The following is a 61,311-nucleotide window of genomic DNA, read 5'->3' on the forward strand; positions in this document are numbered from 1 at the left end:
GAGATACCACTTCACACCAGTCAGAATGGCCATCATTAACAAAATCAACAAACAACAAGTGCTGGTGAGGTTGTGGAAAAAAGGGGACCCTAGTACACTGTTGGTGGGAATATAGACTATATTTCTACCAGTGCAGCCACTGTAGAAAACAATATGAAATTTCCTCAAAAACTTAAAAATGGAACTGCCTTTTGACCCAGCAATTCGACTGCTGGGATTATAACCTAAGAATCCTGAACCACCAATTCAAAAAAACCTATGCACCCCTATGTTCATAGTGGCATTATTTACAATAGCCAAGTGCTGGAAACAGCCTAAGTGCCCATCAGTAAATGAGTGGATCAAAAAAGTGTGGTACATTTACACAGTGGAATACTATGCAGCAGAAAGAAAGAAGGAACCCTTACCCTTTGTGACTACATGGATGGACCTGGAGAACATTATGCTAAGTGAAATAAGCCAGTCATAGAAAGACAAATACCATATGATTTCACCTATAAGTGGAACCTAATCAACAAAACAAACAAGTAAGCAGAATAGAACCAGAGACATGGAAATAAAGAGCAAACTGACAGTTACCAGAGGGGACGGGGGAGGGGGATAATAGAGGAAAGAAGGGGAGGGGTCAAAATAAGGAACTTGTATAAAGGACCCAAGGACAAGGACAATAGGGTGCTGATTGACAGTGGGAGCGGGGTAGGAGGGATGGACGGGGCTGGGGAGAGCAACGGCTGTCGCAAGCAACGGCTGTGGTGGTGTGTAGAAGGGAGACTGCTGTAACTGAACAACAACAAAAAAAACATGCTGAATGTTTAACTATTAAACATCAACTGCAGTTTGAATCATTTTTTTCCATGATAATGGTTTCACTACTGTTGGAAGGAGCCTAAAGCACCTAATGTATTGTGTAGTCCTAATACTTTTGGAAATAGATATGGGCTGTAGTTATTTAAAAACAAGAAAACAAGCTCAAGGAGGGAATACTATTTTTGTCTGATACAAAATGACAAGCCAGACATTACAAGAAGTCAGCTTTTTTAACTAAACAGGTGCCTGTTACAGTTTACTATAAAACGTGTGCACAGTTCCTAGGCTGTACTGCTCTCTTTCATCTCAGTCCAGCTCCTTGGCGGCTTGCCCCTTTCCAGTCTGTCTTGAGACACTCTGGAATTTCTTCTCTCTCTCTCTCTCTCTCTCTCTTTCCCTCTCTCTCTCTCTCTCTCCCTCTCTCTCCTTCCTTTCCCTCCCACCTCCCTAAAGATACATTTAGGACTGATTAAATTTATTTCTCAGACCAAAGATGATTCACAAGACAGGAGAAAAGAAAAAATGGGACTGAATTATTTATTTAGTAGCAGACTTTATGTAAATAAAACAATCAAAAATCTCTCTGAGGATTTCTAGGGAGAAGCTAGAAAAAGCCAGCGCAGATGTGGCCTGCAGATTGGCACAGCAGTTGTTCACAGAAATTTCTTTAGCTGTTCGTGGAAAGGGGTACCATGTTGAGGGCAGAAGAAAGAGAGCCATCATGCCTTACATCCTTGGACCTAAGAAAATCTTGGATAATTAGTTCATTCTTTCCCTTATACTAGCAACCTTAGCCTGAGTATGCAGGTCACAGTGACCCAGATCACTGCAAGGAGAAAAGTATTTTCCATAGTGTACCATTCCTTTTTCTAAATGGGAAATCTCGTTATACGGAAGAAATTCCAAACTGGCTTTTTGTTTTACATTCAAATTGCTGGGGCAGCTACAAATGACCTTAAGCAGTGACTCCAGCCATGTGCACAAAACAACTTTTGCCTTTTTATTACCTAGAAATTCAGGCACTGGAGTCTATCTGATGTTATTCTGAAGTGGATTCACAATTCGGAAATGACTCATAATGTGTACATTCATACACACCTTATCTGTAATCTGGCACTTCATGTGCTCTGAGACTGTCCTAAGAACCAGCCAATAGCAAGTGGTGATTTTATTTTCTACAGTGACAGTTAAGTTCACTTAGCCAGCTCATATGCACAACCCTCCCCTCCCCACCCCACCCCCACCCACCCCAGGCTTTAAATTGCTTACTCAGTGCATCTGTCTTGCTGTTAAGTAGCAGTCAAGCGGGTTGCTCTCCTGCCACTTTCGTTTTAGCGGTCAGGCTTCTCATCTGTCTGCTCGATCAAGTCTGATTAGTTCTTGCACAATGTAGCTTCCTGGGCTGCTGCTGAGGGGTGATCTGTGTACTTCCTGCTGCACATCTGTGGGTGGTCAGCCATACAAGTGCCACAGGGAGGAGGGGAAAGAGTGTGGTGAATTTGGGTGTCATCCAGGAGAGGAAGGGGCCAGTTGCATCCCTCCTGTGGCGTTTAATCTCAGGCAAAAAAAAAAGCTAATTAGAGGTGAGGGCGACTTGATCAAGTAAGGGAGGGTCTGGTTTCAGGGTATGAAACAGGCCACATATCACTTTGTTTCTGAGGAACTGCGTTGCTTATGCTGGGGAGGGGGAGGTAGTGATGAAATTTACACCATCTCCCTCTCCCAGATATACTTAGGATTCTCAAAACATTCTGGTCAGAGAGAGAGACTATTGTCTCTGCAATTCTATCATATTCTTATAATTTCACTATGACTCCTTTCAAATGAATGGTATCAGTACTCCTTAGAAGTAGCTATTTTATAAACAACTTTATTGAGATATAGTTTACATTGCATAAAGTTGACCTATTTAACTGCTCTTTAGTATATGTACAGACTATGTAAGCATCACCACAATCTAATTTCAGAATACTTGCATCATCCCCAACAGAAAACTTGTACTCATTAACGGCTAGTCCCCATCCTCCTTTCACACCTACCTTCTCCTTCCCCCAGCCCTGGGAACCCACTAATCTTTCTGCCTCTACAGATTTGCCTATTCCGATCATTTTATATAAATGAGATCATACCATATGTGCTCTTTTATGACTTCTTCACTGAACATAATTTTTTGGAGTTCATCTATGTTATAGTCGACCAAGGTGTAGTGACTTATGTATGCCATTCCTTTTATGGATGAATAATATTCCATGATATGGTATATGATATTTTCCAAATCCATTTATCAACTGATAGACATTTGGGTTGTTTCTACTTTTTGACTATTATAATGCTGACATTAACATTTATGTGCGAGTTTTTTTGTGAACATGTATTTTTGTTTCTTTGGGGTATATACCTAGGAGTGGAATTGCTGGCTGATGTGGTAAGTTTATATTTAACATTTTGAGGAACTGCCAAACTGTTTTCCAAAGTGGCTGCACCATTTTACATTTCCTCCAGCAATGTACTAGGGTTCCAATTTCTCTGCGTTCTCACTGACATTCGTCTTTTTGATTTATAGCCATCTAGTAGGTATGAAGTGGTATCTCATGGGGTGTTACCTTGCATTTCCCTGATGGCTAACGATGTTAAAGATCTTTTTGTGTGCTTATTCAGCCATTCGTAGATCTCATTTGGATAAATGTCTACTCAAGTAAGTCACTTGCACATTTAAAATTGGGTTGTCTTATTCTTGAGATATGAATTCTTTGTATATTTTGGATGAAAGTTTCTTATCAGATACGTGACTCACAAATGTTTTCTCCCAGTCTGGGCCTTTGCGTTGTCTTTTCTTGATGGTGTCTTTTGAAGCACAAAAGTTTTTAATTTTGATGAAGTTCAATTTAGCAATCTTCTATTTCATTGTTTGTGCTTTAGGTATTATATGTCAGATATCATGGTCTAATGCAAAAATGATAAAGATTTATTCCTATATTGTCTTCTGACTGTTTCAGTTTTAGATTTTACATTTAAAACTATGACCCATTTTGAGTTAAATTTTGTGTATGGTGTGAGGTAAGGATGCACTTTTATTTGTTGCATATGTCTATATAGTTGTCCAACCACCATTTATTGAAAAGACTATTCTTTGCTCCATTAAATTGTCTGTCAAAAATTAATTGACCATGAAATTCAGGGTTTATGTTTGAACTCACATTTTCATTCCATTGATCTATATGTCTATCCTCAAATGTCCTATATCAGAAAAATCTTTTTATTAACTATTATATATAGAAAATCACATATATTGAAATGAAGAATTTTAATTTTTGCAAGTGAACACAACTGTGTAGCCAGGACCCAGACTTGGAAATATGACATAACTACTATCCCACAGCTCCCCTTGTCCCCTTCCCCTGCTCCCAAAGGTAACCGCTCTCCCAACCTTTATCACCACAGATTTGTTTTCTTTCCTTGAATTATTTATAAATGGAACTATTAACCTGTACTATTTCCTGTCTTGCCTCTTTCTTTCAACATTATGTTTGTGAAATCTATCCATGTTGTTTCATGTAGCAATAGTTAATTAATACCAATGTGATTTTTAAAATTGTATCATAAAATACGACATTTAATGATGCTCATAATTCAACAAATCAATAATTTTCAAATGATTAATGCATGGGAAATATCCATTGAAAGTGCAATATCAATTTAAAGTGCAAGATACACCATTTAAAGTGCAATTTGATGTAACAGAGCTTTAAAGCCAATGGTTTCAGATTCCACATTGCAACAAACCCTTAAGAAACCACCACTTATAGAGTTTTGGTGTAGTATCATTAGAAGAGTAGCCACAAAACTATAAAATTTCTCCTTCCTTACCAGCTAAATATCTATGTGAGGCCTGATTTTCTTTATGTATTTCAACCTAAAAACATAACACAACAGATTGAATGCAGAGGCAGATATGAGAATATATACAATAGCTGTCTCAGCTATTGTATGTATGTATTGTATGTATTGTATTGTATGTATTGTCTAAGTTGGCCATTGAACAAATTTACAGAAATGTAAAATAATGCCACTCATCACTAATTTTTTTGAGAAACATTGTTGTAGTTTTTAATACAATACTATCATAGTTTTATTATTGTTATTTTAAATGAATATAAACACTTAAGCATTTTTTAGTTTTAATTTTAATAGGATAAATATTAACAAATATAACCAAGATAAAGAAAAGCTCTTTGGAGTTATTGATAATTTTTAAGAGCATAAATGGGTGCTGAGGTCAAAAAGTTTGGGAACCATTGTCTAGTGAGTAGTAGGCATTTAACACCTGAGCATACACATAAGCACATAATTGAAAGTTGGGTGAGTGATATAAAGAAGAAGAACAAGATACTGAGAAAAAACCTGGGAGACCTATTAGATGGGGGAGCCATCAGAGAAGGCCCTTCTGAAGAAGTGGTTTCTAAGTAGAGATCTGAAGAACAAGAAGGGGAGATGATTATTTTGGGCATGTGCAGAGCCCCTGAATTAGGGATGATCTGGCCTGGGTGGAATACCAAGAGGAGAAGGAGAATGGCATGAGATGAGTAAGGAGCTATATCTTATAAGCTTTTATAAATCATATTAAAATTTTAGAATTTTGTTCAAAGTACATAAAAATGACTCTAATATAAATTACTATACTATGGCTTCAAATTTTAAAAAAGAACCTATTGCTTTGTTAAAAAAAAGATTGGGAGGGGACAAGAGAAAAGATGAGGACAACACTTGAATGGCTATTTTAAAGGTCTAGGTGAGAGACAGTGATGCCTGTACCAGGAAAGGGTGGTACACAGGGAGCTATTTTGGTTAACATTTGTGTAGGAGGGTGCAGCCAGGGGGCTCCTAAAAGAAGGATTTGTAATGGGGTCCAGAACTCAAGGTGCCCAGGAAATATTAGAAAGACATATAGGATGTCCTCACCCTCCACCACAGGTATGAGTTAGGGGAAGGGACACATGGAGCAGGGCCATTGAGAGCTGTTTTGCATAGCAATAGCTTTGCAGATAACCCCTGGCCTGGTCATTTAACACATCTATAACCTTTAACTGGTTGCATGGATATGTTAAATAGCTGTGGCCATGCTCTGAGCCAGGGGGATGGAAGGAACTTCCCCCCAAGATGTAACTGGGAGGCAACTCCCCCTAGTTGCAGTGCCTGCATGAGAACTTGGAGATGACTGGCTCTACAACATGGGGCAATCCCTGCACAGACTCATGATGGCAACCCAGTAAAGCTGGAAGGATATTTAAACCCAGACTCAGCAGCCACTGAAGAGGGAACCACATGGCTGTAACCATGTAAGGAAGGGAACATGTGACTGTGGCAGTGAGGAGAACCACATGGCTTTGGCCAGACTAGGGGGACCCCTCCCCCCCCGTTGGCTGCAGCCATGAGAAAAATCACCATGCAGCTTTAGAAGAGAACCACCATGCAGCTTTAGCTGGAGATCCAGGTGACACAGCTGATGGTGCTGGGAACTGAGGGAGGCCTACCAGCCGAGCAGGGAAGAACCGGGAGCTGTCTGAGCCATGGACTTCTATTTTTTTCCCTGAGATATGGCACCCCAGACTGGCAAGGCGGCGGGGAGGAAGGACTGTGTGTTTGTGGGTGTTTTAAGGGACTTTGGGATTTTGATGACGACATTAAGTCATTATTACTCTTAAGTCTGTATAACTTGAATAAATAACTCCTTTCCTTTCCACCAATGTCTAACATGGAGAGGTATAATTCTCTCGTGAAGGGAAAGGTGAACCTAGTACAGGGGGACCCTAGGAGAAGGGGGGATCAATTCGGTAGCATTGTGGGACTCTCTTCCCTGGTGGCCAGTCGGGGAGGATCATGGGAGACTACATGCGCAGTAGCTTTAAAGTAATTAAAGTAATTAAAGTTGTATTACTTTAAAGTATTTAAAGTAATACAACTTCTTGTACATGTGCAGTAAAGCCCACCAAAACTAGCCAGGAAGGATCTGCCCTGTAAGAATAGAGTCCCTCCAGCCCGTGAGGTCAATCTCTGCGTGGAGTTGGCCTGCTCCCATGTTCTCTGCTATAAACTCTGGGTGTTCGGCTCAATTCTTTGTCCTGATCACCAAGAACCTGGTTAACCTGTGCCTACCTGTGACATTTATAGTTCTTGCTGTCCCCATTGGAGTGGAAGAGAAAGGAAGAATCCTAGGTTAAATCAATCCTACTTACCATGCTTACTGAACAATTCTAAGTATCAAAAAGATTAAATATCTGTTATATCAATTTTATAGTTATTTACTTTGTGTGTGGGTGTGTGCTGTAACTAAACTGCCCATAAGGCTTCCAGGCAAGATGGAGGCATAGGAAAACAAGGCTCACCTCCTCTCACAACCACATCAAAATTACAACTAAACTATAGAACAGCATCATCCAGAACCATCAGAAATCTAGCTGAATGGAAGTCCTACAACTATGGAATTAAGGAAGAAATTATATTGAGACTGGTAGGAAGGGTGGAGATGTGGAATGGGCTGGTCCTACACCTATGTGTGGTGGGTAAAAACTGGGAGAGATATCTCAGGAATGAAGAGTCCCAGCCCCACAGTAGGCCCCTCACCCAGGGTTTCAGTGCCAGGAGGAGAAGTGGTCATAATTTATGGCTATAAAAACCAGTGGGGATTAAGGCTGTGGAAGACAGAAACTGCTGGACTCCCTGGAAGTTCCTCTTAAGAGCCCCCACACAGGCTTGGTGGACTCTCTCCCTCTGAGTTTTAACACTGGGGCAAAATATTGAAAGGCATCAGAGACATGTAGGGAAGAACTGAATGTCCCAGTATATGGCAAGAGCTGGGGAGCAGGTTTCTTCCAGAGAGAAGAGCTGACAGAGACCATTGTTTCTCTTCAGAGTCCTCCCCCAACAGAGCTGGCAGGCAGGCACCATATCTAAGACTCCACCAACCTGGTTGCTACAGCACTGTTTGCTCCACCCTGGTGATTCCCTGAGTCCCTGACCCACCCAACTTTTAGGCCCACCCAAGCTGTTTCCAGTGGCTTTTCCATATGAATGTCTTGTCTTTGCCTATGCTTCAGATTTTCTTAAATTCTTTCAAACAAGTAGCATCTGGCTTCAGTGAGTCCTGTACCCCTCACTAAGCTGCCCCAAGCCCAGCATGAGCAGCAACTGACCTTGGTTCACAGCTTGGCCTCTCCTGGGTACTGCCAAGCCCAGCAGAAGTAGTAGCCACCTACAGATCACTTTGTAGCTAATGCTGTGTGACCCCAGACAGAACACAGGTGGTGGCTGACCTTGGATACACCAATAGCAATCAAGGCTTAACTACAAGAGGAGGGTGTACACAACCCACACAGTGGGTATACCTTGAGTACACAGGTTGGGTGATAAGGGAGGCTGTGCCACTGGACACTACAGGACACTTACTACACTGGGCCACTCTACTGAGCCTGGGAGATACAGTAGCTCTACCTAATACATAAAAACAAACAAAAGGAGACTACCAAAATGAAGAGACAAAGAAACATGGCCCAAATGAAAAAAAAAAACAAAAACAGACCAAAACTCCAGAAAAAGACCTAAACAAATTGGAGACAAACAAGCTACTAGATGCAGAGTTCAAAACACTGTTTATGAGGGTGCTCAAGGAATTTAGTGAGGACCTCAATGGCATAAAAAAAGATTCAGTCAGAAATGAAGGATACACTAATTGAAGTAAAGAACAATCTATAGGGAATCAACAGTAGAGTGGGTGAAGCTGAGATTCAAATCAGTGATTTGGAACATAAGGAAGCAAAAAATAACTAATCAGAAGAGCAAGCAGAAAAAAAATCCAAAAAAATAAGGATAGTGCAAGGAGCCTCTGGGACGACTTCAAATGTACCAACATTCAAATTATAAGGGTGACAGAAAGAGAAGAGAAAGAGGAAGAAATTGAAAACCTATTTGAAAAAACAATGAAAGAAAATTTCCCTAACTCAGTGAAGGAAATAGACCTACAAGTCCAGGAAGCACAGAGAGTCCCAAACAAGATGGACTCAAAGAGGCCCACTCCAAGATACATCATAATTAAAATGCCAAAGGTTAAATACAGAGGCAGAATCTTAAAAGCAGCAAGAGAAAAGCAGTTACCTACAAGGGAGCCCCCATGGGACTGTCAGCTGATTTCCCAGAAGAAACTTTGCAGGCTAGAAGAGATTGCCAAGAATATTCAAAGTAATGAAAAGCAAGGAGCTACAACCAAAATTACTCTACCCAGCAAAGCTTATTTGAAATTGAAGGGCAGATAAAGATCTTCCCAGACAAAGAAAAAACTAATGAAGTTCATCATCACCAAAATGGTATTATATGAAAAGTTAAAGGGCTTTCTTTAAGCAGAAGATCAAAATATGAACAATAAAATGGCAATAAATATGTATCTATCAATAACTGGATCTAAAAAACAAAATAAACACAAACAGAACAGAAACAGAATCATATATACAGAGAACGTTTTGATGATTGCCAAATGGGAGTAGGGTCAGGGGGATAGGTGAAAAAGGTGAAGGGGTTAAGATGTACAAATTGGTAGTTAGAGAAAAGTCAGGAGGATGTGAAGTACACCATAGGGAATAAAATAGCCAAAGAATATATATGCAGAACCCTTGGACATGGACAATGGTGAGGGGATTGTTGAGAGAATGGTAGGGGGTTGAGTGGAGGGGGACAAAGGGGGAAAATTTGGGACAACTGTAATAGCATAAAGAATAAAATATAATTTTAAAGTTAAAAAAATTGCCCATAAATATGTTGATAATTATGTTGGATAATGAGATGAAAAAAAGTCACTCTAATAGCTCCATCTTGTGGACAGTAGAGAAGTTTTTTTTTTTTTTAATTGGGTACAGTAATGAAAACACCTAAAAACATAGAAAGTTCTCCAGAAAGTTCACCAGTTATCAGCCACCCTGAATCCTTCTTGGAAGGAGTGGGATATGAATACATTCAACATTCAGAATTAAGGTTACACTGGATATCCTGGAATAACTGGCTCGATTGAATAAATAAATAAACTTAATCCTCTCTGGTTGATTTTAACACAGAGCCATTGACTGAAAATGCTTCATTCATTCATTCATTCATTCACTCAGTCACTCATTCACTCCATATAAAGAGTCACACGAGTTGCAAAAATTCTTGGCCTCACATAACCAGAAGCTTGAAAACACCTTTTATTTGGCTATTACCTACCTGCCATCTCCTATATCTGTCTGTGTCTTCTCTGCCCCCTTTCCTGGCTATTGCTCGTCAAGTATCTCACTTGACTACTGACACTGGAATTCCTCAGGGCTCAGTTTAGGCCAAGTTCTCTTCTTGCTTCATACTCTCCTTACACAATTTTATTCCAGATCATTGTGCTACTTACCATCACTGAGTCCCACAGGTATTTCTCTGGTCCAGACCTCTCCTCTCAGTCCCAGATCCTTAATTCCAATCCACATTCTACCTTTCCACATGAATGGTCATGTCCAAAACTGAACTTGTGACTTTCTTCCCTCCAAATCTGTTGTTTTCATGTTCAGTGGAGGCACAGCCTTCCACCAGGTTTTCAAACCAGAAACATAAGTCATTCCCGAGTCTTCCTTCTCCTTCTCCCTCACCCTGCAATCAATCTCTTGCCCTTGTCTATTTTAACCCCCAAGCAGAATTTCCTGAGTGGACCACTTTGCTCTATGTTTACTGCTTCCACTATATTCTGTCCTGTCTTGTCTAGACCATTGCTACAGCTTTCTAACTAGTCTCTGCATGACTCTGGGCTGAATCTACCCCATTCTCCGCACTGAGCCTTTTTTTAAGAAATGCAGCTCTTATCAGGCCACTTAGGAACTCCTGAGGTTGCCTTGCCTCATCTCCTCTGCCTTGTGGTGGGTCCTCATTTACCCTTCCAGCTGCTCTCAGCCATTCTCCACCTCTCTCTGCACTACAGCCCCACCGGCTTCTTTGTTCCTCAGGCTCATTCAGCACAGGAATTTGCACCTTCTATCCCTTTTTCCCTGTCCTAGTAATCTTTACTCAACCTCCCAACCTCAGCTTAACCGTTTGTTCCTGAGATGCCATTTCCTAAACTTTCAGGTTTTTGTTAAAAGATATCACTCATCAGAAATCCCTTCCCTCCACTTACCTCAGTTTTCAAGTTCATATTCATTGAAGTGGTTTTGTTTTTTATTGTCATCCCCTTAGAAGAACCTAAGCTCCATGAGAGAAGGGGGGCCATGGCTGGTCTTGCTCACAGTGTTTCTCTAGCCTCCAGCCTGACACATAGGAGAGGTTTAAGAAGTTCTCTGAATGAATGAATGAATGAATGATTGTGTCTCTAGGGCCCTACAACAGTCATCAATGTTCACAGTTTTTGTTACTCACTTATAGTAAAACCAGGTCCAGGTGTGACAAAAGGCTGCACATAACCTGGATGGCACAGACCTAACCCAGCCAGTGTGTGGTGAGGGAACCTCAGGCCTGCCTGCCCCCCTGTCCTGGTCCCACCTACCCTCTAACACCGGTGAGCATCCACCTGCAAAAATGTTACACACATTTTCTTGAAGAACAAACAATGATTTTGAGGAACATTCTAGTCCAAGTCGAGAGTTGAGGGAAAAAATACAGTATCTGCCATCTCTTTCAGGGGTTAGTCCCACTACTGACATAGCCAGTTTAAGCAATGATTCAGAAAAATTATTATCTTAGATTTTAAACAAATGGCTGTCTCTTGCTCAATGTTTGAGAAGCTGGAAGGACAATTAAGTCATTCTTCTCAAAACACAGGAAGTTCAAAGGTGAACTGACAGTTCCAGGACATTTCTACCTACTTTTAAAAAACATGTTTTCGCCTTAAAAAATCCAAGTATTACTGGGTGCCCTGTTTATAAGATAAAATAAAAACTTATTTTCACTGAACATTGACATGCAAAGTTCTTAATACCTATATATATCAAAATTTTATACCTTTATGCATAAAACATAGATTCTTAATCTTTCCTCTATTATATTACTTATTTATAGATTTGTTCCACCAATAGTTTAAGATGGATTACAACACCTATAAAATATGGCAAAAATAATACATGTTATAAATAAATTAAAAATTCAAAGGAAAAATAGAGTAGGGACAAAAAAATAAATTCAGAAGTGAGGCCAATTAAAAAGTGTCTTTTTAAAGAATGAATATACTGGCGGTGCACAGTGCTACTGGCTGCCTTCACAGCAGTCGTCCTGCCCCGCTCCTTACGCAGGAATCAGGCATCTGGTGCTCAGTCCGAGGGGATGAACCATGCCTGGTCTAAGAGAGACAGGGACCCCTAGCTGGACCATTCTTGTTAGAAAGGAAATGTCCTTGTGTGAGACACTTGCAGTGAGATGTCTTATTTGTGGCCGGGATCTTTCTCACCAATGCAGTTGCTGGGGTTTCTCACTGGCCACTGCAAAGGGGGCATTTAGTTAGGAATAACTCAGTGTCCCCAAAACAAAAGCAAGGCTGCATGCCAGGGAAAGCACAATATTGCTGAACTAGGACCAAATGAGACAAGGGTCTGTCGGGATTCACTCGTTTGTCCGATGTTTTTAAAATCCCAAATGAAAGCACACATGGTACAGACACTGTATGCAGCAATCTGAGCCAAAATGGCTTTCTCTTTTGACATAATTTATTATTCACCTTGAAGTTTCATTTTTTGCGTGCTCCTTAAGTTAAAACATTTTGTTTTGGAGCCAAATGAAAATGCATTAACAAATTAACTTGGAAAGTACATGCGGAAAAGTTGTTCTTTACAAACTACCCTTTGGCTTGTGACTACAAAGCCCTGAAGTGTGTGAGCTGGCAGATCAGTAGGGCGGGTGGGAAAAAGGCCCAGGCGGTTCCTGTGCGCTCCCTTAGGAAGGATATATGTCTTACTCTGCGTAGTTCTTCAGAAAAAATAGGCATTCAACAGGACAGGGAAAGATCATATTCTAAAAAGAATGATTTCTCCTACAGCACAAAAAGCAGCTGCAGAGGGTTTAAGAGACAAAAAATGACATAAGAAGACATCTTATTTTTATATATAATTTAGTTCTATCCAGGAGTCAGACTTCTTTCTCGGTTTGTCTGTCTGTGTATTTTTATCCAGTGTATAAAGAGAAGAAACAAACCGCACTGATGGAAAGAACGTCTCCTGCTGTGTGTTTGCCATGACGACCCGAACCCACGAGGCAGCTGCCACAGGGGCCAGCCCACTGGGAACAGTGCCGCACTCAGCCCATGAAGCCCATTTACTATTTTAATGACAGAACTTGCTAATGTGGGAACATGAAATGTGACCTTGGAAAGGAATGCTGTCCACACCAGGAAGTCTTTGAGAAGGCTTGAGTTCTTGCCATAGCTAAAAATCTGATGATGCATTGCCAATGACTTCATCTGAAAAGAAAGCTAGCTGCCTGCATCTGTAGTCCTCAGGGAGAACTATATCAAAAAAGGACTAATTTTGAAATAACATGCAGGAAAGAGACTTCATTTTCTTGTTTGAGTGAATGAAAGAGCTGGTATACGTGGTTATAGAGCAGGAGTGTCAAACTCATTTTCACTGGGGGTTACATCAGCCTCATGGTTGACTTCAAAGGGCGGAATGTAATTTTAGGACTGTATAAATGTAACTACTCCTTACCTAGGGACAAAGAGCTCAGCACTGCCACTGGATAGAAACAAGGGGCCGGATAAAAAAAGGTGGAGGGCCAGATTCAACCCGAGGGCCTTGTGTTTGTCACCTGTGATATGGAGGATACACCTTGCAGACCCTGCTTTAGGGACCACTGTTCCTCCTCCAACTCTGAAAGCAACTGCAGAGGACCTAACACAGACGCCTCCCAAAGAATGCTAGTGGGGGTTTTCTGTGGGTAATGTAGATGTGAAATAACGTCCCCTCAAATTAATCTTTCTATCCTAGCAGTTCTGACACTTCACTGCACATCATGGCTTTCTCTTTAGAAAAAGGGAACAGCTCCTTTCCAGTTGATGGTGGCCTCTCTCCATTTGGTTCTGATTGCCATCTCCACTGGAGAAAACCGTCTTCCTGGTCCATGTTCGTTCTCACCTTGGTCCCTTTCCCAGGGATGGGAGTGAGTATCTGAGGGAGGAACAGCCGGCATTTAGACCTCAGCCTATGTACACCCTTCCAGAGGAAGCCAGGAAGGAAGACAAACAGGATGGGTGGGCAGGAGCTGGGCTCAGCAAGTGTGTTCCTAGAACTAGTTAGGCAGGGGGGATGTATTTTGGAACATGAATTTTGATAAGTCTTGCAGTGCATGTGGCAACACCATGATCTAACACACACAGGCAGGTACAGGTCGCTGGATGTTGTCAGGAAAAGGGGAGAACTATCAGCTCTCAATGTTTTTATGGGTACACTTGCATTATGGGGTGAAGAGCAAGATATTCTAGTAAGGTAATTAAGAGCTGGGTTCAAGGCCCAGATCTGTTTCACACAACATTTGAGAAGGTGTTGAACATTTCTCAGCATCATTTCTTCAGTTAGTAACTGTTGGCAATCTCAGTTTCCTCTATGTAAAAATAGATATCATAGCATCTACCTCATATAACTACTGGGAGAATTTAATGAGATAAAGTATGCAAAACGTTTAACACAGTGTCCGGGACAGAATGCTTGTGGTGCATGTAAGCTAATAAAAAAAAATGATGCTTTTCTCTGCCAGTGCACAGAGCCATTGCAGTGGACAGTGCAGCTCAGATGGTAGGAGCTGCCATTGTTCTGTAAACCAAAAGGTTGTAGGTTCAATACCTGGTCAAGGCACATGCCTAGGTTGGGGGCCAGGTCCCTGGTCAGAATGTATGGGAGGCAACCAACTGATTGCCTCACTCCCTCTCTTTAAAACCAATAAGCATGTCCTCAGGTGGGGATAAAAAGAAAATCATACTTTTGTCAAAGAGGACAGTAAAGTAGAAATGATAATATATTTCAATGAACATGTTGCCAATGTCCCACTAAATTAAATGGGCTAATATATATTTCCCATAATTAAAGAAAAAGAATTAGGATCTGTACAGACAAATCAGTCACTAAGATACTTTTTCAGCTTTGGCCATGATAATGAACAGGCCGATGATGTCAGCACAAGGACCCAGAGATCAAACCAACAAGCCTCCATGTGAGGCCGAGCTACGGCACACAGACTCGCCCTCTCATCCCTTCTGCTCCCTTGTCTGAAGGGTCAGTGTTTAAAGACATGTTAAGGTTAGCCTCTTTTCCTCACAAGTTTAAATTTGTGATTGAGATGGAATGAAATGACCTGTGTGGTTGTCTGCTTCTCCCGTTGGACTAGAACCTCCGAATATTTAATATTTGTGGGACCATGCCTGAGTTTAGTTGGCTTTCCTAGAGTTTAGCACAGTGCCTGGCACTTGGTAGGCTCTCCTAAAGGCTCTTTGAACTAATCTGAACAGAAATGCACCATCATTCGGTTCCTCATGTCACTGGATGATCATCTGATGTTCGGTTGTGAGATAGAATTGACCAACTGGAACCCTTCTTCCCAAGCCATTTGTTTTTTTCTGGTTCTTTCCTCAGGTTTTAAATACCACGTGCTCAAAGATAAAAGACTCTGGAGAAGGCTTTTTGGAAATTTGACTGCACCTTTTGTTTTTTCTTTAACCTGGAAGTTATTGGTTCCTTGAGCTACTTCTAACTCCTGCTCTTATTTACAGCAGGCTTAGAACCCCCAGGTTACAGTGCTGGGCTTGGGGCCCATAGGGCTCACAGGTGGGTTTCATTTCAGAAATCAACCTGAGCATTTCCCTGCAGACCTAGCACAGATATCCACACAGCTGTTAAATGTCTCTTTGAGCACATTAAAGCGCACAGCATGCGGAGTCGGAAATGCTCACCTACGGTAAGACGGGCAGGCTTTTTCTGTGAAGGCTGCCCACTGTAAAAGTACAGATCAAAGAGCCGCTCCATTTTCCAGTCTGATAAGAGCTGCCTGTTTGTGCTGAAAAGGACACTGCAATTTCCATTGATGTCGCACAGCCAAATCGGTAATTTGGGACTCTTCAGCCTGCTGCCCACCTGGAAGGGGAGAAGTAAATGCAGATGAATATACAGAGATTTTGCTGACTTTATGGGTAATGCGGATACATTGTCATGCTCAAAAGCAGCTCTGAGACAGCTCAGTGCACTGGCAGCTGTGCCCGGCCCTGGGTGCGAAGGGAGACTGGAAATGAAACTTTGTGAACGAATTTACATTTATGAATGGTGTGTTCTGGTAGTGACACTGTCAATTTTTCTTGTAATGGAATTTATTTAAAAATTGTTTTTGAGAGTAGCCTCATGGAGGAGGTAAAAACAGCTCAGTTTGGGTTTGAAGTGAGATAGAGAACACATAGATAAATTGGAATATAAATGGAAGGATGGAATAAGAGAACTCCAAGTTTCTTTGTGATTAACTAGTGTAAAGGTTCCTATTCCCAAGACCGGACAGGATACATTCAGCAGGTGGCCAGACTTCTATCAGCTAACCATTCAGAATATGGGGAAAAGATCATTTAGGTTACAGAAATATAGGGTATTTTGAATATAGAAAAAAAGCTTCTGGGAAATGAGGTGAAAACACACACACACACACACTCACACATATATACACATATATGTATGTTAACTTGTAGATCAGTTGTGAAAATGTATTTACAGCCAAACGTGCTTGTTTACTATTACATACAGTAAGTTTACAGCTATAACCAGATTGTTATCTGTTCTTACGAGATAATGGTCAATTCAGCCTTGCATTCTTGTAGCTGGTGGGTCAGAGTCACAAAGGCGCCACTCTGGAGCCCCGGAGTAAAGAGTGCACACACACTGCTGTAGCCCCCAAGGGGGTCACTATGTGATAGTGCGTTTCTATTAACGATCACTACCGTTTTGTTTAAATGTGCAAGGAAGCACATATTTTTAAAAAGATTGCTATTAAAATTCATTAACATTAAAATTTTTTTTTCCTACTTCGATAACATAAGCTACAGGGAAAAACCCATCATGTCCACGTGATGCCAGGAACAGCAACTGGACCCTCTGCCCTGGTGTGGCTTCCGGTCACAGTGGGATCCGATTCTGTCTCTTTTCCCCTCAGTCCTCAGAGCTGTGCTGTGTGTTCAGGAACAAGCTCTATTTATGCAAAATCCAGCTTTGAATAATGATCAAGTGTTTTGTAAACACAGCTTTAAAGAAGAATAACTTGGTATTTGATTTCTCAATAATTCTATCCAACTCTCTTTGTTTTTCTTTAAACCCTTCTGTTATGGATGAGTGGGTGAGTCAGAGATGCTTTTTGGCCTTTAAGCGTTTCACTTTTCACTAACACAGAAAAATTATATTATTGTATTTGAAAGAAGCGACCCCAATTTTAGTTGCTAGTTTTAAAGGAGGAGCAAGCCTAGTACCCTAATCTGGACTTGATCATAGCGGACACAGGATCTGCACATCTCCTCACACTCCAGGTGACCCCTTTGGGCTGCATATGGCATGAGCATCTCGCATATCAAAGGTGAGGCAAGCCGCCCACTGGCCGCACTGGAAATAAAACACTGAGGATGTGTCATTGAAGCAGCCATATGTGTTTACCTCCCAGAATCCATCCCCAGCTTGCAAATAAGATCGCAGACATTCATTAGTTATATTAGCACTTTCCTTTTTAAGCCTTCTTGCCATGCACCTTCTGTACTGAGGTTACATGTCATCAAAATATGATCCACAGGACTTAGAGTTAATGGGTTGGTAAACTTGGATAAACTAATTAGGAAATCGATGGCTGTTCATAATAAGATGTCACTCCTTTTGAACTTTAGACAGATATTCTTGCTGCCATTAAGCCCATGAGTGTTCCTGTAAAGTATGTCTGGTTGATGTAACAGAATATAGACCCATACGATACTGTTTCACAGAATCTTTGTAATGTAGGCAAACTTTAACCTGCGCTCAGATAACATACTCTGCAAGGTGCTGACACCACACTAGTGTTACTTTATGTAACAAAGCAAGGGTTTCCTTTCCTGGACTCAAGAAGCTATTTAGGATTTTATTAGAGGAGGAAAATGAAGGACAGTTGACTCTGGAACAACATGGGGTGGGAGATTAGGCACTGATCCCCTGGGCAGCTGAAAATCCTTTGACTCCCACAGAACTTAAATTGTCCCTTGATATATCAGCAGGGGATGCGTCCCAGGACCTCCACGGGCACCAGAATTTGCTGAAGGTAAGTTCCCTGTATAAAATGGTGTAGATCAATGCAGACAGTAGGCCTCCCACATCCAGAATCCCAACTGCAGATCAAAAATAGTATAGATATTTACTGAAAATTATCCATGCAGTTGTGAACCATGGAGTTCAGACCCATGTTGTTCAAAGGCCAACTGTATAGTTATAAATACAACAAACTTCAACCCCCAGAGTCACCATACAGGGACCACACAGAGTGACCATACAGAGTGACCACACTGAGCAGGCAGAGCCTCACTTGCCTTGGGATATTCTGGTGAAAAAGAAAATGTCACTCATAACTGTCATGGTAGTTTGGGTATTAACTCAAAGACGCGAGCTCTGTGAGTGCAGCTGAGCACACACCTACCTGGCTTAAAGTGAGTCCCGCAAGAATGCAGCAAAGCACCCCCAGTTGAATCCAGCCAAATATTCCACCCCCTTTTTTCTTGACAGACCACATAATCTGGCTGGGATTTTCAGTTTAGAATTTGTGTTGTGTTTAGGCAGTTTATCAGCTACCCCCTCCCCCCACAAAGCAGGATTCTAAATATGTTTTATTGGTGAGATTCCACCAATGCAGAATTTGTGCATGCTGCCTCATGTTGCTATGGTAAAAAGGAAATTAAATTGTGATACAGTGGTACTATAAATAAAATACCTTTCTTCTTAAGTTCACTCATTGTGCAATAAGCCTGATAGGTTCAGCATTCTATGCAGCAACGGAGCCTTTCATAGCATGTATCATTTAAACTATAAGGACAGGAAAAGGGATGGGCAAATTCTAACATGAGAGGGCAGGATCTGAGTCCACGAGATTCTTTTTCCATGCTACCTAGAATGTGCCTTTGCATAACAAGCTTGATATTGTAAGTCCAAAGGCCCCAGTCTGGTAATGTGAACAGGAGAAGGAGGTTGGAAACCTTGTGCTTTCTTTGCTGATTCCTGGGGATGATTCGTGCGCAGAACTGTTACTGGTCTGGCTCTCAGCTCTGCCACCTGGAACACCAAGTTGATGTAGCTTCTGTGAGCACTCTTGCAGGCATGTTGTCGTGTTTGCGGGACACTTCCTCAGTGACTCAGGGGCAGACTCCATGGGTGCGGCTCCATTTGGTACTTTTATGGTTGGATTTTCATCTGTCTCTTTAAAGGAAAAATGTGAAGAGGAAAGAGAGTACCACAGGGATGGCGCTGTGCTCTGCCAGGGTGTCTGGGGCCATCATTCCAGCTGACCTAAATGGCTTCAGCCCCTTCTAAAAATCAGAGTTGATTTTTCTTCTCAGTGGCAGATGCAAAGATAATGTGAACCTCCTAAGGCTTTCCAGATGGTGTTAGACTCAAACTGCTTTATGTTCTCACTTAGGTATTGGAACCTCACACTCAAACCTGTACCTTCAAATAGAGAAGTGATGGGAGGCTTCCAAATAGTGCCCCGTCCTGTGGGTAGCTGGCTGTGTTCCGTGGGCACCATCAGTCTGCTCGGCTCTGGGGGGTTTTCTGTGTCTTCTAATGAGAACTGCATTTTTAAAAGAAACCTCACCCACTGGGCTGTGACATTGGGGCTGAAAGCCATTTGTTTTTGCTGTCTCTGCAATTTTGTCACAGAGAAAGAAGAGATTCGCTCCGGGGAGACAGACACAGTATTATAGATGGGTTGCACCTCAGCAGAATCTGTCAGGCAGCATGTTGGTTTTCTTTTGAACTCAGAAACTTTCCTTATATTAGGTTTTTATTATCAGTGCATACATTTACTCTTTGAATTTATAGCACCTATCCTAAGCAGGAGCCCCTAAATACCCATAAAACACTTCTATGCCCAGCTGGCAGATTTATGGTTCCTGTATGGGGTCAGCCTGTCTCCAAGCAGAAAGGAAGGGGAGTGATTGTGGGGTCTTCAATCCAGTGGTACTTAGAGCACTGTTCTAGAATCACGCCCAGTTCTTTCCCAAGTGAAATTCTGCTCTGTATGGTGTTTCAGTTCTGTGATGGAATGTTGAGAAATGTTAGACTCCTGGATACACTGCCGTCTGATGGCCTTCAGGCCAGTACGCCGCTGAGTGCCACTGAGCTTGCTCTCCCAGCTTACAGCTCACAGGTGCAGTCTGCTGCACGAGCAGGTGAATGGGGCAAGACACCTTCTGGGGTGTTCACCCTATGGCGTCTCTGGGCCACACTGGAAGAAGAGTTGTCTTGGGCCACACATTAAATACATAAATACTAACAAAAACTGATAGCAAAAAAATGTTTTAAGTAAATTTATGATTTTGTGTTGGGCTGCATTTATGGCCATCCTGGGCCGCATGTGGCTTGCAGGCCACGGGTTGGACGCCCCTGCTTCCATAGTGTGTGCCCCAAGAACCTGCAGGCCTCAGCCACTCAGACTCACAAGTGCTTTAACCTGGAAGTCAGCGGATCAGGTTCTAGCTTGTTCAGCACAATTATCATCCACTCTAAAACCTAGCCGTGATTTTATCACCACCCAAATGTTACAGCCCAACATCGACGCATCTAGAGTGGACATTACAGGTTATGTAATACGAGTCGGCATCTATGTATAAAGATATAGATGTGATAGATTATAAGAGCACTCAGAGTGTCATTCCCAGAGTGAGCATTTTGTGTTTGCCACTTTGTCAGAAGACAAGTGAAGACGATGATGACAGTCAGCGTGGCAGCGTGAGCGGAATGTGGGCTTTGGGTGTCAGCAGATCTGGGCTCACAGCCCTGGCTCTGACCCTTACTTAGAGTGGCCATGGGCAAGTTCCTATACCTTTCTCAGCCTGGAGTTTCTCATCTGTAAATGAATGACCAGACAACTGGACTTAAACTAACAGTGATTACCACTTTGAGTGGAAGTGAGGATTAAATGAACTAAGGTATCATTGCAAGTGGCTCAGAGAGACCCCGGCATGCCACAGGGCATGCTGGCACAGCAGGTAATAATCAAGCTTCATATACACAGTAAGTCCTCATGTAGTGCTGTGATAGGCTCTGAGACCTGAAGCAAAACGATGTATGATAAAATTTGACAATTTTAGTGTCGACGAGTTGAGATAAACAAGAGTTCAATTCCAGTGGCACCTCATCAATGCTGTAACTAAACACACCAAATGAAATGCCACTTTTGGAGGACCTGCTGCACTTTCTTTAATTACCATTTTCAAGGATGGTAAAAAAATATAAAATTGTTATACATATAAAATTAGTGTATGTATAGTTATTTTAATGATAGAAATGAGTTGTATATTACTTTTATCTTAAAATAATGTGGAGCTGATCCACAAAGAATAAAAAAGCACCTTGAGATAAAATAATCCCTATATGTATACAAGTATATGTCCAATGTATTCATGTCTCAGCAGTTCAAGTCAGAAAACTAACTGCCAGCCTGTATTTGCTCTTTAATACATTTGTTCTGAAACCAAACTTCGACAACCTGACAGAGACAACTTAATCAACATCCTCAGGGCTTCAAGCCATTAGTGTACCATTTCAGGCAATTTTCACTGAGGCCACGATTCACAGGAGCCTCCCTGGGGAGACAACCCTGAGTCTGGAAAGGAACGATGAAAAGCCACATTAGTCACTTTTCAGAAAGATGGAAGCATTGTAGATTTGATTTCTATGTAGATTTCAAAGCTAGACTGAACAGTTTCCGTCCGGTGCCCACTTTAAATCCCTGGGCAAGCCTGTGGTGGTGGCCCTGTCGTCTCATATGTTTTGCCCTCTTCCCAGCAGGAAAGCTCTTATTTTTCATCTGTGCCTCAGCCTCTTCACTGATTTTAATGTTGTGGCAAATATTAAGGTCCTGGAGAATATTTCAAGATCTGAGATAATTTTTGTTAGAGTATGATTTAATGTCCCCATTGGTCTGAGCTGACTTGTCTAGAAAGAAATGTGGTCCTGAGAAAATGGTAGCCCTGAATGCCTATAAATTCTTGACTCTTTGAGTCTCTCTCTCTCTCTCTCTCCATCCCTCCCTTCCTCCCTCCCTCTCCCCTTTGGTGGCATGTTCTTAACACAGCCACTTTTCTCAGCTATTTAGCAAACACCTGTTTAATTTTAATTTAAGATAAGGTCTGAAACTTATCCCCTGAGCCTTGAGAATGTTAAATGGGAACAGAAAGCTGTCAACCTTTCTGATACTGATTAAAAGAAAATATTCTTTTTTTTGTAATGTCAGTTGAAATAGCTAGTTTTCCAATTCTACTTGCCATGGATTTAATGATCTAAACTTAAAGAGAATTTTTCCTCTTCCTTTTTTTTTAAAAAAAGGATTTTATGTATTTATTTTCAGAGGGAGAGGAAGGGAGGGGGAGAGAGAGGAGCATCGAGTCACTGCCTGTCACATGCCCCAGCCGGGAACCAGGCCCACAACCCAGGCACGTGTCCTGACCGAGAATCGAAATGGCGAACTTTCAGTTCGTGGGAGGAAGCCCAACCCAGGGAGCCACACCAGACAGGGCTTTTTCCTCTCTCTTTAGAGAAGTGGTTCACCTGGGGCTGTTTTGTTCCCCAGGGAACATTTGGTAGTGTCCAGAGACATTTTCAGACATCACACTGGGCGGTGGTGCTCCTGGCATGCAGTGTGCAGAGGCCAGGGGTGTGGCTAAACATCCCACAATGCACAGAACAGCCCCACCACAAGGAATCATCTGGTCTAAATCATCAGACGTGCCAAGGTTGAGCCTCCCTACTCTAGAACAGAGGATTCTAACCTTGGTGGTACATTAAAGTCACCTCTAGGCTTTAAAGAGTTCTGATGCCAAGGTTCTCCCCAAACCGAATAACACAGGATCATTGTAGGATCAGCCATACAGTTTGTGGAGGCAGTGCAAAATGAAAATGCAGAGGCCTTGTTCAGAAAGTATTAAGAATTTAAAGATGGTAGCAGCAGAGCATTAAACCCAGTGTTGGGCCTTCTAAGTGCAGGGCCCTTTGCGGCTGCACAGACCCTACACATGAAGCTGATACTGTTCTGGGGGAGGATCTGACCATTGATAGTTTAAAAGGCTCTCCAAGTGGGCCCAGGACTTTAATAGACACCTTGCCAAAGAAGATATGTAGATGCAAATAAGCATATGCAAAGATGTTCCACATCATATATCACCAGGGAAATGCAAATGAAACAGCAATGAAATGCCAGTACACGCCTATTAGAATGACTAGAATCTATAACATAGACATCACCAGATGCTAGTGAAGATGTGGAGCAACAGGAACTCTCATCCACTGCTGGTGGGAATGCAAATGGTGCAGCCACTCTGGAGGGGATGTAGCCATTTCAGATTGGCTTCTTCCACTTAGGAATATGCAGTTAAGTTTCCTTCATGTGTTTGCACAGCTTGATAGTTCATTTGTTTTTTTAATTTCATTTTATTTTTTATCCTCACCCAAGAACATGCTTGAGGAGGGAAGGGAGGGAGAGAAACACCCCTGCGAGAAAGAAACATCTGTTGGTGGCCTCCTGTATGCGCCCCGACTGGGGACCAGACCCACAATGCAGGCATGCACCCCAACCAGCAATTGAACCCACAACCCTTCGGTTTATGGGATGACACTCCAACTGAGTGAGCCACACTGGCCAGGGCAAGGGCTCATTGCTTTATAGCACTGAATAATGTTCCATTGAACTATTGTAAATAATATTCCATTGAATAAATAACATTCCATTGATGTACCATAGTTTATTTATCTATTCACCTACAAAAGACAACTTGGTTGCTTCCAAGTTTTGACAATTATGAGTAAAGTTGCTATAAACATCCACATGCAGGTTTTTGTGTGAATATAAATTTTCATATCCTTTGGGTAAATACCAAGGAGAGCAATTGTGGGATTGTGTGTTAAGAATATGTTTAGTTTTATGAGAAACTTCCAAGTAGCCTACCAGAGTGACTGTAACATTTATTGCCTGTATTCTTCCTGTAGCAATCAGTGTGTGTATATGTTGGCCCATGTATGCCTCACCTCTGTATCAGACACAGAGCCTTGCAATTAGTAGATACTGAATGAACATGGCTGAATAAAGCACTGTATTCTTATTCTTTGTCTTCTGTTATAACATCTTACATGTGTGTAGGTCATTTCTGCTTTCCAATAGGCCTCAGCTTTCATGACTTATTTGCTCTTCACATCAGTCCTGGGGTAGCAGGACAGGTGTTAGGACACTAGTCTGCAGATGAGGAAATGGGCTCAGAGAGGAGGTTACTGGCCCAAGCCACACCCCTGTGAGTGGCAGGGCAAGGCCTCCACAGAGTCTCCTGGTTTCTAGGCCAGGGCTGCACCACAAGAGCTTCCTCATTTTATACCAGGTTTCCAAAGTGTGGTGCAAGTGCCCACTGGTGGTATGGGGCATGAAGTCACTGGCACAAGGGGTGAACTTTTAAAACAAAATATGTTTGTTTATTTAAATAGGTATCATGGAAAAATAGCACATCAAATCAGTGGCTTGTATTACTGCTACAGAAAAGGTTGGATTCTTATTTTAAGAGTGAGTTGATTTAAAGAAAAATATTAAGCAAATAATAGCAGAGGCAGTGTGGAGATATGACAAAGCTTGTGAATTACTGACTCAACTGACTGAAATATGACTACTTTAAATCTTTGTGGTTTGTAATGAGGATGTAGGCAAATAATATTGCAAAAGAGCTTTATAATAATAGACAATGCACTAAAATTATTACTGAGGGTTTTGTGCTGTCCCTCCTTGAAACTCGCCCCTAGTGCTTTCTGCCATTTTTCTCCACACTGAGTCTCAGCATAGTACTGGGCTCTGACAGGCACAGAGTCCTTGATAGTGGACATCAAGGGACCATGCATAGTTGAAAGAAAAGAGAGATATGTAAAATAAAATCTATAAGTTCCTATTCTAGCTTAGTTTTCCTAGTTGTTATTTATATAACAAATTCTAAGATGAATTCCCAAATATCTGGAATAAGTGATTAGGAGATTTATGATAATATCAATAACAAATCCAGTCTCTGTCCTGGATATATTTAAAGTATGGTCCTTCACATTCACACAGTGAAATTCTTTGCATCCATTAAATATGATGAAGGATATACATTTACTGACATAGAAAGATATTTGTGTTAAATGAGAAAGGCAAGTTTCAGAAGAGTAGAGTAGAACATATTTATATTAGAAAGAAAAAGAAAGGAGGGAATTATTGAAAGGATTGTCCCCTGAATTATGGGATTGGGTTCATCTTTTTTATTTTTAGCTTATCTGTCACTTCTTATTTTTCTATGATGGACCTAGATTTCAAACTCGAGGAATAATAAATGAGTGTTTAAAACACATTTGTATACAAAACATACTAATTCTGCTATAGTCACACACTACTCTTCTGATGCCATCAGACACATGGTTTGCATGTGTTGTGAGATGCTGATTTCATGTAACCTGTAGCTGGAGCCAACAGGAGGGGCAAGAATGGATGATGCTATGGACATAGAAGGACCTTGTCAAATACGTAGGCCTGCACAGAGAAAAGGGATTTTAAGCTGGGACAAGGAACGTGAAGGACAGGACAGCCACAGAGCATCAGGGACCTCATTTTGTGCAGTGGTTGGGAGAGGCTGGGGACTGTGAGGCCTGGAGATTTGTGTCACCATTGTACTGGATTACGTCCCAGCTGGTTTCAAGGCCACTCCAGAGAGTTAGTTGCTTTTCACAGAATCTGCCTTGCCTTCCCTGGGTTTTAGGAGGAAAATTTTTGTGAAAATAGCACAGAAATATCTTTGATTTATGGTTTGGGATGAGTGTATTTGCATCCTCACTCTCTCTCCTGTTTGTTTTTGAAGAATCTCATCTTACTTAGTTCTCTGGTTGTGCTTTTCACCAGTACATTCTATTTTCTGGTTGTCATAGGTTGTAAATCACCTGAGCTGGAAAGTTTTGGAGGGGAGTTTCACAAGTGGGCCCCTCTCACTGGGCTGTGCCCCTGAAACTAATATAAAATAATACTGAATGTCAAATATAACTGAAAAATAAAATTTAAAAAATCAAGTGGGCCCCCCTTTTAACCCCAGTGGTATTTTTAAGGCTCTGAGCAATAGATGGAATATATGAGTTTATTTGCATAAATAAAGGATTGGGAAGCTATCCATTAGCTATGAGCAGTACTGACTTCTGAGAAGGGGCTGTGCCCAAGTGGGAATGCAAGGGGACTTCCCTTTAATCTGTATACTTCAGGTTTGTTTTTAGTTATTTGCATATTACTTATATTACCTATACTCTATATACATAGAATACATAAAATATGAAGCAAGTAGAGTTAGATATTTGTTTAGCCCCTGAAGTCTGTGTGTGCGTGTGTGTATGTAGTGGGAGGTATGCAGGAAAGTACTAAAGGTAAGCTCAGATTTGAACTGCTTTAATATAGAGACTTAAAAAATGTGAAAGCACTGGCACTCTGGTTGTGTGGCTCAGAATCAGGACACACTCACCTGGGAAAGCCTGTCATCCTCTGAGGTGTCCTTGCCCCATCGCAAATAGCCGACGTCACTGCGGGTCAGGACTCCATGTAATATTTCTTGAGACTTTCCATTTTGACAGCCATTAAAGACGTGTGGACTTGCTCTTCCAGTTAAAATCATGTTCAGAACTGCCTAGATGACATATGTTACCAGTATTTTTTTACTTTTTAATTTTTTTAATTGTTGTTCAAGTATAGCTGTCTATCCCCCTACCCCAGCCATCCCTACCTCCCACCCTCAGTCCTACCCCCGTTTGGTTTTGTTCATGTGTCCTTTATAGATGTTCCTGAAAACCCTTCCCCTTTCCCCCCATTATCTCTTCCCACCTTGATATTTTACAAATATTTACATCTTATGTCGCAATGACCGAAGGACATAATTTCTTTTTTTCCTAATGATAATTTAAAAATTACCATTTTACTAAAAAGAATGAAATAATACAACATATAATTCTAGAAAAACATATGTCATGAACAATTGCTAGGGTTGAAGCAATAGTTTATTGACTTTTTTTCCTGAGCCATACCCGGTAACTTCCCAATACTCCGCTCGGATGCTACTGCTCGTCCTCCCTTTACATTTCTTTTGAACTTTGGTTTTCATACTTATGACAGAAGAAGCTTGAAGTTATGATATTTTTATAGTAGCTTTCTTTCAGTTATTAGGGATTTCTGGTGGGTCATGGCAAGGTGTTTTCTAGTGTTTCTAGAGTCTCAGCGGTGTAGGGGGTCTCAGAGATAAGCCAGAAAGGACTGTAATGGAAATTGGAAGGTAGAGTCTGATAACAAACTCAGAGTAGCATCTTAGTTTTTCAGAGACAACTTGATATCTCTTCACTTAAGAGAGACTATGCTTTGTTGGAAAAAAAAAAAAAAGCCTAATTCAGACAGCAGAAAGTCAAAGTCTTCCAACCTACCTGCCTGCATAGGAAGCCTCCAGCACTTGGTTGTAACAGGTGAACAGTGGAGACGTCTAGGTCCTTCTGAAGCCTACAGGATGGGGGAGCCATCAGCATTTGGTCAGAGGGGAGGACTCCACTGAGAACATGCGGCTGCTCCTCCCTCCACTCCCAACCCAAAGCAGCGGTCCCGGAGGCTCACCTACTCACTGCCCCCAACCCCATAGGACAAGCGATGTGTGCAGGTGGGAGAAGCCAGTGGTAAGCGGTGAGGGTGAAGAGAGAGGCTACAGACCTCACATGTTGGGAGGCTTGTGCATGTGTTCTGGTGCTGGGCTCAGTAGAGAAACCGCTCAGGGACCAGGGATGCTTTGCTGAGGGTGGTGACACATGACCACTCCAGAGAGTGCTGGCACAAGGCAGAATTGAACAGACTCTTCAAGTGGAAAACACCAGCTTGGGCATTAAGTCCATTTCTTGGCTACAGAAGGGGAGCCTCTATTGTTTCATCAGAGAGCAGGGGTCGGGTTTCTACCCTGGACAATGTTAAAGTCAAGGTGCCACATGGCTCCTGCTGTCACCCAGAGGGAGGTTCTAAGTGCTGGAATGAGAGCTATATGTGTTCTTGAAAGAATCTATTCACAAAACTAGAGGTCAAGTTCTTCCTCTGTAAATAAGTTCTAAAGACTTGGGTCAAGCATGGTGAGTGATCTGGAGGCATCAGGCATAATTCAGGGCAGTGTTTTCCAAAGTAGGGTATGATTTTGGATGGTACAGATATGCGCATTTAAAAACTTTTAGAGTTATGTGCTTAACACATATTTTCTTTAATACAGCAAATACATGATTTAAAGGATAATGACGTTTAGAAAGAAGTTGATATTCAAATGTGTGTTGACTTAAATAAAACTGAAGTAAATAATGATATAGACCACAAAAATGTGATGGCAGTATATAAAAGAGAAGTTTCAGGAATACTGTACAAATAATCTTTGTTGGTGGCCAATATTTATAATCACAAAAAGAAGAAACCTATTACTATACCAGAAAAGCAGATTCAAACTTTCTCAATAACATCTACTTACCCAGACTAACTACAGAAAAGGACATATCAACAGAAGAGTATCTACCAGAAAAAAATTGCACTTGTATTTCCAAGAAGGCATACAAATATTTTCCAACACAAGAGTACACAGCTTATGTGATCCTAGAGCTATAGGAAATACCTGTGCAAATATTTGTAGACTTTACCTTTCGAAAGTTCTAGAGAAGACCAGGCTGTAAAGAAACAGGATGACCCCACGGCTCCCTTCTCCACTGAACTGTTTGGAAAACAAAAGAAAAGCACATTTGCCTACAAGCAATGCAGCTATGTATATCTGAGGGCACGGGCTCAAGGATGTACAGCTGGAGAGTTTTATTTTCCAAGTGCTTGAGGACAGCTGGAGCTCTCCCTGCTTCCCAGATCCATCTTCACTCTCACATGCATTCTCCTTCCTTGCCTCATGCCTACCAATGGCTCCTTCATTCTTTTCGTTTTCAACCTATCTTTTTTCCCCTCCACTTCTGTCCTGTCATTCTCTTCAAATCATGGCTAAGATGTAGCATATCTTTCCTTTACATTTTCCCACTGTCCATCCTAGCCCGGCTCTCTGCGCTTCTCTTGGCTGGTGCCCTTTCCCAGCTTCTTCTCAGTCAGTGCAGGCCTCTGGTTCCCCATGAAACTCTGGGGAGCAGAAAGGCTTTACAGAAATAGCTCAGAGTTATTCAGACCTGGGTTCAGAACAAGTCCTGCCACTTATTAACCCCTAGTTATTTAACTTCCTTGAGTTGCAATCTCCTCATCTGCAATTGCAGATCAGAATACCTTTTTCCAGGTTTCGTGCAAAAGTGAAATGACATAAAGCATGATTCCTACCTTGGTTCTTGGAACATGCTAGATCCAGTGGCTGCTCTTCCCTAAGGCACTTCTCTTCTGTCTTTTCTTGGTCAGGTTGCTTTTCTGCTTAGAACTCCCTGAAGGTACCCTGTGATCCCCAGGGTCAAATCCAAATTGACCAACCAACATGCAGGGCCCCTCATTAGTTGGCCTTATTTTCATTTTTTGTCAATACTCTGCCTGCTGAAAAGAAGCTCCTTGGCTGGCTTTTGAGGTGCACAAGGCTGATGCCTCTCCTTTAGAGGCATTGTATCAGGAAGGCTTTGGTTAAAATGCCTGTGCTCTTCCTTTTATGGATTCATTTTTTCCCTTTGCTATCTGTGACCTGGGAGGAGGACAAATTCCTGTGCCATAGGAGCCAGTGCTTGACAAATTCTGGTGCCATAGGAACCAGACAGGAACCCCAATGGATACACTGCAGGCCATGAGCAAGAGAAATGGGGAGGGCTGGGGCCTGAGGTGACCTGGAGAACATGTGTGCATTAGTTTTCCATTGTTGCTGTAACAAATTGCCACAAACTCGGGGGGCTTAAAACAAGACAAATTTATCATTTTACATTTCTGGAGGTTAGAAGCGCAACCTGGGTGTCACTGAACTCAACTCAAACAGCTGGCAAGCCTGTGTCCCATCTGGAGGCTTTATGGGAGACTCTGTTTCCTTCCCTTTCCCAGTTTCTAGAAGCCATCCTTGTTCCTTGGCCCACGATCCCGCATCACATAGCCTCTTCTTCCTCTGCTTTGGCATCACTTCTCTTTCTTTTCCTCTCCTACCATCCCATTTCCTTATAGAACCTTGCTGATTCATCAAGCCCACCGGAATAAAGCCAGGATCATCTCCCCATCTCAAAATCTTAAATTTAATCACACAGTGTCCTTTCCACCAGTGAGGTAACATCCTTTAGTCTATCTCAACTTGTCTAGTGGGAGTCGCTGTCAGTTAGTTGAGGACATGCCAAGTTATAGGTCGAGTGCAGCCAGGTTTTATGATTTCGGGGGAAAAGCTAAAATCCAGGTTTACATATGGGATTTTCTGATTGTTTTTGACTGTTACTGACTCAAACTTTTAAAAATATAACACTGTGTGGGTTAACACTGCAGATGTAGGTATATTGCTTTCCTAGGGTTTCTATAACAAATTATCAGAAATTTGAGTGACTTAAAACAATAGGAATTTATTCTGTCTTGGTTCTGAAGGCCGAAGTCTTAAATTGAGGTGTCAGAGCAGGGCCGTGCTTTCTCTGTAGGCCTGGAGGAGGACACTTCTTTGATCTCCCCAGCTTCCAGTGGCCACTGGCAATCTCTGGTGTCCCTTGGTTTGGGAGCTGCATTACTCCATCTCTGACTTCATTATCACATGGTGTTGTCCCTGCGTGTCTGGGTCTATGTTCAAGTTTCCTTCCTAATCCAGTCATGGGATTAGCACCCGCCTAAATCCAGTATGACATTATCTTAACTTGATCACATTGGCAAAGATCCTATTTCCAGATCAGAACACATTCACAGGTACTAGGAGTTAGGACTTAAACATATCTTTCTGGGAGGATGCAATTCAACCTATAACAATAGGCTTACTGCACACATGTAGCCCTTAGTCATCTAGCTAGAGATCTGTGTACACAGGTGCATTTTGATAGTGAATGACATTTGGTAAAACGGTCTGAATGAGGGCTGATCACAATGAGAAGCCCCTGGTCATGGTCTGCACCTTGCTCAGGAAATGGTTCCTGCCCTTCTACAGCGTGGCTATGGGAATGGTCAGCTTGCATTGGCTCGACACAGGCAGCTCTTGTGTGAAGCCCACCTGTGCTGGGCAGTCTGCTTCTGTTTAGAGCTTTCATTACGTATTCCAGCTCCATTCTTCGTCTTTGATGGGGAAAGCCCATGAGTAGCTTCAGCTCTGATCTTCTGATTCTCAATGCTCAAGAATCCTTTGCAAATGAGCGGAAGAGGGAGGGGTCCTTTCTATTGAATCAGACTCTCCCAAGACTGAGTTGAAGAGATGGAAGACAGAGTGGGAAGGGTTTGCCTCTTCCAGCTACAAGGATCATTCATTTCTTACATGGCTCCTCTCTATCTGTGTAGCCCCATTAAACATCTCTGGCCCTCAAGAAGGAGTCTCTAAGCAGGCTTCCAGCTTAACATTTCCTGTCCAGTATGAAAAATCTATCACACAGTTTTTATTGTTTCATATTGCTGCTATAACAAATTTAGTAGCCTAAATAATACAAATCTCATAGTTCTAGAGGTCAGAACTGACATGGGTCTCGCTGGGTGAGAATGAAGATGTCTGCAGGGCTGTGTTCCTTCTGGAGGCACTGGGGGAGAATCTGTTTCCTGCCCTTTCCACCTTCCAGTAGCCCTCTCCACAGTCCTTGGTCCATGGTCCCCACCTTCCATCTTCGAAGCCAGCCACAATGGTGACACTCTCCTCATACCACATCACTCTTCCCCTCTCTTTTGCCTTCCTGCCCCACATTTAAGGATCCTGTGATTACGTTGGGCCCACCTGGGTAACCCAGGCTGTTCTCCCTATTTTAAAGTCAGCTGATTAGTAAACTGAAGTCCCCTTTGCCATGTAATGGAACATTCACAGGTCTGGGGGCCAGGGCATGGACATCTGTGGGGGGCCATTCTTCTGCCTGAGGTGCAGACCTATGAGATGGTGTGAGAGGCAGACTCAGGGGAAGCAGTTTAACCATGATCCTGGGTAGTTAGTGTGGCTGAGAACTCATGCCAAAGTATTCCACCCCTGAGGCCTTTGAAAGGAATGGAGCAGTGAGCTTCATGGATCACAGTTCCCCCTTCTATACAGTCCACAGTTGTATGGCTTCATGGTTACCCTGCTCATTTCATTGTCTCCTGCATTCACATTGTAGAGTACTGATTCTTCAGAAAATCAACTTTTATTTCCTACTCTGAAGAGAAATCTTAAACCAATAAGCAAACAAACCAACCTTCCATTTTCTTTTCTTTTTTTTTTCAAAGATTTTATTTATCCATTTTTAGAGAGGGAAGGGAGGGAGATAGAGAGAGAGAGAGAGAGAGAGAGAGAGAGAGAGAAACATCAATGTGTGGTTGCTGGGGGTTATGGCCTGCCACCCAGGAATGTACCCTGGCTGGGAATCGAACCTGGGACACTTTGGTTCCCAGCCCGCGCTCAATCCACTGAGCTACGCCAGCCAGGGCATGAAAACTCACCATTTTCGATCACTACTTTACTTTGTCCCCTCCCCACCCCAGGGAAACATTGTGTGGAAGATGCTGATAGAAGAGGTGAAACAGGGCCACGTTTTTCAGACCAAAGTAATCTTGCTGGAGTCAGTGTGAAGGGTCATTTTGGCAATTCAGGCTAGAGCCTTAGTTGGCTACCACGTTTGTGTTTTATTCATTAGATGAGGCAAGACTGCTTTAACATTTTCTCCTCCCACACACAAAAAAATCTTGGCATATGCCCTCTATAGTATTGTTTTCTAGGTTGGATTAACCAAGGAGAAAGAAGCATTTTCGAGTGGCCTGTGTGTGATCTGCCTCTTTCCAGGTTGCAGGGAGGGAGAGACGGGCTTCCTTTCTCTCATTCTGCCCTTCCTTAGCCCTCAAGATGATCTGGGTTTCTTAACAAGCATCATTAAAAATACATTTTGTAAAAGAAAGAAGATTCCTGTAAGATCAGTTCAACATAAAAGAATTATCTCAATGCTTAAACACTTACACATTGTAAATGATCATAGATGAATTTCTCAGTGGCTTCTTTGTCTAAAACTTCAAACAGCTGGAGCTATAAATCAGGTATAGAAGATAAAAATGAAAAGGAAGATGAAAGCTACATCTATAAGGTACCACTGTTATTACCTCAAGGGAGATTCTTGTTTCATTGCAAAATCACATTGCTAAAAACTGACATCTTGCCCAAGGCCATGTAAAACACACAAGGTAAGTCGGGTGGCTACTGGCCTTGCTTTTACCTTCCTCAGTTTTAAATCAATATAATATCTTGAGCCATAAAACCATAAACAGGTTTTTTTCTAATAGGTAGAATTTAGCTATGTTTAAGACAGTGGACATGGAAATACCATCATGATGATTTCAGGTATGGGACATTCTTGACCATGGTGAATTCCAGAAGGAGAAATCCATAGCCAGATTCTCTATTTTGGGTGCTTGGATCTCTTACAACCCTTGGATCTTTTATGTCCTTGCCTCTTTGGACGGTGCCTTTGGCCACATCAGACACTTACAGGAGCATCCATGGGGCTCTGCCTCCATTTCTATGGTAAGTCTAGCACTCACTCAGGTTTCATTGGCCCTTTCTCTGGCAGGACAGGCAGGAGTGCACTCACCCGCTCAGTGAAATTGTCCGCAGAGTAGTCAGGAGTTGAGGTGATGTAGGTGTCCTCAGTGACAAGACAGAGGGTGGCCTTCTGAGCTTCTCCTGCAGCCCACAGGATACCAGCCAGGGCCACAGCCAAGGCTTGCTTCTGCTCTTGCTTGCTCATTGCACATAAACTACAGGAAGGAGGTGGGGTGGGAAAACCTTGGAGTGGACTGTCACCTAGCCGCGTGCTGGGGCCTCCACTTCTGTGAACTCTTCTGAATACAGCGTGGGTCTATTTGGTTCCTTAATCAACCTACACTGCAAGAATGTCCTCAAGGGCCTTGTCCCCTCTGCTGCAACTGGAACTGGCGTCCTCACAGCACATGCTGTTTCTCCTAGTAACCTCAGCCAGTCCCATCCTGTGCACTATCGCTCCCACTGAGTCCCTCTGCTGTCCTCTTTCCTGAACTCCAGCAGGGACTGATCCTAGCTCTTTAACCCAATGGCACAGGCCTTTCAGAGCAAAGCCCGAACAATTCTTCCTGTTTTATCGCCCAGATTTCTATCTCGTAAACCCTCTGCCCCGATGGACCAGTCCCCCGAATATATTTCCCACATTGCTCATGTGCTTGTCTGCCTTTACTCTGCCCACCACATCTGTCTTTTCTGCTTGATCACATCCTGAAGGCCCCACTTCAAGTTGTCCTCACCAACTTGGAGCTTACACTCAGTGGGCACTCACTGTGTCCAGCATCATTCTGAGCACTTCACACAGATCTCCTCATGGGATCCTCACAACAACCTGGGAGGTAGATACTATTACTACTCCCACCTTAGAGGTGTAGAAAGTAAGACAGAGAGGTTGAATGATTCACCCCTGGTCACTCATCTTTAAAGTGGTAGAGCAGTGGTTTGAATGTGGCAGTCTGGCTCCTGACTCCCTAGTCTTAACCATTACTCTCCACTGAGTAATAATCCCAGGCTGTCAAAGCTCCCAGGAAATGGGAACCCATCTTTATGTAGTAGACCTTTACTCTGCCTGTTTCCTCAGCATTTTACATTGACAACTGTCGTCCTCAGAAAGAAACATATGATAGAGTTTCATTAATGAATTCAGCGATAATTTATAGAATCCATCTAGTTCTGTGGCAATGTGGAAACGAGTAACAAGGAATCTCACACTCCAAAACCCTCGTTGGAGGCAGATGAGAATTAAAGAAAGTGCTATGAGAGTACAGAAGGAGAGGAAACTTGTGACTGGGAAGGTTCAGGGAGGCTTCATAGAGCAGGTCTATCAAAGGAGTTACCCATTACTATGTATTTAGTAGTTGCCACATGCCAGGCCTGTGTTAAATGCTTTACATTTGTGCAGTGAATATTGTGTGTGTTCTGTCTAGATTCCCTGGGATCCCTTTTATTTTAGACAGCTGCTTCCGGTACTGTTGCTACTGGCTCCTCCTTTCAAGTTTCTCTAAAGAACTGGAGCCACCTGGCCCAGAAGTGGCAGGAGTTGTGCCCCCTCCTGCAGGATGGCCTATAGCCAGGGCTCTCTTAGCTGAAGATGGGACAGTGACACCCCAGAGGTGCCCTGGAAGCCACATTCTTCTGCACCTTCTCCTTTTATGTTGGGCTCTTCCCACACTCTCTGCCAGGTTTCTCCTGGGGACACTCCCTTCAGACACTCTTTATACAAAGATTTCCCAGATTCAGCTCTGCTTCTCAGGAACCTAGCACTGCCCCATCTTAGAATACATTGCACATTTAGTTCCAGTTTCTGGTGATAACTTATCTTGCTTAAGAGCAGATATATGCCTTTTAATTATTTACAGTTTCTATAATATCAAGCATAGAGCTTTGCAAGTGAAAGGGGCTTGTTAACTTCTAAGAATAAAGTAATTTGAATGAATTTTTAAAATAGGCAATGACCAAACACTGTACTTTGACAGCCTGGTTAAATAGGAGGATTAATCCTTCATTTATCAGGTTTTTCATTGCCCTTTTGTTCCTTCCTGGAATTGCTAGGTTGAAGCTTCTCATCAAATATTGTCAAGTAAGGCCACCTGAGACCTGGTGCTTCATTTTACCTGACAGGGTGGTCTGCAGTAGAGCATAAAAACTGTCAGCAGTATTCTGCAACTGAACTTTGAGAGTGACTCCAGGAAAACCCTCCTTGGTTATGAAATGCAGTCCCTTTGGGAGAATCAGCCCCATTTCTGTCTTTGGAGCAAGTCCCCTTCCTGAGGAGACCCAGGGGATTTTCTGCTATTATTTAGCATATAAAGATTCTCAGGAAATGAGTAATTTTCCAAGTTCTTCTCAGGGGCTTCTTACCTGTGGAAGTTACAGTCTTTCCCTTTCCTTGTAAACAACAAGTATTTGATGATGGATCCTTGTACAGCCATCTGAATGCTTCGGGCACCTCCCTGGGAAGGCGAAGATGAATAGTGAGGCTGGGAGCAGGGCTTTACAATTGTAACGGAGCCTCTCAGTGCTAGCAGTACAAAAGGGAACTCTTGAAAATGGATGTCACGATCTATTTTTCTGTGCAGCCTTTTCCCCTCCTGGTATATAGCATCCACTGGGCTCATCAAGGGACACTGGGCCACATTGTGCCATCCCTCCCCATGGGCTCCCAGAGGCTAGAGTCCGCAGTGGCCAGCCTCTTGTGCAGCCGCGTAGACTGGAACCTGGGGTATGTTTCCCTCCCTGCCCACCACCACAATGCCCCTGCTTTATGTCGTGCTTTTAGATTTGTAGGAGGTAAGGAAATAGACGGCTAGCTCTTGAAATTCTGTGTGACTGCTGATCAATGATGTGAATTATTGAGGTTTTAAAAAAGCCAAAAAGAAGTTGCTAGATCTCCTCCTGCCTCTATGTCCTCAGGGATGCTTAGGACTTGGAGAAAAGAGACAGGAAAGGTAGAATTTAGAAGGTGGGAGGAAGGAGAAAAAGGAGTTTGAGTCTTTGTTACAAACCAGACAGTAAATTGTAATCTATTATCATTTAGAGTTAAATTTTAAATTCTCAGTATGTTTCTACAGGTGATTGTAATGAAAACTTGCATTCACGTGGATGAGAATGAAAGGAATCATAGATAAGGAACATGGAATTGGGACTTTTAAAAACTGTCACCTGCTCTTACCTTTCCCACTTCCAAAGCAAAAGCCAGGTCAGAAAAAGGATCGTGGAACCTGAAACAGGCCTCTTCCCAGTCACAGCTGAAGGTGTGGACTGCATTTCCAAAGAGGCTCTGCCGCAGCCTCTGAGAAGAGGGGAGAGAAATGGTTCACTCAAATGAAGAAAATTATTCTGAAACACATTCCTCATCGTTCCATCTTAAGTGAAACTGCGAAATTGTGGAGATGGACCTGTCCACTTCTTACATTCAGGCTTACATATTACTCCCTTTATTTTAATTGTAAAGTCCTATGCAAAAGATTCACATCAGGTTCACTTAGGGCATTTTGTCTCAAAGGCTTAGTGTGTCAACCACCCTCCTTGTTGTCCCTGTTTGATTTCTGTCCCTTGAGCCTGTCTCCCCTTTCATTGCTAGCTATCTGTCCTTCACACTCTTGTAGCACACACCAGGCTGCAGCTTGGTCCTTGTGCCTGCTCCACAAAAAAAGGAATAGACAGGACTCTGCGTTTGAGGCCTGAATAGCATAGTGGTTTAAATGATATTAAACAAGTATTCTCTGTTCACTTGCCCCAGACTCTAAGGTTTTCCAGGATGCTCTATAGTATATTAAGATTGGGAACCATCGCCCCGGCTGGTGTAGCTCAGTGGATTGAGCATGGGCTGTGAGCCAAGGGGTCACAGATTCGATTCCCAGTCAGGGCACATGTCTGGGTTGCAGGCTAGGTCCCCAGTGAGGGCTATGTGAGAAGCAACCACACATTGATATTTCTCTCTCTCTTTCTCCCTCCCTTCCCCTCTCTAAAAATAAATAAATGAATAAAAAAATCTTAAAAAAGATTGGAAACCATCTTTAAATCTTCCCTAGGGAAAAAAAAAGGAAACAAGCCTTTGTAAAATAAACACATGCAAAAAAGGGAATCCATTCATAATCAGAAGTGTATTAGTGGCATGTGCGAGGTCCTGTATGGGACACAGACATATAAAAAGTCTAATATCGCATAACTACGTACAAGACAGAAAGTGTGAAGTTCCATAAGTCAAGTGCAATCAAGTGCAAAGTACCATGAAAGAACAAAGGAAGGAGAGAGAAATGCTGATGGCGGTACCTAGGAAGGCTTCATGGAAGAGGTAACTTTTCTACTAGGCTGACAAATGACATCTAGCATTTATTGAGCATTATCTATGCACCAGGCACTGAGCTAAGTGCTTTACATTCACTATGTTAATATAATCCTTTGAGGTAGGTACATTACGATCCCCTTTTTACAGAGAAGTATTTGCCAAAGGTCACCCAGCCAATGGACAAAGAAAGAGCTGGGGTTTGTGCCCATTCTCACTCCATTGCTTTGCCTGCCCAGCTTTAACCCGTGTGTGCTGGCCTATGACTGCTGTCACTTCTGTGTGCAAGTCATTATTTAATTAAACTCCTTCATCAGTTTGGGCCATTCTTTATAACTTAGAAAGTTATAACTTAACAGGGATACTCTGTATTACCTCCTTAAATGAAAATCAAAATCACTTGCCATACATGATAAAAAATATAGTGGAAATAAAACAGCGTTGTTGAATGATGGCTAGAAGCTGTTGCCTGTGAAAGCTCCATCAGAGCTCACACTTGTTTCAGTTAAAAAAGGAGGTAAGAAGTATTGAAGAGGAGTGAACGTATGCTACCCCAGCCTGACAGAGAGGGGCAGGTGTTGGGAACTGCCCTGACTGGTATCAGGAGCTGAAACCCCCACCTAGGCTAAGGCTAAGGGAACTCCCTTGGAACTGTAAGCTAGCAAGGAGACAAAAGCTTATCTCCCTGGCAGGAATGCTGCTTCTGCTGCTTTATTCATAACTGAACCCCAAAAAGCTTGGTCGGTTAGCCAAAGACGGGTAAGATTCCCCAAGAGGGGAATGACCTAAGACAGGCACGATCACTTTGGGAGGCCCCCCAGAGGGACTTTGGGGGCTGCAGCAAAAGGGGGTGATGGACCCTCGCTCCTTGGCTTTGACATAGCCTGAGTTCTCATCGTCTGGGAGAAAATCTCCTTATCTCTTGTTTGCCTTAGTTCCCTTGCTCCACCTAAGCCTGAAACAATGACAGGGTGGTGCAGCTCTGTGCTGAAAAGGGCGGATTCCCTGGGTGATCAGGCCTAAGAAAGAATATGTAAATTACTGTGAAACCTTCTTTGTTTAGAATGCTCTCAGTTGAATGAGAGGGGTCCAAGGAGGAAGTTAGTTTGTTCCTCAAAGTCTTACAGCTCTTTGACCCCAACTCAAAAGTAGACCAGCAGAGTTCCTTGTTTTCTATGGTTCCTTACTTCCCCCTGATAAGTACTGTACTTTACCTGAATTATTATGCAAAATGAGCTCAATAAAAGCAGGTATGGACAGTAAATCGGAGCACTCCCCACTAGTTGGGGTGGCCATTTCGTCCCTACTTCCCCACAGAAACTAGTTTGTCTCTGTGCATGTTTTTTTCTCATGTGTTTTTCGACGAGCCATCCACAGCATTCTGTGATCACTGCTGGCCAGTGACCCACGCATCAGGCAGGGGCTAACTTCCCCAGCAGATGAAATAACTCAGGTTGTTTAATATGGTGCTTAACGATGCACCCCATGCTTCAGGAGAGGCACCCATCCTGCTGTCTGGGACAGGCCTACTGCCTGTAGTGAGGAGAGGTCAGACAGAGAGAAAGATCTGCAAACACACACCCAGTATTTAGGGTGTCAAGGCATAGGGAGTAGTTCAGTGGAAATGGAACACGTGTGTTTCACAGCCTCAGGGCAGGAAGTTAGTAAAAACTGAGACTGGAAAGCACTTTGGAGCTGATGCTTGCATCCAGAGCCTTGGACAAAGAACCTGGAGCCCAACAGGACCAGAGAGAGCTGTGGCACCTCTTCCCAGCTGTGGGGGGAGCTGGCCCTCACGTCTCTAAGAAGGACAGATGCAGGAGAAGCAGCACCTGGAATGGTCTTCCCCGTGTCAGACCATGGTCTGGTTCCATGGCTGGAGTTTCTTTCCTATCCATCTCTGCTCCTGTCCTCGAAAGAGAAGATTGTCTCTTCAGAGAAAACTAGAGGCAGGTGCATTTCAGTGTGAGCAAGGGCTCAGAGCTGCACTTAGGGAAAAATGACCCATCTGTGTCTCAGGGCAACAGCAAACCAGGGTGAGGAAGCAGACAGACACACAGGATGCTCTTAGAAGACTTAGACTCAGTGCGTACCACAGCCAAAGAGGGCCACTGGCCCAGGATTTCCCCAGCAGAGGATTGAAATCACGGAAAGTGCTCCCCTGACATCAAGGCTGCATAGCTGGCCAGTGCGGAGAAGCCCAGTTGGATGCCCCCTGCTGACCATGTGGATTTGGACCGAGTGCCCAACCTCTGTAAGACTTTATTTGCTTATCCCCAAATGGGGAGAACCCCTGCTAGGTCCACATCTTAGCAATCCTTGAAAGAGAAGACGAACAGAAAAGGGCTTTGGGACCCAGAGGTGCTGAGTAAATCTGGAGCGTTATTACCTTTGTGAAAACACAGCCTGACTACTCTGGAACATCTTGTGCTGGAGGAAGAAAATCCTAACACAGATGGAAAAAGACCAGAGACTGGCTGGAATCAGGGAGGAGGAGAAGCAGTGTACGAATGTGAAAGATTATGACTCTTGAGACTGAGAAGGCGTAGAATACATATTCTGCAAGCCAAACCACCCCTTTTCTTGTTTCTGTTGCCAGCTGCCACCTCCACCTTAAAGAATGTCACTGTCTAGATGCACCTGGGGGAGGCTGAGAACAGAGGGGCCTGCATGTCTCTCAGGCCAAACCCCACTGGTTAGCATAACAACAAAGATGATTTGTCTCACCCATTTACTTTCATATCAAATATAATTTACAACGAGATTAACCTGATGCATATTCAGTGATCTACATACGTCTTGTGCTGCCTAGTAACGAGACCCAAATGGTAAACAGTCCTAACAAATCACTGTGGTGATCATTGTTATTTAATACAATCAAGCACAGTTTATAGTTTTTCTCTTTTCACTGTTTCTTTTCTAGGATTTGCAATGAATACCTCTCTCCTGGTTGCAGTGATGATGATAATAATGATGATGATCATTAACACACTCACATAGAGGCAGAGGTCCTGGGTCATTCTTCCCAACAGGCTCAATTTACTCACCCCTGCTGCTTGTCCCTTGTCCCTGGGCTTAGAGTTTCCCTGTGACAACCTAGCCCAGTCCATCTTCTACCCCACCCCCACCACCTAACCTGTAGTAGAATCATTCTCTTTGAGGCTCTATCCCCAAATCTTTTCTTGCCTTAAAAATGACTGGACCATCAAGGAATCAGAGATGTTAGAACTAGTGAGTCCTGAGAAGACATTTCTCTCCTAGCCCATCAAATACAGTACTAGGCTCTTGGCTTGACTGTGTTCATCATGGATTTGTCAGCATCTGGAATAGTGCCTGGTACAGAGTAGCTTACAATAAGCACTTATGAAATAATTTTTAAAAAATCTAATTCAACCCTTTCATTTTATAGTAAAAGGACTTGAGATCCAGAGTAGTTAAGTGGAATATCACATACTTAGTAAGTGGCAGTGCCAGGGCCCAAATGCAAGCCTTTCAACTTGTACCAGTCAGGGTCCCAGCAGGACTCTTGACTCAGGATAATTAACTTGAGGAAAGTTTAATACAGAAACTACTTACAAAGATGTGGGCTACATATGGGGAAACCACAACAGCTAATGCAGGGTCCCAGCGCCAACAACACTCAGAAGTGGTTATCTCCCCTGACTTAAAGAGTAGGGGCAAGTGTGGTTACCTAAACTGGGAAGGAGAGTGCTGAGGAGAAGACTTCACTGGGGCAGGGGGAGGGGAGTGGGGGTGGCGGGAGGTGGAGGATCCAGCCAGCTATGCACAGCCCAACTTTATTCTCTTCCCCCTTCCAGTCTCCCTCCACAGCTCTCATAGGTCATACTCAACAGGAAGCAAGAGGAGGAGGCAGCACTGTTGAGAGAGTCCCTACAGTCAGTCTCTTGGGCAGGGAGTAGGTTGGAGAAGGGAGGGAAGGGTAGAGAGTGCATCTGAAGTGGCACAGGAATGATACCCACATCCCACACTCAGGTGTCTCTCTAGAGGATTGTCCAGAGCAGTGAATTAATGAATTAAGTAAATACTTTCTGAAGTCCATCTATTGGCCAGACCTTATTCTGGGGCCACCAGGCTACACTTCCTGCTCCCCAAAAGTCACCTCATTGCCTGTTACCCGCTATTACAGCTTCATCTGGGTCTCCCCCCAAATATTTGCTCTCCCAGTATGACATTTTTAGTATGATCCTGCTGCGTGGGGTTTGATTATTGGCTGCCGATGAAAAAGGCTACAGGAGTGTGTTACAGGCTGGGTCTTGGAGAAGAGCCTGGTTGTGGAGGAGGATGAAAAATTGCCACTGGGGGGAAGGCAGGCAGTGGAGTGAGCCTGGTGGAAGAACCCGGAGGCAGGTGCTGCCCTCGTCCTCAGCTCACCTGGGCCAGCAGTCTTGACCAGAGTTCACTGCAGCACACACACCATTAGACGTTAGGCTGGGGAGATGAAGAAGGCTGTGGTATTGGAACTAGGACAACAAAAAGGTGAGAAACAGGAGAGCCAAGGAAAGCAAGGGTATATAGTGTGCTTCACTCACACCTACTTTCTCAGCAGATTCCCAGCAAACAGTGTGTGCCAATGTCAGGAAGTCCCACGCATCCCTACTTTAAACAGAAGGTGGAAGGAAAACAGCAGAATGACAACAAATGCATTTCTAAGTGGGTATTAGGAGTCAGTAGCTCTGATAATTGGCTAGGCAGCTGCATTGCCTGCTGAAAGGCCGATTAGAATTGGTCAAGCTTCCAAACCGCTGCCTGGAGCACACACATCCAGAATCCCAAGGCTTGTCAAGTCCCAGGGTGTGTTTAATCAATGCTACCACTATTTAAAGGACACACTATCATTTGGCCCATATAATGGGAATAAGTCCAATTTTTTTTTAAGAAAAATCAATTATCTCTACTTCTGGGACTTCCTTAATACTCCATCAACTCCATTTCAGGCTACAGTAGTCCAATTCTTTTTGTCTCCCTGCCTTTTCCAAAGGTAGAGAATTACCTTGGAAAAGTCATTGGGGAGGTCTTCAATTGCATCACATTTGTGTTTACAGAGAAGTGAGAGAATTCAGACCCAGATTCTCCTGTCTCTGAAATACAGAGAGAGACATACAGAGAGAGACACACAGAGAGACTAGAGGACATTGGAAACATCTGTGAATGCCTTTTTTCTATTTTTAAAATTTGTTTGTGTGTTTTTAAAATAGGTTGTACTTCCACATGGTTCAAAATCCAGAGTACAGAAAGGCAACTGAGAAGACTCCCTTGCACCCATGCCTCTTGTTCCCATTCTTCCCCCCACGGTCACACATTATGAAGTCTTCTGGAATTTCTGAATGCATATGCAGGCAAATTCCAATATAGTATCATAGTTTCCTCTCTTATTCACACAGAAAGTAGCCTATTTTCCTATATATATACATTTTTATTAGAGATCATTCATTAAAAACTTTATCTCATCCAGTAAAATACAGGCAGTTGCTCTAACTTTTGTCTTCTGGCACAGTGTGGTGGCCTGGCCACTGAACCTGGGCATGAAAAGGTAATGCATCACCTGTCTTCATTACCCACAAGGAGAGGATTCATGAGGTACCTAAGACACAGGTTAAGGCACCACTGAGGGGCAGTGAGGCCAATGAGCAAAGAGTAGTATCTTCTGAGAGCCCTGCTGACTTATCCCCCTGTGACATCTGGCATTTGAGCAGAAGAGGGAAGGTGAGTTGAGGTGGAAAGGTTTTTGACAAGACAGAGCAAATGTGACAGTGGAGAGCAGCTCTGTGAAGCCTGTGAGATTACGCACCATAGAATACAATTGGGGGGCTGGAGTCCCTATAGCTGATGCTGTTTCATCTGGGGAACTTAAAGGGAAGCTATATTGAGAGTTGGGAATACTGCAGTTCAGGCCAGCTCAGCCTCTGCTCAAAAAGCAGATGGAGACTGTGTAGCTTCCCCAGAAGGGTTTCCAGACCCCAGAACCCCCTCAGCAGGGGCCATGGGTGCAGCGCAAGGACCGTGGAGCTGTAAGCACACAGTGGGCCTGACAGGGCAAATATTGCTGGTCTTGGCTCACATGACCAGGCTGGTCCGGGGAGGTTTCTGCACCCATGCCCAGGTGGAGGGCACCCTGTGCTCATGAAGGAGGTGCTGCTTCTTCCTCTTGTTCTTAACGCCCCTGGGTAGAGGTCTCTTTCACACTCTTTCTCTCGAAAGTAGTGTGAATGTAGTAGTAGTTGGGGGATGAGGTGAATGTGAAGGTTACATTAGAGGGCTGTGCAATTGGAGGGATTTCTCATCGAAGCTGGTGCCATTTTCCTGGTTCCACCCCTGGCTAAGCTTTCCCACTTCCCAGCATTCCTCTTTTACCATGACAGCAGGTCCTTGGGATATTTGCCAAGACTTTGCATCCAGCACTGTCCTGTTTGATCCAATGAGAAGCTGCTAGTTTTGCTTCCTAGCTGGGTCTGTCTCAGCGCTTCACCCATCCCTGGCAAAATTTTGAATTGACCAAATGGTCCTTAGGACCAGAAGCTTTCAGATCCACTTGGATCCTCAAATGTTGGTTTCTTTTCAAATGTGTGTATCAGTTGTCAGCCCCAGAAAACTTTTCTTTCCTGAGATTGGCTCTTGCCCCAGGACTGGGTCTGGTACAGGTCCCCTGGGTCTGGTACCTTCTCCCTCCTGCCCACACTTGGACCAGGACCCTGTCTCAGCCATCGAGGTTGTCTTATGTATTTGTAGTGTTCACTGTCTGGTCTACCGTACCTTATAAAGTGAATTATTTGACTTGAACTCTCTTACCTCAAATTTAACTGTCAAATCAAGAAACTGAATAAAGAAAGACTTGGAATTTGAGAGAAGATTGTAATGTCACTGGTGTCCTTGAAAAATACTATAAATAAGTCATTTTAATTATATTCTCCTTTTACCAATAACAACCAGCTGTATTCTTATCTTCAATAATACTCTCACATGACAGCAGATAAGATTATCCAGCTCTGTTGTTTGGGTAAGATTATGTTTCGTTTCATGTTTAATTGACAAGCTATACTCACCATAGCCATTGCTAGGGAGATAGGAACGCCGCCTGATTTTGAAGAGATGATAGAGGAGGGGTTGGGCAAAGAACAAAGGCTGCTTGATGTCAAGAGTCCGTATCCTTTGGGCCGAGGCATTCCTGGCCCATCTTTACTTTCATCAGCAGATGCGTGGCTGCCTTCGGGATTCTGTGTAAAATGCTGTCACCGAAAACAAAAGGAAACAGAGCTGTGACAACCTTTCCCCCGCTTTTCTTTCTTTCTCTCTGAAAAATTTTTTTTCCAGAAAATGTTGTCTCCCGTTTTAAGATATCTAAAAATTGTGATAAGTGGCAATAAAAGAGGCAGAAAAATCCCAGTGTCTGTCAAAATATTTCTCATAAGTTTTAGGCGACTTGAAGAGGTTAAATGTAACCTCTTGATTTTTATTAATTATGCAAACATAATTAATTCTATCAAGACCTTCACTTGAAATTATGTTTAGAGGAGAATATAAATGTCACTGTGTCTTATTTTGAGAGGACAGCATTTTATAAACAATGACTGAATCTTTTTGGTCTATATGAGGTATTTTTCATTGTGTTGTTAACTGGACAATAAATGAAGTCAGATTACCTTCTTTTAATTCTCTCACATTCCCATTCCCCAATAAGTGAGTAGAGTTTGCTTCTTTAAAAAAATTCACCCCCCATCTTTAAAGAAAAATATCTATTTTTATTTTCCTTGACTGATTTTATGGCATTTATATATAAGTTAGCATTAACTCTTCTTCCAATTTCCTTCACTTCTATACCGATGTCATGAAACAAATCTGCCCTATGGGTAACTGAAGCATGAAGGAAACTGCCTTTTCAGTGTTTCTGGCTTCCTAGAGGTAAAGATGCTTTCTTATCTCAGAAACACAGCATCCAAGTCACAGACTATTGATGTGATAAGATACATTTTTGTAAATCACATGGAAAATCTTTCCCTTTGTGCCAGGGGTTTTCCTCCACCTGTGTGAGGCATAACTTGGCATTTATTTATTTATTTATTTATTTAAAGATTGTTTTATTATTTGAGTATTCCCTCAAATGGTAGCTATCTTCATTTAGTACTTCCAGGACTAAACTAGAATCACTGTTTCCCTGATTCTAATTTAGACTATGTTAAAATAGTAGGATAAATAAGGCTTTTGATCACAGGTTACTGGGATGAGATGCTTTAGTGTTATGGTTAAAATATTAATCATTCAATTGTTTAGTCATATCATACACTACTGAAAGTCACCTTAATATTTTGTGCTATGTTTGTTCAATGATTGAATAAGAATCTGAAATACAGTCTATTACCTTCTAACCTTTTCAGGTGACATGAGTTACAAACATTTTTCACCTTATATTGTAAAACAGATTTTAAAATGCCTTTTCAACACCCGCATACAGTCATCTTTCTCTCCTTTGAAAATGGTGAAGGAAAATGATTTCTCAGAAGCTGAATAAAGATAAGTATTTTCAAAACAATTTTTCTTCAGGGATACTGAAGCACTTTGTTGTTAGAATATAGCATTATTTCACAAGTGTAGGAACTCTAGATTCTAATATTACTTTTTTCTAAAATAATAACCATATGGTTCTCTTAATGATAAAAAGTAGGAAGAGATTTTTATGAAAAAAGAAAGCACAAGGAAAGATCTTCAACAGACTTTCTAGTTTGTGTTTTTGTGTGTTAAATGCCAGGTGCCTGAATGACATTATGTGTGTAGAATAAGTGCAGATTTTGCTGTTAACATGGTCGTTTGAAGAAACAACTAGAGGAAAACCCATTGTCTTTGAGAAAAGTAATTACCTGAGAAGTTGTATTATTGGTTCCCAATCTAAAAATGAAAAAGGAAACATCAAGAAAATTATTCACTCTATTCAACCATCACATCTGCAAACCTCAATCCCAACCTTGCTAGGGAAGTCTTTTTCTGAAAATCATTAGAACTGTAGTGCTTTTAATGTAAATCTATAGTGGAGACTTCTCATGTAGCAAGCAAAAAAGCTGATTACTTAAACACTTAAAATCCCTCTGGTTCTAGAAAAATAAGAAAATGAGAACATCTTACCTGTGATAACTGAAGATTTCGCTCCATTTGTCAAGAAATGAAATTTTCCTAGTTATCTCCTCCAAATCCAGCTCTTGGGGGAGTTGTTTCTGGTCTGAGATCTCCATAGCCTTTTAATTATATGATGTAAATAATTGGAAGAAGGAAGTTGTCCAGATGAAAGAGAGGTCTGGCAATAGAAGAGTGGTGGTTGGCACAGATGGCCAGGTAAAGAGTGCTACCCCTACTTTTGACCAGCAAGGAGATCATGCCACAAAGTGCTGCCCTGGACTCTCTGTAAGCCCCTGCTATCAGATCATGATTAAATTTTCATTAGAGGTGGAATACTTTGTGTATTTTTGTTCACTGTGTAGATGCCATGAATGTTTAATACAAGGCACAGATTTATAAACAAAAGGATTGCAATTACTTATCTGTATCAAAGCAACTGGGATACTTTAATTGATAAGAGATGCATGCTGGTGGAAGGTGATAGCACCTAATGCTGTGGTGTGTCTAAAAAGTGTTTGTCAACAGAAAATATGTAGCCAAAGGTGATAAAAGCCATACAGTTGATATAAAAACAAAACTCTGTCAACTACTGTTGAGTAATATGTAGGCCAAGGAAAACACAGGCCAACAGATATTTCATATAGTTTTTAGTACACAGAAATCTTGCACACAGTTTGATGAAGGATTGGCTTGATTTGTTTCAGGGAGAGACAAATTAGTTGAATGAATTATATCTGTAATAACTGGGATAATAAAGAGTATTACCCTGGACTTCTGGTCAAGATGGAAGCATAGGTAAACATGGCTCACCTACTCTCAGAAATGCAACAAAAATTACAAGTAGACTACAAAATAACTATCACCAGAATCATCAGAAAATTGAGTGGTGTGGAAGTCCAACAACCAAGGAATTAAAGAAGTCACATTCATTTGGATGGGTAGGAGGGGCAGAGACATGGAAATGTGGATATGCAAAACATACAGTTCCATACCCACCTGTGGTAGATAAAAATTGGGAGAGATATCTTGGGTGCAAGGGATCCCAGCCTCACACCAGATCATCCAGCCCAGGGTTCCAGTGCCTGGAGATAAGTCCCCATAATTTCTGACTATAAAAACCAGTGAGGGTTGGGGTAGCTGAAGAGAAACTGCAGGATTCTCAGGCATCTCCTCTTAAAGGGCCCACAGCAGATTCACTCCCTCTAGGCTCCACACTGGGGCAGTAGCTGGAAGGGCACTCATGACATCAGGGAGAAACTGTGTGTCTGGCATCAGGGCAAGTGCCGGGGGGACAGCTTCCTCCTAGAACAAATTTGATAGTCCAGATGGCAGCCATTGTCTCTTTTCTGAGCCCACCCCTACACAAAGCCACAAAGTCTGAGACTCCATCAACCTGGTTCACACGGGTTGCCTCACCATGGTGATTACCTAAGGCTGTGCCTCATCCAACTTATAGGTGCAGTTTTCTACAATAGGCCACATTAATAAGACAGGTGTCAAAGCAGCTCAACCTAATACATAGAAATAAACACAGGGAGGCTGCCAAAATCAAGAGACAAAGAGATATGATCCAAACAAAAGAACAGAACAAAACTCTAGAAAAAGAGCTAAACAAAATGGAGATAAGCAATCTATCAGATGCAGAGTTAAAACCACTGATTATTAGGGTACTCAAGGAACTCATCGGGTACTTCAACAGCATTAAAAAAGACCCAGGCAAAAATGAAGGTTACACTAAGTGAAATAAAGAAAAAATTATAGGAAATCAACAGGGGAATGGATGAAACCAAGAATCAAATAAATGGTTCTTTGGAACACAAAGGATAAAAAAACATTCAATCAGAATAGCAAGAAGAAAAAAGAATTTAAAAAATGACAATAAGGGAGGAGCCTCTGGGACAACTTCAAATGTACCAACATTCAAATCATAGGGATGCCAGAAAGAGGAGAGAAAGAGGAAGAAATGAAAAACTTATCTGAAAAAATAATGAAAGAAAATTTCCCTAATTTGGTGAAGGAAATAGGCATGCAAGTCCAGGAAGCACAGAGAATCCCAAATAAGATATATGCAAAGAGGCCTATGCCAAGACATATCCTAGTTAAAATGTCAAAGATTAAAGATGAAGAGAGAATCTTAAAAGCAGTAAGAGAAAAGCAGATAGTTGTTATCTACAAAGGAGTTCCCATAAGACTGTCAGCTGATTTCTGAAAAGAAACTTTGCAGGCTAGAAGGTACTGGCAAGAAGTATTCAAAGTGATGAAAAGCAAGGACCTACAACCTAGATTACTCTATCCAGCAAAGCTATCATTTAGAACTGAAGGGAAGATAAAGAGCTTCCCAGACAAGGTTAAGTTAAAGGAGTTCATCATCACCAAGCCATTATTATATGAAATGTTAAAGGGAGTAATATAAGAAACAGAAGAAGATCAAAACTATGAACTTTAAAATGGCAATACATTCACAACTATTAACAATTGAACCTAAAAATAAACTAAGCAAACAAGCAGAACAGAAATAGAATCATAGATATGGAGCTCATTTGGATGGTTACCAGTTGGGAGAAGAAAGAAGAATAGGGGGAAAAGTGCAGGATTTAGAAGTACAAACTGGTAGGTACAGAATTGGCAGGGGGCTGTTAAGAATAGTGCAGAAATTTACACAATGGAATACTATGCAATAGAAAGAAGGGGCTCCTACCCTTTGCAACAGCATGGATGGAACTGGAAAGCATTATGCTAAGTGAAATAAGCCAGGTAGTGAAAGACAAATACATATGATCTCACCTATTAGTGGAACCTAATCAACACAACAAATAAGCAAGCAAAATATAACCAGAGACATTGAAATAAAGAGCAAATTGACAGTAACCAGAGGGGAGGAGGTAGGGGGATAACGGGGAAAAGAAAGGGAAGAGTCATCAAGGAATAAATATAAAGGACCCATGAACAAAGCCAAAGGTGGGTAGGATTTAGGGTGGAAGGTAGGGGTGGGTGAGGTGGGGGAGGGTGGTGGGGGGAAAGTGGAGACAACTGTGCTTGAACAACAATAAAAAAAGATACAAATAAAACGTGTAAATAAAGTTTTTTTAAAAAAGAATAGTATAGGAAATGGAGTAGCCAAAGAATTTACCATGCATGAACCATGGACAAGAAAAAAATGGTTACCTGCCCTAGCAAATACCTAAGGCTCCACCCCTTACATGTAACAGGTGCACTGAGATAAAGAAATATGGCCCAAATGAAAGAACAGATCAAAACTCCAGAAAGAGAACTAAGTGGCGTGGAGATAGACAACCTGTCTGATGCAGAGTTCAAAATGCTGGTAATCAGGATGCTCACAGAATTGATTGAGCTTAGTTGCAAAATGAAGGAAGAAATGAAGGCTACACAAAATGAAATAAAGGAAAATATATAGGGAACCAACAGTGAAGAGAAGGCAACCAGGACTCAGAGCAATGATTTGGAACAAAAGGAACAAATAAGCACCCAATCTGAACAGAATGAAGAAACAAGAATGCAAAAAAAAAAAAAAATGAGGAGAGGCTTAGATACCTTTGGGACAACTTTAAGCACTTTGACACCTGGATCATGGGAGTACCAGAAGGAGAAGAGGAATAGCAAGAAATTGAACTTATTTGAATAAATAATGAAGGAAAACTTGCCCAATCTGGCGAAGGAAATAGACTTCTAGGAAGTCCAGGAAGCCCAGCGAGTCCCAAAGAAGAACACACCAAGGCACATCATCACTAAGTTACCCATGTTTAAAGATAAGGAGAGAATCTTCAAAGCAGCAAGAGAAAAGGAGACAGTTACCTACAAAGGAGTTCCCATGAGGCTTTCAGCTGATTTCTTAAAAGAAACCTTACAGGCAAGAAGAAGCTGGAAAGAAGTATTCCAAGTCATTAAAGGCAAGAACCTACATCCAAGATTGTTTTATCCAACAAAGTTATCATTTAGAATGGAAGGGCAGATAAAGTGCTTCCCAGATAAGAGAAAGTTAAAGGAATTCATCACCCCCAAGCCCTTACTATGTGAAATGTTAAAAGAATTTATCTAACAAATAGAAGATCAAAAACTATGAACAGTAAAAGGACAACAAACTCACAACTATCAACAAATGAACCTTAAAAAACAACACAAAAACTAAGCAAACAACTAGAATAGGAACAGAATCACAGAAATGGAATCACATTGTGGGTTATCAGCTGGGAGGGGGAGGGGGAGAATGGGGGGGAATGGCAGAGGGCATAAGAAGCATAATAGGTAGGCACAAAATAGACAGGGGGAGGTTAAGAATAGCATAGGAAATGGAGAAGCCAAATAATTTATATGTACAACCCATGGACATGAACTGTGGGGATGGGAATACTGGAGGGTGAGGGGGCAATGCAGAGGGGAGGGGGATAAAGGGGAGAAAAAAGTGGGACAACTGTAATAGCATAATCAATAAAATATACTTTAAAAAAATAAAAGGTTTCCAGGTCAATTCCTGGTCAGGGCACATGCTTGGGTGGTGGGCCATGTCCGCAGTTGGGCATGTGCAAGAGGCAACCGATTGATGTTTCTGCTGCTCATTGATATTTCTCTCCCTTTCTTTCTCCTTCTTTTCCTCCCTCTCTCAAAATAAATAAAAATACAATCTTTAAAAAAAAGGATATTAGTGGTTTTGATAGTTAATTTTATGTGTTAACTTGCTAGGCTATGGTACCCAGTTTTTGGTCAAACACCAGTCTAGGTGTTGCTGTGAATGTACTTTTTATATGTTTTAATATTTAAATAGTAAATTTGAATGAAAGTATTAATTGCATAATGGGGGGAAGGTTCAATCAATTAGTTGAAGGCCTTACGAGAAAAGACTGGGGTCTCTGAAGGAAGAAGGGAAGCCTGCATCCAAACAGCCTTTAGACTTAAACTGCAACCTCTTCTCCTCCCTGGGTCTCCAGCCTACCAGCCAGCTTGTCCTGTACATTTCAGAATTTCCAGCCCCACAATCATGTGAGCCAATTTCTTAAAATAAATTCTCTTTCTCATTGTTTCTCTCCCCTATTTTATTGGATCTGTTTCTATGGAGAAACAGAGTAATACAATAGTGTTATCAAAAACAAGCTGCTTACAGTTAGTGTTCTTGTCTATTCTGTTTTGGTTGAATGCTAAAATTGAAACTCTTCAGCAGGAGGTCATTTTCTCTGTAAACATTTCTGATTATGAGTTTTGTAAAATCCTGAGAATGCTAACAGGCCAAAGCAAAGAGGCTCTTTGGACTTACTATGACTAGAGTGGTCGTGACCAGGAATTGAACCCTCAAGCAACTGAGCCACACTGGCCAGGACTAGAGTTAGTATTTTTATTGTAAACATAAAGGGCATTGAAAAAGCCTTTCTAGGCTTCTGTTCAAGATGGAGGCGTAGGCAGACATGGTTTGCCTCTTCACACAACCACATTAAAATTACAACTAAAATATAGAACAGCCATCACTCAGAACTGTCAGAAATCAAGTTGAATGGAAATCTGACAACTAAGCAATAAAGAAACCACATCCATCCAGACTGGTAGGAGGGTGCAGATGCAGAACAAGCTGCTCCCTCATGCACATGTGGTAGATTAAAATTCAGAGGAATATCTTGGGAGTGAGGAGTCCCAGCCCCACACCAGGTCCTATAGCCCAGGGTTCCAGTGCCAGGAAGATAAGTTCCCACAAATCCTGGCTGCAAAGACCAGTGGGGATTAAGTCAGTGGAAGAAACTTCTGGAATTCCAACCAGTTCCTCATAAAGAACACACACATGGCCCTGGCTGGTGTGGCTCAATGGATTGAGTGCTGGCCTGCGAACTGAAAGGTCACTGGTTTAATACCCAGTCAGGGGACATGCCTGGATAATAAGCTAGGTCCCAAGTTGGGGGAGTGCAAGAGGCAACTGATTGATGTATCTCTTACACATTGATGTTTCTTTCCCTCTCTTTCTCCCTCCCTTTCCCTTACTCTAAAGACAAATAAATAAAATCTGAAAAAAAAAAGAACTCACACATGAACTGGCCTACTCAGGATCACTTGCCCTGAGCTTCAGCACTTGGGTAGCAGCTTGAAAAGCACCAGTGGCATACTGGAAGAAACTAAAGTGGCTGGCATCAAGGAGAGCAGAGGCCATTGTCCCTTTCCTAAACTCTCCCCCTCAGAGCCAGCAAGCTGGTGCCATATCTGAGAGCCCATCAATCTAACTAACACTGTTTGACCCCCCTTGAGATCCCCAGAGACTCCACCCTGCCCAACTTATGGGCCCACCCAAGCTGCTTTTCCATATAAATGGCCGGTCTTGGCTCATGCTTCACAACTTCCTATATCCTATCAAACAAGCAATAGTTGGAGTCTCAAGTCCAACACTAGCAGCAGCCAGCCTAGATTAACAGCTTGGCTTCCCCTGGGAATTTCCAAGCCCAGCACAAGTGGCAGCCATCTCAGATTGCTTTATAGCTAAGGTGGGGTTGCCCCAGGCAAAACACGGGTGGGAGCTAACCTTGGCCTGTGCCACCTGGGAAACCCCAGGGCCAGTGCAACCAGTGGACAGCTATAGACCACATAGGAGCACCACCACCCTGCCCCTGCACAACTGATCCTCCACAGAAGGTGGAGGTGGGTGGTAGGTGGTCACAGCCAATACTTGCAGTTGACAGGCCTGGGCAAATCTCTCACATTGATCAGCCAATAACAACCAAGGCTCAACTACAAGAGGAAGGTGTACTCAGTCCACATGAAGAATGTACCTTGAGTACTGAGCTTGGGTGATAGGGGAGGCTATGCCACTGGACCCTATAGGACACCCATTAGGCCACATGACCAAGACATGGATTCAAAGCAGCTTTAATTAATACATAGAAACAAACACAGGGAGGCTGCTAAAATGAGGAGACAAGGAAGTATGGGCCAACTGAAAGAACAGGTCAAAACTCTAGAAAAAGAGTTTAACAAAATAGGGATAAGCAATCTATCAGATGAAGATTTTAAAACACTGTTTATGAAGGTGTTTAAGGATATTAGTGAGGACCTCAGCAGCATAAAAAGGATCCAGTCAGAAATGAAGGATACACTAATTGTAATAAAGAACAATTTACAGGGAAACAAAGTAGAATGAATGAAGCCAAGAATCAAATCAATAATATGGAACATAAGGAAGCAATAAAACAACCACACAGAGCAACAAGAAGACAAAAGAACCCCCCCCAAATGAGGATAGTATACTCAGCCTTTGGGACAACTTCAAGAAGTCCAATATTCAAATCATAGCGGGGGGGGGGGTAGAAGGAGAAGAGAAAGAGGAAGAAATTGGAAATCTATTTGAAAAAATATGAAAGAAAACTTCCCTAATTTAGTGAAGGAAATATACATGCAAGTCCAGCAAGCACAGAGAGTCCCAAATAGGATGGATGCAAAGAGGCCCACTCCAAGACATATCATAATTAAATGCTAAAGTTTAAAGATAAAGAGAGAATCTAAAAGCAGCAAGAGAAAAGAAGTTAGTTACCTACAAGGGAGTTCCCATAAGACTGTGAGCTGATTTCTCAAAAGAAACTTTGCAGGCTAGAAGGGATGGACAAGAAATATTCAAAGTCACAAAAAGCAGGGACCTACAGTCAAGATTGCTCTACCCAGCAAAGCTATCATTTAGAACTGAAGGGTAGATAAAGAGCTTCCCAGACAAGAAAAATCTAAAGGAGTTCATCATCACCAACTCAGTATTATATGAAATATTATAGAGACTTATTTAAGAAAAAGAAGATCAAAACTATGAACAATAAAATGGCAAAAAACCCACAAATCTATCAACAATTGAATCTAAAAAATAAACTAAGCAAGCAAGAACAAAGACAGAATCATGGATACAGAGAAAATTCTGATGGTTGTCAGATGGGAGGGGTGCGGGGGAATGGGTGAAGAGGTGAGGGGATAAGAAGTAGAAATAGGTAGGTACAGAATAGCCATAGGAATGTAAAGTACAGTATAGGAAATAGAGTAGCCAAAGAACCTATACGTATGACCCATAGATATGAGCAATGGTGGAGAAAATTGCCTGAGGGAGTGGGGGTGCCGGGTAAAGGGGGACGGGGGGGGGGGGGCGAAATCAGGACAACTTCAATAACATAATCAATAAAACAATTTAAAAAGTAAAAGTAAAGAAAAAGTCCTTCTAATTTCTCTCTTTAATCATATTTTTTCCTTTTTTAAATAAAAACAGCCTTTTTGTTTTCCTCTTTATAAATGTATAGTTTTAATGGTAGTATTGTAGCAGTATTTAATATTTACTGGGCACCCCTGGCATAAAAAAATAAAACATTACTTGATTCTTGCTCTCAAATGATATAATTTAGAAAGCCATATTAAAAAATAAATTCTGACTCTGGCCGGGTGGCTAAGTTGGTTGGAGCATTGTCCCTTACACCAAAAGGATTCCTGGTCAGGGCACATACCTAGGTTTCAGGTTTGATCCCCAGTTGGGGGCATGTATGGGAGGCAAGCAATTGATGTTTTTCACATCGATGTTTCTTTCTCTCTCTCAAAAAATTAATAAACATATCCTTAGGTGAGGATTAATTTTTAAAAACAAAATAAAATAAAAATAAATTCTGGGCCTGCCACTTAAATACCCAGACAACCCAAATACCTTTAACAACCCAAAACCAAGAAAGAGAAGTAGCTAAGATAACTAGTTTGTATTTTGGGCTATGTCTTGTGCTAATTTAGAGAGAATTCTGTGAAGATAAATAAATCTCAGTGATTAGGCAGCTTACCAATAAACCTTCTCTTGGCTTAAAGACTAGCTTTTGGGTTCAGTAAACATATTTTGCGTATTTCTTGTGTGACAGACCCTTGGAGATGCAAAGGTGAATGCTATGTGGTCACGCTCCTCTGGTGGAGGAGACAGGGCACACAGAGGGGAAATGCGGTGCGGAGAGTGGCTCAGGGAGCATGGGGGACAGGAAGAGAGCAGAGTGGTGAAGAGCATGGCTTCTGGTTCCAAACCGCTTAGTTCTGAATCACGGTTTCATCTCATACTAGCTTTATGGCTTTGGACAAGTTATTTAGCCCCTCTGTGTCTCAGTTTATTCATCTGTAAAATGGGGATAACTTCATCCCTTTACCATATTGAGACTTCTGCTAGTCTGTGAAAATGGTATGTCACTCATTTAAACCTTATTTACCTTTCCATTGTTTAATCCCCAGAAGTGGAATGCCTGAATCAAACAATATGGTCATTTTAAAGACTTTTACTACATACTATTAAATTTCATCATTGTTCTTGAGCATCCTCCTTTTATTCCTGAGTTAGAATTCATAGTCCGACTTTTTCTCAGTGAAGAAAAATGCTGTCTTTACTTCCCTACCTTTTTCTCTCCTTTTAGTTAGACATCAGTAAGTGTTCTATAGAAGGAAGGGCTGGTCTCTGGAATACGCTATGAGTTAAGCACATGATTCTCTCAAATCATCCTGTCCAAAGACTTAGAGTGGGAGGTCTGGCTGTAAGAAGTGGAGTGGAAAGAAAAGCTGGTATTAGGAATCCTGGGCCAGATCTGGAGGAACGGGGCAAAGGAAGGGTACAGAAGAAATATGTAGAATCTGGAATTTTCCCCTGAAGTGTTTTTAATGCCCTTGCCTCCCCCATGGCATATGAAGTCACCTAAAACTTCTGTCCCAGGACTGCCCCTGGCACATGAAAGGTTTGGGGTGAATATGGGGTCTCAGGTGGCAACAACCAAAGGAAGTATGAAGCAGGGGCAGTAGGGAGGAGGATAAGTTTTCAGCTAAGCAGTAGTGGGGCGGGAGGATGGTGGAGATCGCTCCCATAGAAAGGAAATGAGCTATGTGAGTAAAGGAATCTGTGCCTGAATCCCTTTGCTTTCTTTGTTGATAATTTTGAAAAGTAATATCGCTGATTTCATGAGAAAAACTAGTATTAATTCCAAACTTGGAAATTAGTATGTAAAATTTAATGTTATGAACAGTTGCTGTAGTTTCCCAGAGGCTATGACTTATCTTTGAAATTATTTACTCAATTTAGTCTTAAACTGAAATTGAAAACCTTTTGGTTGCAAGCATCTTGACTAGATTGCAAAATTATCCTCAACCTTTTTTTTTCTGCCTTTTTTTTCATAGGATGCTTTATAAACAGAAATCCAGAAGCAGAATTTTAGAGCCTTTGATTTTTTTTTAAACAAAATCTCGTTAGTGTTTAATTAACCTTACCCTTGGAAAGCTCTTCCTTGGGATTAAGTTAAATCCTTTATGTTTTAATTATCATTCATTTTCTTTAGTTCTGCTTTCTGTGGAGATGAAAATTTCCTGATTATATTCCTTCTTAAAAGAATTCTGCTAGTCCACTGGAAAGTGGAAGATGGCTGATATATTCTCCTTTTGTTGTTTGGTATGGAGGAGAAAGATGGTGTCAGGCTCAGGGTCAAATCCTAGGGCCTGCTTGTGACTGTGTAACCTTGGAGAAGTTATTTAGCCTCTCTGAACTTCGCTTTTCATATCTCTTGACTTAACCCACAGAATCATAATGAATATGACTTATATGAAAATTCCTAACCCATAACCAAAGTTTTCTTGCCTTGTATATGTTAAAAATTCTCCTTTAAAAATTTTATTTTTTCCTGCCTTTATTATGTATGTTAGGGATAGCAACCTGGGCCAGGGTTAGAGTTAGAAGTCCAAAGTCCCAAAGTAAGAAGACTGCGGCACTGGTCCTGACTCAATCCTATAGTCACTGGCCATGTAGCCTTTGGTTGGTCACTGAGTCACTAGTGTGAGCCCATCATCTGAAGGGCTTGAAGACAAGTGTGGTATAAAGGAAAGATATATATTTGCTCACTGTCCCCATTTCCTCATATAGAACGAGCACCCTTAGAATTTCCTGAATGACAGGGGTGATCAGACTGTCTTTTGTTGTAACAAGGCTTGGCTGGGCCCCTTGATGGCTTGATTGCCAGAACAAGGGCTGCTCACCAGAAGAACCAAGCCTTGACGAGAAACCTGAAATTTTTAGCCCCAGACCCCAACCTCTAGGAAGAGGAGACTGGCTAGCCATTGAGTTAATCACTAGTGGCCGGTGATTTGATCAATCATGCCTGTGTAATGAAACCTACATAAAACCACTAAACAATGGGATTTGGGAAGCTTCCAAGTTGGTGAACACATCCATGTGCCAGGGGGATGGCACACCCCAACTCCACTGGGGACATAGGCTCATGTGCTCGGGACCCTTCTGGACCTCAAGATCCCTGTATCCCTGTTCACCTGGCTGTTCATTTGTATTCTTTATCATAAACTGTTACTGAGTCCTGTAAGCCATTGTAGCAAGTTACTGAATTTGAGGAGGGGGTTGTGGGAGCCTCTAATTTATAGTAGGACTACAGATGACTTGATACTTGCTGCCAAAGTGAGAGTGGTTTTGTGGGGCTGAGCCCTTACACCTGTGGAGTCTAACTTCAGGGAGTTAAGAATTAAATTTAATTGTAGGACATGTAGTTGGTGTTGGAGAATTAGAAAATTGTTTGGCATGGAGGGTGGGGGAAACCCTCTCATTTGGGGATCAGAAAGAACCTGAGAACCAGTATTTAAAGCACATGGCCTACAGTCAGATTGTTTGGTTGGGAATCTTCGCTCCTCTACTGTATTAGTTATCCACTGCTGCATAACAAATTAGCACAGATTTAGCAGCTTAAAACAATACTTATTTATTGTTTCACAGTTTCCATGAGTCAGGGGTCTCGGCATAGTTTAGCTAGTCCTCTGCTCAGGGTCTCTCAAGGCTGCAGTCAAGGTGTTGGCCAGGCCTTGAGTTCTTGTATAGGCTCAGGGTCCTCTGCTCCTCTGCTAAGCTCATACGGTTGTGCAGAATTCATTTCCTTGTGACTGTAGAACTTGTTTCGTCAATAACAGCAGGAGAAAGGGAGTCTCTAATGCTTCACCCAAGATCTCTTATAAAGAATTCACTTGATTACGTCAGTCTCAGTCTCGCCTGGGATAATCTCTCTTTTGATTAACTAAAAGTCAGCCTGATTAGGGGTCTTAATTACATCTTCGAAATTCTTTCATCTTTGCCCTATAAGGTAACATACTCCTGGGAGTGACATCCCATCACCTTTGCCTTATTCTGTTGTTGAGAATATTCAAATGATCTTTCTCGTGTGTGTTGGCAGATTGTGTCTATCAAGACCAATTTCATTTAGGTTATCAAATTTATAAGCATGGAGTTATACCTAGTATTCCTTTATTATCCTTTTAATGCCCATGGGATCTATAGTGATGTTCCCTCTTTCATTTCTGATGTTAGTCATTCATACCCTCTCTCTTTTCCTTTCTTGGTTATCCTGGCTAAAGGGTTATTGATTTTATCAATCTTCACAAAGAACTACCTTTTGGTTTAATTAATTTTTCTCATTGTCTGTTCTTAATTTCATTAATCATGCCTTTAATTTTTATTATTTATTTATTTATTTATTACCTTACTTTGGGTTTAATTTGCTCTTGTTTTTTTAGTTCTTTAAGGTGGACACATGAATTATTAATTATAGATCTTTCTTCTTTACTAGTACTAATTTACTAATTATGCATTCAATGTTATAAAGTTCCCTCCAAGCACTACTTTTGTTACACTCCACCAAGCATGGATTGTGGGGCTGAGCCATTTACAATGGAAAATGTGTTTCATTTTCATTTAGTCCGAAGTATTTTAAAATTTATATTGAGATTTCTGCTTTGATCCGTGTGTTCTTTAGAAGCATGCTTTTTAATCTCCACATATTTTGAGATTTTCCAGTTGTCTTCCTCTTATTGATTTCCAGCTTAATTTCATTGGATTCTAAAAGCAGACGTTGTATGATTGCTATTCTTTTAAATTTGTTAAGTTTGTAACAACTCTAAGGGGGTCAACTGGTCAACCAGGTAGGTTTGTTTTTTGGCCCAAAATGTGGGCCCCAACCTAACATTTATAGTATGTTAAATGTGTGTTATGGCCCAAAATGGTGCCTATCTTAGTGAGTATTCCATGTGAGTTTGAGAAAAATGTGTATTCTGCTGTTGTTGCATGAACCAGTCTATAGGGGTCAATTATGTCCCATTTGTGGATGGTTTTGTTGAGTTCAGCTATGTTCTTACTGATTTTCTGCCTGCTGTATCTGGCCATTTCTGAGAGAAGGGTGTTGAAGTCTCCATAGATGAGAATAGATTCATCTATTTTTCCTTGTAGTTCTATCAGTTTTTACCTTACAAGATATGAGACTCTGTTATTAGGTGCATACACAGTAAGAATTATGTCTTCTTGGAGAATTGACTCCTTTATCATTAGGTAATACCCTTTTTGATCCCATATTCTGCTGATAAGAGGCAAGTCTAGTACATTTCCCTCCAGCATGCAAGGGTAGAGTGTTACACAGAAGCATGACTTATGCTGGACCCTAGGGTGTGTCCATTACATCAGTGTACTGGCAGTGTTCTTGGGCCAATCATTTCAGTTCTCTGTACCTCAGTTTCTACTCTTGTAAAATGAGGATAATAATTTTACCCACCTTATTAGGTTACTATGAGGATTCATTAATTAATATCTCAGAAGCATTTAGAGCAGTGGCACATAGCAGGTGTTTTTGACTTTTAGCTGTTTCTCTTCAAAGCAGGGATAACAGCTCCTGCCTGGTTGCCTTCTTAGAGTTATTACAAAACCCAGGGGGATTCAAGGTCTCTATTAATTGAAAAGCACCACACAAATGAAGTGGTTATTGCTTTAGAGCTTGTCTCCCTTATTCTTTCAACAAATGTCACTTTTCAACCGCTGTCCTGTGATTGTGCAATGACACATAGTTGTCTGTTTGCATTTGTGGATGGAAGGAAGTGAAGGCTCTGTATTGATTCGTCATGTTGGTTCTTCCCCTTCACCTACTTTGAGATATTTTCTGCCTTTAGAGGTTGTCCAGGCAACCGAAAGGTCATGGGGCAGCAAGTAATGGGATTATCAAATCTGTTCTGTGTGATCTTATGGAAGTCACTTACCCTCTCTGAGCTTCTGGAGGTTTAAAAAACAAAGGGAAGTTGGACAACACTCTTCAGATAATCAGTGTTTACCTTCAGTGTTTACCTTCTCTAGTTGTGGCCTAATTTGTTAACTCTGCCTAACTCTACATGAAATCTCTAATTCAGGCCCATGAACCTTTATCTATTT

The 61,311-nt window shown here is 42.0% G+C and overlaps 1 protein-coding gene across 1 annotated transcript; it reads right to left on the minus strand.

Annotated features, from left to right (window-relative positions):
* Positions 1-13,406: 13,406 nt before the first annotated feature.
* On the minus strand, positions 13,407-47,291 carry MINDY4B (MINDY family member 4B). Its single transcript, XM_028534341.2, has 12 exons — positions 47,118-47,291; positions 46,856-46,883; positions 45,047-45,217; positions 36,870-36,989; positions 36,059-36,150; positions 33,753-33,918; positions 33,125-33,190; positions 28,728-28,798; positions 27,495-27,567; positions 26,549-26,710; positions 15,734-15,914; positions 13,407-13,958 (listed from the first exon to the last, which is right to left on the minus strand). Exons 1-12 carry the CDS (start codon positions 47,222-47,224, stop codon positions 13,816-13,818), a joined length of 1,380 nt encoding a protein of 459 aa, XP_028390142.1. The 5' UTR covers positions 47,225-47,291; the 3' UTR covers positions 13,407-13,815.
* Positions 47,292-61,311: the final 14,020 nt, after the last annotated feature.

This window comes from Phyllostomus discolor, chromosome 2 (genome assembly GCF_004126475.2).
Source record: "Phyllostomus discolor isolate MPI-MPIP mPhyDis1 chromosome 2, mPhyDis1.pri.v3, whole genome shotgun sequence".
NCBI classification, from domain to species: domain Eukaryota; kingdom Metazoa; phylum Chordata; class Mammalia; order Chiroptera; family Phyllostomidae; genus Phyllostomus; species Phyllostomus discolor.

Bases quoted from the DNA above. Each gene is read 5' to 3' on its own strand.
- MINDY4B (XM_028534341.2), bottom strand. From the start codon at position 47,224: ATGGAGATCTCAGACCAGAAACAACTCCCCCAAGAGCTGGATTTGGAG. The intron at 46,884-47,117 runs GTAAGATGTTCT...TTTCATTTTTAG, and splicing joins GAAATCTTCAGTTATCACAG to ATTGGGAACCAATAATACAA. The intron at 26,711-27,494 runs GTAGGTTGGAAG...TATGTCATCTAG, and splicing joins GAGGCTTCCTATGCAGGCAG to GCAGTTCTGAACATGATTTT.